Source organism: Daphnia magna, linkage group LG4 (assembly GCF_020631705.1).
Source record: "Daphnia magna isolate NIES linkage group LG4, ASM2063170v1.1, whole genome shotgun sequence".
Classification (NCBI taxonomy): Eukaryota; Metazoa; Arthropoda; class Branchiopoda; order Diplostraca; family Daphniidae; genus Daphnia; species Daphnia magna.
In genome coordinates this window covers 7,712,687-7,779,003 of record NC_059185.1, presented here as the reverse complement: position 1 = coordinate 7,779,003, position 66,317 = coordinate 7,712,687, and the positions used below count along the sequence as shown (strand labels likewise).

Below are 66,317 nucleotides of genomic sequence, written 5' to 3'. Positions count from 1 at the left end.
CTAACACACCAACCGACTTCATCTCCCTATATGTCCCAAAAGGAGACTGCGAAGTAGCCGACATCGATTTTTTTTTCAATTGACTCAACCCGATGTTGATTGGAGGGGATTTCAATGGCCACCACACCATGTGGGAAAATAGGGCACAAATAAACAAAGCTGGAAGATCCCTCTACGAAGCACTACTAAACAGCCAATCTATGTACAGTATCCTGCACAAAAATACGAACACCAATTAAATTTTTTAAAGCCACCTATTGGCGGGGTAAAGGTTTTTTTTGTATGTTTTCCTTAAAGAGGGAGGGTAGACGGAGTGATGGACGCATAGGGCAGGGTTGGGTAAGTCTAACCATTTACCCTTAACCGTCACGCTAAACAGCACACCCGCACGTAATACCAGCCATCAAGATCGCTGGATCATCAATGAGAAAGAATGGGGGAAATAGAACAAAAGCCTCTACGAATAACTAAAAGAAGATAACTTCCTCACCATATCAGATCCGGTGGCCGCAATTACGCTCTTCACCAAAGGACTGCAAAAATCCAACAACCTACACTTAAAAAACCCGGAACCTCCAACCGATAGGCATGGGGAACTAAGCCGTCCATGGTGGGACGAAGAATGCACCAGAATGGTCATCACTCGAAAAGCCTTTAGAAGGTGGCGCAACTCTCCCCTTTCAACCAACCTAAGGGTGGAGTGGAGCAAAGCGTTTGCCTTAAAAAAGAAATACATTATAAAAGAAAAAAGAAAACCTGGACATCTTTCCTCTCCAACCTCGGCCCTCAGGACCAACCAAGACTCTGATCTTTCGTTAAATGCATGGCAGGAAAAGGCATTAATAGCTCCCCAGATGGCGTAACAATAAAACTAAATGGTAACGCCATTAACTCCCTGACCGAAAAAACAGAATTATTCTTACAACAATTCAGCTGCGCAAACCCATCAAACATCCTGCTCAATGCGCATTTCGAGGCCACTATAAACGAAAGGATCTCCTCACCAACCCCTAACATACATAACGACCCCATATCGGCAGAAGAAATCACAAAATGCCTGCCAAAATCAAAAAGCAAGGCAGTGGGCATGGACCTGGTTGACAACCGGATGGTAAAAAATCTCTCAGCGGAAAACCAAGACTGCCTCAGACACCTGTTTGACACGCTCCTTAAAAATGCTTTCGTCCCAACAGAATGGAAGCAAGCTACCGTAATCCCTCTCCTAAAACCCGGTAAACCAGCGGAGGATCCCACCTCCTACCGACCTATCTCAATCACCTCGTGCCTTTGCAAAGCTATGAAACGAATCCTCGCCAAACGCATCCATTGGTTCCTGGAATCAAAAGGACTTTTGAACAGAGAGCAAGTCAGTTTTAGAAGAGAATGTAGTACCTTGGACCACATAATACAACTAGAGACGGACATCAAACAGAGTTAAAGCATAAAGCAATCAACGGTAGCCGCGTTCCTAGACATATCTAAGGCCTATGACTCGGTGTGGACCCAAGGCCTTCTGTACAAAACAACCAAACTTGGTATCCCAGGTCCCATCCTAGCATGGCTTAGAAACTTCCTTTTAAATCGTATAATGCGTGTCAGAATTGGAAACCTACTTTCTCCACCGAAATCGATGGAAAACGGTGTACCACAAGGAGCGGTCCTTAGCCCTCTCCTCTTCAACGTAATGTTCCCCTCGCTCCCCTCCCCCACCAAAACACTCCTCTATGCCGACGACATCATCATCTACGCTACCACTCCATGCCCAGCAGACGCGGAAGAAATCTTACAGCCTGCCCTAAACAAGATATACAGCTGGAGCAGAAAGTGGAAATTTAAATTTGCTCCGGATAAATCGGTCATAGTCGTGTTCACCAGATCTTACAAATCCGGCACGGACCCCTTACTATTCATGAACGGACACCGCATCCCTTCCCAACCGATATTCAAATTCCTTGGTGTTTGGTTCGATCAGAAACTCCAATGGAAGGCACACATAGATCACGTCCACAAACAGTGCCTCAACCTCAACGAATGTTCTCCGTCATAGCGAATGCTAAGTACGGACCACCAATCGAGACGCTGACCCTCCTTTTCAAAAGCCTTGCAGCAGTATGGTGCTGATTATTGCTTAATTTAATTAATTTCTTATCATTCAACGAATTTGATGTAGGTTTAATAAAAGGCCTAAACGTCTTACAGTGTGATTTCAGTAAAAGTTTTAAATTTCCATTCAGTGTTTCTGCTGCGTTTTCCATCCACGATTGAAATTACATTGAGGAAAAAGGAAAAAATTCCCAATGAAACACATTAAAAAAATTTAATCGGTCTAAAACGCGCTAAAAAAGTGTATTCTAGTTAAAAATATACACACAATTTTTTAAAAATATCACCAACACAAATAAAACTTGCGTAAAAACAAAATTCACATTTAAACAACATTTATGAAATAAACATTAAAGAAAAAAATAAAAAACATCAACAAGCTAAAGTTTATTGTAATGGAATTATGTTTAAGACAACAATCAACATTTCAATTTTTGTTAATCTACAGAAAACCACTACTTTTTATAATTTCACGGAAGTTTAGGTGCAAGTTCGTAAGTATATTCTTAGTATATTTTCTTAATTTCAACACAGAACAGATATTTATCGTCTTCATTTTTGTAGCTTTTCCTTTTTCATTGTGCCGTGAGCTTCAGTGCGTTTTTTTCTACTATCCCAATAAATATTTTTTCCCAAAACAATGGAAACGTATTTTCACACATTAGGGACTTAAAGTGAATTGGACAACAAATCAAAGGCAGTTTCTTGGAAGCAATAATAACAAGTATTGACTCAAAAGCATCACGCATAAATTTTCCTTCACATTTTACTAAAGTTAAAAATGCTCGTTCTACATCACAAATCAAGTTAAACATGTTACAGGAATTGAAAATGAGCTTTCCTCGTTTCAATACCTGTTAACAGGATATCCCGAAGATGTTCTTTCCGTTTCCTCACCAATGTTTGATTTTGATTGAAGCGAGATTTCATCCACGCACTGCTGTAAGAAGTTAGAACAACATTCTTTTCTTAATTATCACAGTTGGCCACACGCAATATCTTCTTGGTAGGGTAATACAGCGTTAACAAACGGAAAAGTTGAAGAAAAGGTGTAACAGTTGGCTTGTTGCCACAGCGGCCACTTATACGTATGATTTCAAAGAATCTCTTTTTTTAAACTTTTCTCTTCTTTAAACGACATAAGAAAAAAAAAATAAATACTGTACCTCTATGCAGTTCTGGTTAAATTTTCCAATTAGGACATACCCATAACCTTCGTCCAGCAAATAATTAGTCACTTTAATGGTACTGAGTATGGTAACTCTCAATCCGTTCAAAGTACAATACCTACCAGAACTCTTTGGAAGCCTGAGAGAACTTTATGCAAAAACGCCGTTTTTGCGGTTCTCTCAGTGCTACAATTTTCACCCAAATGATACTATTTTTTGTGTGTACGTTCTCATAAACAGTGAGAACGTCCCAAATTTTTTCCAGAATTTTTTTTTATGGGAAGAATGGGTTAAAATTTGATGAAAAAAGTCTTTAGAGAGTCGAGAGGACCTTATGCAAATGAGGTCACTTTGGCCTTTTTTTTAAACAAACAGCTAGGGCTACGAAGACGCAAAAGGGCTTAAAAAAGAGCTATGTTACTTCTACCTGTAGCCCAATTTTCAGATTTATTCTTTTTATTCGACGATTTTAGAGTAGTTAAAAAACGAAATTATGGAAATCCCTTTTTTGCAGTATCAACCATTGTTGCCGAATTCTTAGAAACCCTTTGTTTTTTTTCCTTCAGTTTTACCAGAGTAAAAGAATACTATATATATAATAGAATACTATATACATATACCATACTAATATATTATACATAGTATTCTATTACTCTGGTAAAACTGTAGGCAACAATCTAATCTGTGTTTCCACATAGAATTGGGAGTTGAATAGGGACACTCACTATTTAACAATTTTAACTTTTCTAAGTAATGAGTTTTCGCATCACCTACGAGTTCATTTGCATAGTTGAAACACGACATACAGTAGGTGCCAAAAGTATCCGAACACTTCGCGTTTTCGGACCATTTTTGAATGGGTTCAAATGACTGAGCGTGCTTAGCGCGATTGAGAAAAAGAGGGTTAAAAAATCCACCTAAGTCGATGAAAATAATTTTGTGGCCTAATAATAGATAAGGGTATCTAAACAAATTTTTTTTTTAATTTTTATGACTTGTAGCCGCTGGCTGGCATATCAGTGCACAAGTATCCGAACGCGAGTTTTTCCGCCGTGCTTTCTTATGGCACTACGTGTCTTCTTAATTATTTTTTAAAATACACCAAATATAAGACTATGAAAGGCTAACTAAGCTTTTTATGTGTACAAATACGTAATCTACTCCTTCCGGCCACTTGTTATGCTTAAACTTTGATCCATTTTTGGTAATAAATTTTGCCGTGGCAGGCTATGTATCATTTTCTGATATTTTCCTGTCAGAAAAATAGTTATGCATGCGGCAACTAGGGGCGCGCAAATTAAATTCAAAATATAAATTAAATACTTCAAAACATCCTTAAATTATTTTTTTTATGCCAAACGATGCATTTTTCTTTACTCTATTAGAATATAGTGCATGTTTTTGAATTATTTGAACTAAAAAAATGCTTCCCTATACCCCAAAGTTGTTACACTGAAATGTTTTACAGAGAAAATTATGATTTTTGGTTGCGCCACCAGGGGCGCTGGGATCAATTTCAAGTGCTCCTATTTTTTTTCTTTAAACACAGCTAGATTTTTCGTATTGAAAAAATAAAATAAAAAGGGAAATAAGAGGATGTTTTGAAGTATTTGATTTATATTTTTGGAAACGCCGGTATTAACATGGCGTTTATGGGGAGAAAAATGGTGTACCTAATCATGTGAACGATACTTTAGTGCCCTGGGTGTAACTCCTACAATTTTTTCATGTCAAGACAACTTTTAGAGCACTTTCTCTTCTGATAGAGGAAAAAAGAAAACAAATTTAGTCCTGACCAGTAAAAAGATATTTAAGTTTTCCTGAGACCCGTAACGCCATAAGAATGCACTTAAAAAACGGGTGTGTACCTAATCGTTTGATGGGTACTGTTTCATCCCGAAATAAATAAATTTTGCGGAAATGGATAGCTCTTGGTGAGGGCTATCCAGTTCTGTATAAGCTATGAAAAAATATTCATAAACAAAAAAGTTTGAAAAAGAATGAAATTTGAAACAGATGGATGGATCTTATAACAAGGCCGTCGCATGCAACATCATGGATGACTTGGTGGAACGAATCTCTCATGTAAGTTTTTTCAGAAAAAAAAATAATTTTGAACAATTTTCTCAACTTTGGCAAATGTAAAAAACATGCCAAGAGAGGCAAAACGCAAAGAGACTGCCTCTCTTGGCATGTTTTTTAAGTTGAGAAAATTGTTCAAAATCATTTTTGAACGGCCTCGTTTTGCAAAAAATTTGTTACGACGAACATCGCATGGAAATGGTCCCTTTTTCAATGCTTGAAATATATAGAAATCCGATATCATATGGAAGCGAAACGTTTAAAAAATTAGGTTAGCCAGAAATTAAAATAAGAGCAGCATAAGCTGCGCAAACTGTCTAAGATGGTCAATTAATGTGTATTAACGTATATTAAGGTGTGTAATACGAAGAAGAATTGATTCAGGTTTTATTTTTTTTGTAGTAACTATTATTATTTTTTTTTATCCAGAAGAAAACAGCGCGGAAAACAGTCACAAGCGACTACTTCCCCCGTTGTTGACAACGTTTTGGAGGGAATGTTATGACTGATCCGGGTACCCTTACGAAAAAAAATAGCTAGTCGGTGGTGTCCGCTGACTAGCGAAAAACGTTGAAACGTTTAGCATAAATAAAACCAGCTAGTCAGTAAGGGTAAACTAGCAAATTGAGTTTTAATCAATAGTGTAATAAGTTAGGACTAGTTGACGGGTAGCTTGAATAAAAAAAACCTTTCATATTTTTACTCGTCGAAAGGTTGTGTATCGACACCGCCTGCATAACATTCAGAAAACCATCATGTTATGCCTATTGAATTTACAATCTCGCACATTTAAGCTGCTCAAATGGTTGTTGTGGACACGTTTTTGAACAGCATTCATATTGTACACATGCTGGACGCATTAAATTTTATTGATTTTACATTTTAGCTAATAAAACGTTTTTTTATTACAAGTATTTGAAGAACATTAGTACGAGTACCATGTTTTACACATAAAATTTACTTGTTAGGCTGCACTTTAAATACAAATGCTTTTTTGCGACCCGCTGACGACGAATCGACAAAAAACACAACACGTTCCAGTAATGCAAATGAAATTTTTTATTTTTTTACTTCCAGAAAGTGAAACATGAAACGAAACATACAGAAAAAAAATAGTAGTTTAAGCTCCGTATTACACTAATCAGTTTCAAAATTATTTACCAGTGCGGTAATTAGAAAAGTACTTGTTAAATCATTATTCATCGCCAAAACGCACTTTTTCTTAATTTCTAAAGGATCATAAGCGTACTGATGTCCTGATTTCCTCACAAGAAGTGATGTTTGTCCGTGAGTTGGACTGAAGTTGATACCGTTTAAATTATCGTTTAATCGTTATATCTCGGCTTTTACTTAAGATATCTGAAATATTTCTGTTGTCAGCGATAGACAACTGTGTTTTCTAGCTCCAGAATTTTTCTTTATTTCTTTGTTTAAAATTGGGGGAGATAAAAAAATTATAGTGTAAACCCCCATTCTTGGAAAACCCGAAAATAGTGGGGTTGAATGGACCCTCGTTTGTTTTGAATGAAATAATCTGTCGTTCTTTTAATATACAATTTATAAAAATCATGTTTTGTATTTTAGTACTAAATTCTAAATAAAAATATCACTTTATGTGTAAAAAGTTACATAAATCTGCTTTCTTGTTAAATTATCGTAATGGGGCTGATTGGTTGATGGAGGATGGTTCTATTAATTATTGATTACTTTAAAAAATAGATTGATTTCTAAGAACCTCTCATTAAAAAAAAATCCAGGAGCAATCTGCATTCTGAACATGGCCTTCATGAAAAACGGCATTCCAATTGTTTAAAAAAAATTTCACCCCTTTGTTTATCAATTAATTCATTTTATTTTCAACCCAACGTCTATTCAGCTCCTCCCACAATCCCTCCCCTTTAGTTCAGCGAATACTGCCAAACAACCCCGTACGTGTCTGGGCCAACTTACCCCAAATTTCTTTGCAAATAAACTTAAAGTTTCTAGAGGAATAGGACACAAAGTAGAATTAAGATTAGTGTAGAAAAATGCAGAATAAAATGTTCTAAGAATAAATGTTATAAAGTGTTACTATTTTTAATTTTTTCTTCTTACTAACACTAAAAAACTATCTTAAAAATAAAAATACAAAATTTAACAATTTCAGATACCTGTTTTTAAATTTTGTTCTCACTAAGCAACAAAGGCGTTTTAACTAAGGAAAATTTATCCCCCCAAGTTTTTTGGAATTTGCAATCAGCAAGTGCAAAAAAATTTTTTTTTAAACAACTGGTTTTTGATTAACATCGAAAAAAAGAGTGATTAACAGATAGTGTGAGTAAAAGCATACTTCTGTTGCATTCTTGGATTTTATTGAATGAACAACTCAACATTAGGTAAACATCAATTAACTTTTACTGAAGAGTTACGATACAACAACCTTTTTGTATTTCCTACTTTCTGTTAAGGTCGCACAAAAAAAACCAAAAATAACTGGAATGACAAGATTTGGGGCTGTGTCTGTCAAAGGACGAGAGGGTGATCCTAAAAAGAGTCGTCAGATTCGTAGACAAATTTATTTTAATAACGCTGAAAATATGTCTAGCAGTACAGCAGCTACAATGGGAGACCTTGAGAGCGAACAAAGTGCCAACCCCTCTTCATTACAAACGGAGGACGATGTTAGCGTTAAACATCGGTTGCAACAGGTAGCTATTGCTGATTGAGTCATGTATTTTGTCCTCTTTACTTATATTTCTTTGGCCATAGGAAAATGATGATCTAAAAAGGAAAGTTGCTCGTCTTGAAAAGGAAAAAGAAGGCGAAAAATATATACTGAATGGACAAATAACAGAACTCGAAGAACAATTATATGCAACCGAGCAAGTTTCCAAACAAACAGAGACTGAGGTATCAGGGCTAACTGAAAGCCTCGAGAGATTGTACTACTATCTACTATCTACTACTACTACTACTACTACTATCTTAAACAACGCGAGTTTTTTTAATTGTAAAAAAATTACATCACCAAATATCATTTTTCTACTTTTCAGATATGACAGACTTGATTGATGATACGTTCGGCTCGCCCATCTGGGTCGACCGTATAAGTTTAAATTGCTATTCGTTGGGAGCCGGGAAACCCCAAGGAATTCCCTTACCTGCCGTAGTTTTAATGTCCTTCGGGGCGCAAATTGCTGCTATTTGGTAGATGATTGTGATGTGGCTCTCGGAGGAAACCACAATCATCGGGATCCATTTGCTGTCGAGGTGCGGTACTTGAAGGTACGGTACCTAGCTCGTTTTTTTTGTGTTGAAGGTCGCTCAGTGATTGGCCTCATGGCCTATCTCGGCGAATTGATTGATTTATATAATTTGCCGTGGACACCACGGGAGGTAATGCGTAGTATGAAGGATATTGCGGCCACCTGTGCACGCACGGGGTGGATTTGGCCACATACTGTATTATGGGCTGATTGTGAGTCGCCGGAGCGTGCTCTTCATTATGAGTGGCTTCAAGCTGCCCAAGGCAGGAGAGAGGCCCGCATGGCTTTGCCTAATCAACAGGAGCAATTCGGTAGGGTGTTCAAGCACCCGAGCCAGTTGCTGGGTTTGACCCGGAGGTTTTCCTATTTGAGGATGCAATGCCAGTAATTCAAGACCAAGGTTTGGTTGCGGTTATTGGTGGGTTTGCTCCGGATGGGGACATTATGCCAGCCCAATTGGAAATCAACGGGTTTCATGGTCTCCAGGACCAAACCCCAGAATTGGGTAATGAAGGGTTGCCGGAGTTAGATGCCCTGGTCCCCAACTTGGAAGGTATTGAAGGATTTGGTGCGCGGGTGGAGGTGGTGATGCTGACCCCAATCCCCTAACCATTGGATATAGAACCTGAGGTTCGTGAACGGATGGTCCCGGAAGAAATTCCGGGGTTCCATTACTTGGATGATATGGATGCCTTCTTGGCAGAGTTAATTGACCAGTAAAGTGGTCTTGCTTTGGTTTGTCTTTTCTTTCATTTATAACAAATTCCAGAAAAACACAAAAAAAGTAAAAAAAAATCTAAAATTACAAACAAACAGTTTATCCTCTTTCCTCCTTTTTAAGGGTGGGTGGGAGGGTTCATTAACATCAGCCCATAAGGTCTATTTAGACCAAAGCATTATCTATACTTTTTAATGGGCCATTTTTTTGCCTGTTGTGGTGTATATGTGTTCATTTTAATTATGGCCATTAGGTTACAACTACCCCAGTTTGCAATATGTTATATATTTGGACCAAAGTAATTTCTATACTTTTGGTTTTTTTGGACCTTGTAGTGGTGTAGTAAGCAGTTTTCTGATACGGCCAAGAGGTTACGAGAACCCCCGCCTGTTAACGTGCATTATGTTTTTTCTAGACCAAGGTAATGTCTTTATATCTATAAGCCAAGATAAGGTCTATACAAGCAAATTTTTCTGTTAAGGACTTGAGGTTATAGGTACCCCAGTCATACCAATTTTTTAGGGTCCAGTTGGACCGGAAGCCAATTTTTTGTCATGGCCATAAGGTTTTAGGTACCTCGGCCTGTAAATGTTTTGAGGTCAGTCTAGACCAAAGTAATTTCAATATTTCTATGTGCCATGATCAGGCAGGTATGGTGCATATGAGCAAATTCATGGTCATGAAGTCACAGGTACCCCAATCCATAACTGTTCGGGTCCATATGGACCAAAGTGATTTCCATAATCTTCTGGGCTATTTTGCTGCCCGTTGTGGTGCATATGAGCACTTTTTTAAAGAAATATGGCTATGAGGGTACGGATACCCCAGCTTGAGAAATGTTTTGAGGGTCAGTAAAGACCAAAGCAATATCTATAATTTTATGGGCCATTATTAAGCCAGTTGTGGTGCATATAAGCAAATTTTTGTCACGGCAATGAGGTAACTGGTACCTCAGCCGGCGAATGTTTAGTTAAAGGTTGGTTGTCCGGTTATCCGCCACCGTATGTTCGTAAGGTGAGAGAGATCGTGTCACTGCCTTTATGACCTCAGGTGTAACCCCCCTACGTCGCGCTCGGGGCTGTGGTAGACAAGGATTGTTTATCATCGATAGCGGAACGGTAGTTATGTTTTTAGGTTTGGCTTGTACGGCACAGGATCCCGTGAGGGTTGGCTTTCAAGCACAGGGACTCATATTAAAATTAAATTATAATGGATTTTATTTGGGTTCAGGTCCGGGCTGGCTGAAGAATGGTGAAGGATATAACATAGTTGTGCGAATTGTGTGTATCCATATGCGATGGGTAATTCAAGGCCCCCAGTAACCCGATGGGATGCCGGTTGGATGGGCTAATATAGGAAAAATAAAAGTCCGCCACAACCCGGGGTTTATCCGATCAGGTCTTTAGGATTTGGTAGAGCCACAAGGGTCCCGCACAGGATTACGCTTCTACCACAACGGTGGTCTGTCTAGCTAGGCCGAGATCTGCCCCTGTTTAAGGTGATGCTGGTCAGTCAGGTTCCCGTATGGCCTCCGTTCCTGCCTTTTCGAACCAGACCAGAGTCACGGCGGGCGACTCTTGTTAGAATAAAAGTGTATTAGAAGGTCCCTACCCTTATTGATAAGCGTGCTCCGTAATGTTCAGCTCATTCGCTTGATTAAAAAATAGAGGGTGGGCCTCCGTTTCTGCCTTCTTTAAACCAGCCAGGGTCATGGTGGGCAATTTATTGTTTGGAGTAAAATGCCGAAATACCGATAATAACACAATGCATTTTTTTACAATGCTATTAATCTTGAATATTCAATACACTTGATGGAAAGCTCGCCTTTAGAGCGGACACTTGAGGCATCTCTAAGCAATGCCATTTCGTCGGCCCTGTCCCTCAGGTCATTAGAGATAGAATACAGGTAGCTCCTCATCTGTTTTTTAGTTTGTAAAATGCATTCCTCGTTTCTCTTTTACAGATTTCAGCAATTAATCAGTTTTAAATCCTCCTGAAACGAAACTAGAATAAAAAAAAATATCAATATAATTCCAATTCCATTTTAAAGAAAGATTCCTGTAGAACTGCACACCATTTAGCTTTGTTTGCAACATCCCAAGGGGAGACACCTTTGTTGAAATGTTCGGGAGTCACCAATTCTTCACCTGGCAGCAACTTTTCGTTAATTTCTTTGACTAAATTTGTAGCTTTGCTTTCAAGCTTGCGTCTCTTACTAATTAATTTCTGCCTCCATTTTGATGACACTGTAAATAACAAACAATGGCAATTAGCTGAGTACTGAATGAAAGTAAAATAAAAATATTAACCTGCCACCGTTTGAACAATAAAAAAAAGGAATGTGATCGAAGCTCAGTTTCCTTTACTGGTGAAGATGACGGAGATTCAGTTTCCTCTAGAGCATGTGTGATGTTCCCTGAACTTTCTACGAAAATGGATTACTTAGTTACTAGTACGCTTATGTTGCTGTTCACTTGTTACCCTCGTCCATGAGTGATGTTTCATGAAGCTCAGCTTCCTGTGTAGGGATGGTAGCTGCAAGGGACGAATTAGATTTCCGAGTCCAATGTTTTCTTGAAACATTATGGGTACCACCCAAATTTCTATATGTCAAAAGTCCTACGGGATTTTTTCTTCTTTTTTCTTTCTTTCTGTCATATCTACCTTTATCCAATCTTTTTGACTTCTCTGCTTTTTCTTCCAAGGTAAGTTTGGTGTTGATTTTCTTTTCTTCTGGTACATCACTAAAGGCACTAATTAGTGAGCCGTTATCTGATGTCAAACGTGAAATTTTTTTCCTTCACACGTTCACTGGGCGAAATTGTTAAAACAAAAAAAAAATACAAAAAAAATAAGTTAAAAATAGAGTTCGGCAGAGGGCGTTAGGTGTTACGGCAGTACCTGCTGTGTAGCGGCCGAAAAAGTGGGCAACGATAAACCCAACATGGTCTCCGTGGTAGACTCCGACCCTTTGGTGGGATCGCGTGCCAAGTTTTGCCCTATCTTACGAGTGTCGCCGCCGAACGGTCAGTGCCGCCGAATGGTCGGTGTCACCGCTGAACGGTTGGTGTCGCCGCCGAATGGTCGGTGTCGCCGCCGATGGTTGGGGGAACAATTTTTCCTTTTTAAACAGACCATATCCTTTGGCCAACATGGAAGCGCACAAGAAGACGATGCTTATCCACAAGCTGCGCCGTCACTTTTGGCCCATAGGGTGCGACACTTATCGTCCAGACGACGCCTATTGTCTAGATCGTCCGAACGACACTTATTGTTATTAGATGTAGCCTCAGCTGACACAATGGACGCTTACAGCTGTCAAAAAAACAAAGTTGGGATGAGTTGCACCTTAGATGCGGAACCATACAGTCGTGTCGAATAGTGCGCGCTAATTAGCCCGAAGCAGTGAAAACTTACCTGTGTCTCAACCCCCCTCTTCCCCCCCCCCAACCCAAAACCACGCTATGGCTCAACATACCCCAGGAGACTTAACACTTGTATCCAGTGCCATCGACCAATCTATGGAAGTAGAGGAGTGTAATAACAAAAGGAAACAAATCTCGGATAACCCCAGTGCACGACGAGTCCACCCCAGATTCTCCGACCTTTTTGATCAACCCATCAGCGGAGCACCTGTCATCATTCATTTAACAAGCGAGCCCAAAGCATTAACCCTATTAAGCCTAACAGAGAAAAAACATTTCATAAATGCCCTGATAAACATCGTTGGGACCCATAGAGAAGGCACCAAATGGACACATCGGGGCGATCTGAATATCTACCCGAAAACCAACGGACAGAAAAAACAACTTTTAGAACTCAAATCAGTCAAAGAATTCCAAATCTATTGCACATTAGCTATGTCCGAATCCATCATCAGGGGGATCATTCGTAACGTACCAATCAACAACTCAGATGAAGAACTCGCGGAACTTCTGGCAGATCAGGGAGTCACCAAAACCCAAAGATTTTCATCCATGTCAGATGATGGGACCAAAGTACCATCCCAAACGGTTACACTCTTTTTCAACACACCATCTCTTCCGCGGAAAGTAGTAGTAGCCCACGAAATATTCCAGGTTAAACAATTTATCCCACGACCAGCCCTCTGCAGAAGATGCTGGAACTTTGGTCATCCTGAGGAATCCTGCAAAACAAAACAATCATGTAAATACTGCTCACTCAACCACCCACTTGATCCCACCTGCCTTAACCCATCTAAATGCCCCACTTGCGGAATACCTGGACATGCAGCTGGAACAACAGAATGCCCCATCTTCCAGAATAAACAAAAAATAATAAAGTTCGCCTACGAAAACAAACTACTCATATGGGAAGCCAGCAAGCTTCTCAGCAAACCGCAAAGCATGAAATCGATCCACATCCCGAACATGACCCTAACCGCTAAAAACGACATCGATCTGGACAACATCAAACAAGAAATCAACCACCTAAGATCCCAAATCCTCCTTCTTAAAAACCACCAACCACCTGAACAGACAGAAGCAGGACTCACAACCCTTGAAACTACAGTCGAAACTATAAAGAAACAAATTGCTCCACTAGTTAACCTCCCAGAAAATGTCAACAACCTACAAAAGAACATGGATTCCGGCTTTGAAGCCACACACAACCAATTAGAAACGCTGATGAATCTGGTGAAGGAGAGCCTGACACTAAACAACAATGATCGCCCACCACCAAAACCACCCCACACGATAGACCACCGAGCAACAACAACAACAAACAAGAAATGACTGGACCGTTAAAAATTATTCAATGGAACACAAGAAGCCTATATAAATCTAATTTGCAAGAATTCAAATACAACATTAAAATCACCAACCCGCACATTATCCTATTAAGTGAAACCTTTTGGAACGATAACTTCATACCGAAATTCTCAGCATACCAAGCTCATTACCTCAACCGCCAAAATCAAGGTGGTGGTGTCGCCATCCTAATTAAAAAGAACTTGCAGGCCACTCCCCTTACGTTACCAGCCCCCAGAGACATGGAAGCCATCGGGATAACTGTGAAACTAAAAAACCACAACTTAATTGATGTCATCTCTATATACTGTTCTGATGGAAACCAGTGCTCATACCAAGAATTTGAAGACATTATCAATTCATCCAACAATAGCCTAATATTAGGAGGAGACCTGAATGCGCATTCGCCCAGCTGGGATGATCACCACCCCCAAAACAAGTGTGGACGCATCATAACTGACATCCTGCTAAATGAAGAAAAGGTCACCCTATGTACCCCCAAAAACCTAGGTACACGGCCCAACCCCAACGCAAACCGAAGCTCCACAATAGACCTCACATTTGCCTCACCTGACATTGCTCACCTATTATCCATCACAACTGGGGCCTACTGGGGTAGTGACCACACCCTCATTATCATCGAAGCACACATCAACTCACCACCCATAATCACAGCAAAAAACTATTGGAGATTCTCAGACAAGAAATGGGAAGAGTGGAATAACGAATTAGAAAAGAAGTTAACAGAGAAAAACATAATGTCAACCCAAGAAACAGACGAGGCGTACAAAATCTTCTACTCGACCATCATCGAAACTACTACCAAACACTTTTCCCCCAACACCAACATAAAAGAGTCTAACAAAATATGGTGGACACCACTCTGGAAAAAAGCCACCGCAGCAGCGCGTAAAGCTTATCACACTTGGCGGAAAACACTGCTCCTATCTGACAAACCCGCTCTCAATAAAATTGAAGCCATCAAAAAGAAAACCATCATGGCAGCCAAAAACCACTCATGGGACCAATACATAACAGCATTGAGCGAGCCAAGAAATAACCAAGCATTCTGGAGACTAACAAAAAACGTCATGAACTCCCCCCAAAATACGTATTCCAGCAAACCACTCAAAGACGCAAATGGTGATCCCATTACTGACCCCACCGAAAAAGTAAATGCCCTACTAAATCAATTCTGTCCAAGGGAAAGAAGAGAGAGGAGTGACGAGCGTACAAAACTGTACAAGCCAATTATCCAGGATGTAATAAACGACCAGCAAACCTGCCCACTCAACTCAACTATCACGGAAGCGGAACTCAGAAGAAACTTAAAAAACCTAAAAAGCAAGGCCATGGGAAAAGATAGAATCCACAACAAAATGATCAGCAACCTGAATGACACTAATCTAAAAACCTTACTACACCCATTCAACAAATCAATTGTCAAAGCATACATACCCACCAACTTCCACCATTTGAAATTTTCTCTTGTTTCCCGTAAGTTATTTTAGCACACCTTTTAGATTTACAATTTCCTATCTTCTTCCAAAACTCAAAAAATCTGCTATTTAGCGTGAGGATGGAAAAGGATCTATCGACTCGTTTATTGCAATAGGAGGCACTTTAGTTTGAAACAGAACAAAAGATATTTGCAGTCACAGTAATATAGGCAATCACTTGTTTGAAAACGCTAAATTATTTAGAGAATTTCATTCAATCAACAGTTTTATTTGGGGAGCAGATGTTTCCTCAGGCGGAAATAGCCAGTTTACCATTAGAAAATGAGAATCGATGTCGTAGATTGCTTAGCAACTTTGTTTGGTATTATCGTATGACCTGTAAATTCTTCGTCTTATCTAATGTCAGAAGGATTATCTAAATTTGAAATGTATTGATTTTCATATTATGATGAACACAGACACTCGAAAGTTAATTTAGAATAAGTTGAGAAGAATTCAACTCGTGCGATAAGAGAGTCCACGAGCTGTAATCGATATTATAATACGACAAATTTCCGAAAGCATCCTCATTTAAGAACCAATTCTTTTAACATTTAGGGCTCATCCGGGATTTGAACCCGGGGCCTCCTACACCCAAAGCAGGAATCATACCACTAGACCAATGAGCCATATGTTATTTTACGCATATTTTTTAGATTATTTTCTATTGTAGATTTTGACGTAATATGGCTATGTTTAACTGAAAGTAATCATTCCTTACATTCAATTTCACTTACTGTTAATAACATCTATTTTCAATCTATATCCTTCGAGCCGGAGTTGAACCAGCGACCTATGGATAACTAACAATTTATTTCTAATATATTTTTATCTCTACAGTCCACCGCTCTACCAACTGAGCTATCGAAGGATGGCATACTGACACGAGCAACGAAAACTTCATATTACTACACATAAACTCCGTTCAGCATTGCGTAGTATGGTAATGAACTTAAAATGTTGGGTCGCAATCCATCTTACCCGTATTTGGCAGTTTTTTTAATGCTAAGCATGAATATCTCATAAAATGCTTTTCTATGTTATCAGCTATGTTCACAAGAACCTTTTTGTAAAGCCTTACGCCCTCTTGCTTACCGATTACGCCTTGAGGAACTGCATCTGGATGGCATTTGGTTACGTCTCAAACTTAGAGGTAAAACAGCGAGGCCGTGAGCGTGGGTTGGAGTTAAAAACTGTTAGTCCTGGGGTCGAATTTTGAACACCGTACTTTTGCTTAGCCAAAAGTCGACTTAAGCCAACTTTTGCCAAGCCGACATATGCCAAGTTCGGCTCGATAAGTGAAACTTATCGTTCTTGACTTAAGACGTGATTTTGAAAAAAAAATGTTGATACTTATGCCGGCTTAGCATTTTTTCGCTTAACTTGTCAAAAGTAAGGCGGGGCAAATTTTGGCCAATGACGTTAAAGCTTGCAAACGTTTTCTGAAAACAAAGCAGACGAATTTACACGAAACAAGCATGACATAAGTATTTAAAAATTATTTTGATGTGTTTGCAGTGTTGTTTTTACACAAGTGATATTTGGATGAAATGGGGCCGAAAACTGACGGAATGAAGGAGAATGTGAAACGCGATATTTGGTACGATCGCGAGATGGATTATCTGTTGGCTTTATACATTGAAGAAAAGTTAAGTAATATATACGATATTAATATCTTAGTCGTCAGCAGCATTTTTTACTAGATGTGCTCAATAAATCATATAATTCGTTCCACAGTGTTGTTGCATGATGAATAAAATGAATACATAAACAATTGAGAATGTTTCTCCTTTACTGTATTTGCCATGACGGCTTAACATACCTCTTACAGGAACAGTTGAAAAAACACAAGAGTGAATGGTTTCTTCTTACAGGGCCACACTTTTAGGGTAGGGAAAAAATAGAGAGAGAGTGATGCTAAACGGTGGCCTGGGTTTCTGCAACCCATAGGGTTTGGCAACTCGAAAAGGCGCACACAAAATTTCTCTGTTCCAACACTCCCACTCAGAGAAATTAGGGAAACAAAAATGGCTTACTGTTAGGATTACACAGAGGAGATCATCCTTTTTTTTAAAAGGAAAAAAAAAAAAAACATTATTTAATGGGGTGTACACCGACCAGCTCGCGAAATTTCTTGAAATCGACGTGAGGTAACGGCTTTGTAAATATGTCGGCCAGTTGCTTTTTTTTATCTATGCTCATCATCTTGATTTCTTGCTCTTCAATGTAGTTGCGAATAATGTGGTAGGCTACCCTTATGTGCTTGGTTCTTGGGTGATAGGCTGGATGATTGGCCAGTTGAATTGCCGCATGATTATCACAGAAGATAATGACAGGCCTGTTGCTTTCTAATCCCAGTTCTTGAAGGAACCACATTAGTGAGACCGCCTCTCTGGATCCATCGCTTGCTGACTGGTATTCAGCTTGAGTCGTTGATGCTGCTGTTGCTCTTTGGCGTCTGCTGGACCATGAGACGGGACCTTTGTTAAAGCGGAACAGATATCCAGATGTTGAACGGCAGGAATCAAGATCACCGGCGAAATCGGAGTCAACGTAGCCAACTAGTTGGAATTGACTGCTCCCACTGCTCCCACTACTTCCGCCAAAGCATAATCCGTAGTGAACCGTAGATTTTAGGTAGGCAAGGATGTTCTTAACGCCTGCCCAGTGTTCTGGACCAGGATTTTGGCAGTAACGGGCAACCTGATTGACGGCAAATGCAATATCGGGTCGTGTAACATGAGTCAAGTAGTTTAAGCAGCCGATCGACTCCTGATATGGTACATCCGCCATCGCCATTTTTCCAGCTCTAGTGGAGGGAGACATCTCCTTTGATAGTCGGACATGGGGATCAGCCGGAATGGCTCTCGGTTTACAGTCGGCCATGTTGAATCGATTAAGGATTTTTTCAATGAAGGCGGACGAGCTAATGTAAATTTTCCGGGTCTTTCTGTCTCTTTCAATCTCCATTCCAACGAAACGATCAGTCGGGAGCGTCCTTATTTCAAAATGTTCGGAGAGAAAGGCAAGAACATCGGCTATCGCCTCTTTGTTGTTGCTGCACAGAAGTCCGTCGTCGACCCAAATCACCAAAATTAGAATCTCCTCCTCTCTACGACGGAAATAAACACAGGAGTCGTGTTTGCTTCGCACAAATCCGAACCTGAGAATGAAGTCGTTGAACTTGACATTCCAGACACGGGGTGCCTGTTTGAGACCGTAGATGCATTTGACAAGTTTACACACTAGATGTTCTTTGCCTGGTTCGACAAACCCTTCGGGCTGGGTAATATAGATGTCCTCTTTTACTAGTCCATAAAGAAATGCTGTTTTTATGTCGAGTTGTGACATCTCTAAATCGAGAACAGCACACATAGATAGGATTACACGAAGAGAGTCGTATCTAACGACTGGTGAGTAGGTTTCTTCATAGTCGATACCCCTTATCTGAGCAAATCCTTTGGCAACAAAGCGGGACTTGTACCGTGGTGGAGTAGTTAAATGACCTGGCTTTACTTTAAACACCCAGCGAGTTCCGATTGCTTGTCTCCCAGCAGGTAGTGGCTCCAACAACCAAGTGCCGTTTTTCCGGTGCGAATCAAATTCATCTTGTACTGAAGCTTGCCAGAGATGAGCCTCATCACAGTTCATGGCTTCTTTGAAAGACGTCGGTTCAAAGTGTTCCGAGATACTTTCGGCCTCGGCCGCCTTCATGCTTTGGATGACTTTAGGAACGCGGGTGCGGAGTGGGTATCTGCGATTGGTGACGTTGGGAGGATCTTGATCGACAGGATAGTTTTCATTGATGTTTGGTTCAGAGTCATGATCATCATGGTCAACTGTGCAATCATTGTACGTTTTTTCCTTGTTGTCGAGCCCTTGGCCTCCAGTGCCAGTTGTAGTAGCGTTGTTTTCGTCAGTTTGCATTTCATTCGTAGCTTCATATACTGTTGGTTGTTGGATTGCGTACGGAAAGCCAGGGAGTGACGAGGAGTGCTGTTGATCTGATGGCTCTGGGGATTCTGTTTCGACGAAAACGACATCGAGACTGATTATGACTCTTAGATTATTGAGTGTTAGCACTCGGTATCCGGTTGAGGTGTCATCGTAACCAAGAAAAAGGGCCTTTTCTCCTTTAGGGTCCCATTTGCGCCGTTTTTCGTCTGGAATTTTTACAAAGCATGAGCAGCCAAATTGGCGAAGGTGTGAGATGTTTGGCTTACTACCGTAATATTTCTCGAATGGCGTGACTGATCGAGTGCGTGAAAGAGTCCGATTCAGGGTGTAGACTGAATAGGCAATTGCCTCAGCCCATAGACGAAGAAGGACTTGCTGTGATACTGGAAGTTTCATTCCATACATTGAGCTTCGTGCCAGCTCCACAACTGAACGATTGTCTCGTTCCACACTGCCATTTTGTTGTGGGGAGTATGGGACTGTGTATAAGCGTCGAATGCCCAACTCGTCAACCCAGGTCCAATCACCTCCCTTAAATTCTCCTCCTCCATCTGTCAGAAGGGTTTTAATTATTTTCCCTGTTTCGTTTTGAAAGGAGGGAATGAATAATTTAAATTTACCAGCTGCTTCAGACTTGGTCTTGATGAAATAGACTTTTCGATAGCTGCTGCACTTGTCCTTAAAGAGGACGTAGTATCGTGCACCGCTTAGAGATGGTTCTTGCATGGGACCACCAACGTCGGCCGCGATCAGTTGTCCCACTTCGGCAACTGGTTTTCGGTTAGATGTGGGGAATTCGTTGCGTGTTAGTTTTCCCAGCACGCAGCCTTCACAGACTTCAGGGGTATCACGATTCGTGATGACCATTCCTTCCACTGCGTGGCTTGACGCCATGTCTAGTAGTGTTCTATAGTTGACATGTCTGCAGCGACGATGCCAGATGATGAGAGAAGCCGATGACAGTTTTGAGTTAGCCGCGTAGGCGATGTCTTGTTTTACCTCAGTTATGGCTTTTATGTTCAGTTTGTACAATGTTTTGCCTGAGCCTTGCTGGCCGTTCATTTCAACAGTGCCATTGAGTTTAAATACGACATCTTTGTCTTCAAATTCGACTTTCATTCCGGGGATGGTAGTGACTACACCGATTGAGATTAGGTTGATTCCAGCAGTTGGCACATAGAGTACGTTTTTGATTATGCCAGTGCGAATCTTATTGTTGACGAACGAGTCGATAACGACGTCGCCGTAGCCGTGGACAAGTGCTGTAGCATTGCCGATGCCTTTGATGACCCAGCTACCTGGTGTTACAGCAACAAAGTTTCGTATGAATTGCTTCTGATCAGTGAGATGTGACGTCGAGCCCGAGTCGGCGTTCCAGACAGTAGCGTCAACTCGGTTTAGGTAGCCAGAGCAGGCTGGGTAACCAAAATCGACTTTCGGTGAGCTGGTGAAAGCAGCGTTCGCGGCGTCTTGTCTTGTTCGTTCAGCTGTTGCTCGCTTTCTGCACTCGATGGTTGGATGACTGGCTGCTCCATTAAAACCGTTACTAGTGCAGTAGCCACAGGGAGCTCCGCCGTATCTTGGCTTTTTCGCAGCTGGACCTTCGGATGCTCTGGCTCCTGTTGAGGATCCACCGGAGTTTCTTCCATTACCAAAGCCTCCTCTTCCTCGATGGCCTTTGTTTTGTAGAGTTCCTCCTCCAATGTGTGGAGTGCCATGAGAGGCAGTGTAGTAGCTAGCATCTTGTGGTTGAAACATTGCATTCTTAGACTCTTCGTTTAGAATTTTTGATGTGAGCAGAGGAATAGTCTGTTCTTCTTCTGGGAGAGATTCCCATGTAGTTATGAATCCACGAAGATGTGGAGGTAAGGTGTAGATGATTTTAGTGGTGATTTGCAGGAGAGTTGGGGCTTCTCCCATGTTTTTAAGCTGTTCAGCCAGGTTCTCAATTGCTGATATATGAGACATTGCATCGTGTCCTTGTTGATAGTCGTAGTTCATGAATTTTCGTTGGATGACGTAACGATTATTGGCCGCACACTTGTTATGTTGAGACGAAAGTCTAATCCATATCTGATGAGCTGTTTTGCATCCAACCAGAGTGTTTTGAAGTTTTGGCTCAATTGTAGTAAGTAGAATTCGTCTGGCTAGCACATCTTTCTTTTTCCAGTCTCTGATTGCTTCCTCGTTGAGGACTGGACCAACTGCAGGCATTGGTGCTGCTTGTCCTTCGATTGGTGCTGCAGCTTGTAAGATTTCTCGCATCTGTATCAGAGACATGTGCTTTAGAGATTTTTTAAGTTTTTCAATTAAGGATTAAATAGTTCCTTTTTTGTAAGAAAAAACATGTGCTCGAGCACTCTTTAAGTCATGCTCTTGAGCATTCATTGTCAGACATGTGTTGACTATAACAACAGGCAAGTCTACAATTGTCGTGAGTTTTACTTGAATGAGAGAAAAATATGTACCTCTGATGGCATTAAGAATGTTCCATCAACTATAGAAGTAACATCGTTCTCTTCAAGTGCTACATCGAGCCCAAGCTTCCAAAGAGGCAGGTTGGTACCGTCAAACGGAATGACATGATCCAGGCTACTCTTTGAGTACATTTTATTCAATTATAGTAATTAGCGATCAACTGGGCCCATAACCTGTTGTTGCATGATGAATAAAATGAATACATAAACAATTGAGAATGTTTCTCCTTTACTGTATTTGCCATGACGGCTTAACATACCTCTTACAGGAACAGTTGAAAAAAACACAAGAGTGAATGGTTTCTTCTTACAGGGCCACACTTTTAGGGTAGGGAAAAAATAGAGAGAGAGTGTTGCTAATCGGTGGCCTGGGTTTCTGCAACCCATAGGGTTTGGCAACTCGAAAAGGCGCACACAAAATTTCTCTGTTCCAAGTTCCAACACACAGGAGGTGATGGAAGGAGACTTCAATACCCTAATTACTAAGAAATTGAAGAATGAAACATGGAAGAAGATAACTATGTCGATGAACGTGGAATTTCTAGATTCCATTTTGTGCACTTTTGTAACTTTTTTAACACTTATTTATTTGCTGAGCTGTCAATTTTAAAACAAATAGTCTAGCAGACGCGTTTTAAATTTTTTCTTATAGCACAACCACAAATATTTTGCTAAATTTAGTGATGAAATGGGTCGAAAGTACAAACTTACAGAGATAAGGTACCTCTGGAGGTACCTTGGACTTATCTCCATTTTCTTGCTTAACTTAACTATCTTTTGGCTGAAGTATTTTACTTAACTTTTTCATTTTTGTTCAAAATTGCGACTTATCGATAAGTCAGACTTATCTCTAAGTTAAGTATTGGCTAAGCAAAAGTACGGTGTTCAAAATTCGACCCCTGGTAGTTGATTATTCTTGGATTTTATTATTGAAGCAAACAGAATTAACTGGAAAAAAAACTGTTTTAAAAATTCACGGAAAACTAAATTCTTTTCGGGCTCCATTGAAGAAATGAAAATCAATGTGCCAGTATGCATTACTGTTTGTATTCAAAATTTGATGATTCAAATCAACAACTTTCAAGCAGTTGCTACTAACTAACTATTTATCGCATTGTGTCCGCCCATGTTTACTGGTTGGTTCATCCTACGCCATCCACTGTCGTTAAGGCGTAAAAACCGAAGCAGTTTGATATACACGCCTAACACCTTACTTCTTAATGACTAATTTTCGCCTATTGGATGGATCAGAGCTTACGCCTTACACCTTAAGCACCTTCCGTAAGGTCGTAAGGCGTAAGAAGAGTCCCCTTGCGGATATTTATGTAACAGCGGTTCCATGGTGTAACGGTTATCACATCAGACTTTGACTCTGATAATCTGAGTTCGATTCTCAGTGGAACCTTAACTTTTGACCTTATTGCCCTTAAAAGGCTAATCATAGTTGGCAATAAGTAACGACCAAGATTTTTTAAAGCCTTTGATGTTTTATATGAAACGCAATTGGCTCATTGGTCTAGTAGTATGATACTTGCTTCGGGTGTGAGTGATCCCGGGTTCAATTCCCGGATGGGCCCACAATCATTTCTTTAAACTGGTGGATTGACAAGTGATATTTTGGCTGTTTCTCTAAAGTTACTATAGCCAACCGAGATCACAGAAAATACTTAAGAACGACCTGTTCTTGTTTCAGCAGGATTAGGATGTGCTTAGTCGTTGCGTTTAGAAATCATCGTCGTGAGGTGCAAAGTTTACATGGAATGGTAAAGTATGCGTAATTCTCGCTCTCCGATGTACTTCTTTACCCCATACCTTGGTACGTCCTTGAGGCATCGCACACAACTAGGAGTAAAGGCAGGGAATGGGTCGGAAATAGTTCGTTGCTGTGAAATGTATTTCTGTTTTGCCATTAGAGCTGTATCTTCGGTGTGTTAAAATAGACTTTGAAATACAACTGATCGTAGCAGGACTCGAACCTGCAATCTTCGGATCCGAAGTCCGACGCCTTATCCATTAGGCCACACGACCATGTTAAAGACGAGACATTGAATGTTGATATAAAAATGATCATCCCTGTGTTGGGTAAAAGATAATCTTTCAAGAAAAATGTAAAATCAAAATGTAAGGAATGGCAGCGATGGGATTCGAACCCAAGCCTCCGAAAAGGCTGGTGCCTTAAACCAGCGCCTTAGACCGCTCGGCCACGCTACCCTATATGTTATGGGGAGCAGATGTTTCCTCAGGCGGAAATAGCCAGTTTACCATTAGAAAATGAGAATCGATGTCGTAGATTGCTTAGCAACTTTGTTTGGTATTATCGTATGACCTGTAAATTCTTCGTCTTATCTAATGTCAGAAGGATTATCTAAATTTGAAATGTATTGATTTTCATATTATGATGAACACAGACACTCGAAAGTTAATTTAGAATAAGTTGAGAAGAATTCAACTCGTGCGATAAGAGAGTCCACGAGCTGTAATCGATATTATAATACGACAAATTTCCGAAAGCATCCTCATTTAAGAACCAATTCTTTTAACATTTAGGGCTCATCCGGGATTTGAACCCGGGGCCTACTACACTTAAAGCAGGAATCATACCACTAGACCAATGAGCCATATATAATTTTACGCATATTTTTTAGATTATTTTCTATTGTAGATTTTGACGTAATATGACTATGTTTAACTGAAAGTAGTCATTCCTTACATTCAATTTCACTTATTGTTAATAACATCTATTATCAATCTATTTCCTTCGAGCCGGAGTTGAACCAGCGACCTATGGATAACTAACAATTTATTTCTAATATATTTTTATCTCTACAGTCCACAACTCTACCAACTGAGCTATCGAAGGATGGCATACTGACACGAGCAACGAAAACTTCATATTACTACACATAAACTCCGTTCAGCATTGCGTAGTATGGTAATGAACTTGATATGTTGGGTCGCAATCCATCTTACCCGTATTTGGCTGTTTTTTTAATGCTAAGCATGAATATCTCATAAAATGCTTTTCTATGTTATCAGCTATGTTCACAAAAACCTTTTTGTAAAGCCTTACGCCCTCTTGCTTACCGATTACGCCTTGAGGAACTGCATCCGGATGGCATTTGGTTACGTCTCAAACTTAGAGGTAAAACAGCGAGGCCGTGAGCGTGGGTTGGAGTTAAAAACTGTTAGTCCTGGTAGTTGATTATTCTTGGATTTTATTATTGAAGCAAACCAGAATTAACTGGAAAAAAAACTGTTTTAAAAATTCACGGAAAACTAAATTCTTTTCGGGCTCCATTGAAGAAATGAAAATCAATGTGCCAGTATGCATTACTGTTTGTATTCAAAATTTGATGATTCAAATCAACAACTTTCAAGCAGTTGCTACTAACTAACTATTTATCGCATTGTGTCCGCCCATGTTTACTGGTTGGTTCATCCTACGCCATCCACTGTCGTTAAGGCGTAAACACCGAAGCAGTTTGATATACACGCCTTACACCTTACTTCTTAATGACTAATTTTCGCCTATTGGATGGATCAGAGCTTACGCCTTACACCTTAAGCACCTTCCGTAAGGTCGTAAGGCGTAAGAAGAGTCCCCCTTGCGGATATTTATGTAACAGCGGTTCCATGGTGTAATGGTTATCACATCAGACTTTGACTCTGATAATCTGAGTTCGATTCTCAGTGGAAGCCTTAACTTTTGACCTTATTGCCCTTAAAAGGCTATTCATAGTTGGCAATAAGTAACGACCAAGATTTTTTAAAGCCTTTGATGTTTTATATGAAACGCGATTGGCTCATTGGTCTAGTAGTATGATACTTGCTTCGGGTGTGAGTGATCCCGGGTTCAATTCCCGGATGGGCCCACAATCATTTCTTTAAACTGGTGGATTTACAAGTGATATTTTGGCTGTTTCTCTAAAGTTACTATAGCCAACCGAGATCACAGAAAATACTTAAGAACTACCTGTTCTTGTTTCAGCAGGATTAGGATGTGCTTAGTCGTTGCGTTTAGAAATCATCGTCGTGAGGTGCAAAGTTTACATGGAATGGTAAAGTATGCGTAATTCTCGCTCTCCGATGTACTTCTTTACCCCATACCTTGGTACGTCCTTGAGGCATCGCACACAACTAGGAGTAAAGGCAGGGAATGGGTCGGAAATAGTTCGTTGCTGTGAAATGTATTTCTGTTTTGCCATTAGAGCTGTATCTTCGGTGTGTTAAAATAGACTTTGAAACACAACTGATCGTAGCAGGACTCGAACCTGTAATCTTCGGATCCGAAGTCCGACGTCTTATCCATTAGGCCACACGACCATGTTAAATTCGAGACATTGAATGTTGATATAAAAATGATCATCCCTGTGTTGGGTAAAAGATAATCTTTCAAGAAAAATGTAAAATCAAAATGTAAGGAATGGCAGCGATGGGATTCGAACCCATGCCTCCGAAAAGACTGGTGCCTTAAACCAGCGCCTTAGACCGCTCGGCCACGCTACCCTATATGTTATGGGGAGCAGATGTTTCCTCAGGCGGAAATAGCCAGTTTACCATTCGAAAATGAGAATCGATGTCGTAGATTGCTTAGCAACTTTGTTTGGTATTATCGTATGACCTGTAAATTCTTCGTCTTATCTAATGTCAGAAGGATTATCTAAATTTGAAATGTATTGATTTTCATATTATGATGAACACAGACACTCGAAAGTTAATTTAGAATAAGTTGAGAAGAATTCAACTCGTGCGATAAGAGAGTCCACGAGCTGTAATCGATATTATAATACGACAAATTTCCGAAAGCATCCTCATTTAAGAACCAATTCTTTTAACATTTAGGGCTCATCCGGGATTTGAACCCGGGGCCTCCTACACCCAAAGCAGGAATCATACCACTAGACCAATGAGCCATATGTAATATTACGCATATTTTTTAGATTATTTTCTATTGTAGATTTTGACGTAATATGGCTATGTTTAACTGAAAGTAATCATTCCTTACATTCAATTTCACTTATTGTTAATAACATCTATTTTAAATCTATTTCCTTCGAGCCGGAGTTGAACCAGCGACCTATGGATAACTAACAATTTATTTCTAATATATTTTTATCTCTACAGTCCACCGCTCTACCAACTGAGCTATCGAAGGATGGCATACTGACACGAGCAACGAAAACTTCATATTACTACACATAAACTCCGTTCAGCATTGCGTAGTATGGTAATGAACTTGATATGTTGGGTCGCAATCCATCTTACCCGTATTTGGCTGTTTTTTTAATGCTAAGCATGAATATCTCATAAAATGCTTTTCTATGTTATCAGCTATGTTCACAAGAACCTTTTTGTAAAGCCTTACGCCCTCTTGCTTACCGATTACGCCTTGAGGAACTGCATCCGGATGGCATTTGGTTACGTCTCAAACTTAGAGGTAAAACAGCGAGGCCGTGAGCGTGGGTTGGAGTTAAAAACTGTTAGTCCTGGTAGTTGATTATTCTTGGATTTTATTATTGTAGCAAACCAGAATTAACTGGAAAAAAACTGTTTTAAAAAATTCACGGAAAACTAAATTCTTTTCGGGCTCCATTGAAGAAATGAAAATCAATGTGCCAGTATGCATTACTGTTTGTATTCAAAATTTGATGATTCAAATCAACAACTTTCAAGCAGTTGCTACTAACTAACTATTTATCGCATTGTGTCCGCCCATGTTTACTGGTTGGTTCATCCTACGCCATCCACTGTCGTTAAGGCGTAAAAACCGAAGCAGTTTGATATACACGCCTTACACCTTACTTTCTTAATGACTAATTTTCGCCTATTGGATGGATCAGAGCTTACGCCTTACACCTTAAGCACCTTCCGTAAGGTCGTAAGGCGTAAGAAGAGTCCCCTTGCGGATATGTGTGCAACAGCGGTTCCATGGTGTAATGGTTATCACATCAGACTTTGACTCTGATAATCTGAGTTCGATTCTCAGTGGAACCTTAACTTTTGACCTTATTGCCCTTAAAAGAGCTATTCATAGTTGGCAATAAGTACGACGACTAAGATTTTTTAAAGCCTTTGATGTTTTATATGAAACGTAATTGGCTCATTGGTCTAGTAGTATGATACTTGCTTCGGGTGTGAGTGATCCCGGGTTCAATTCCCGGATGGGCCCACAATCATTTCTTTAAACTGGTGGATTTACAAGTGATATTTTGGCTGTTTCTCTAAAGTTACTATAGCCAACCGAGATCACAGAAAATACTTAAGACCTACCTGTTCTTGTTTCAGCAGGATTAGGATGTGCTTAGTCGTTGCGTTTAGAAATCATCGTCGTGAGGTGCAAAGTTTACATGGAATGGTAAAGTATGCGTAATTCTCGCTCTCCGATGTACTTCTTTACCCCATACCTTGGTACGTCCTTGAGAGGCATCGCACACAACTAGGAGTAAAGGCAGGGAATGGGTCGGAAATAGTTCGTTGCTGTGAAATGTATTTCTGTTTTGCCATTAGAGCTGTATCTTCGGTGTGGTAAAATAGACTTTGAAACACAACTGATCGTAGCAGGACTCGAACCTGCAATCTTCGGATCGAAGTCCGACGCCTTATCCATTAGGCCACACGACCATGTTAAACTCGAGACATTGAATGTTGATATAAAAATGATCATCCCTGTGTTGGGTAAAAGATAATCTTTCAAGAAAAATGTAAAATCAAAATTTAAGGAATGGCAGCGATGGGATTCGAACCCATGCCTCCGAAGAGACTGGTGCCTTAAACCAGCGCCTTAGACCGCTCGGCCACGCTACCTACCTATATGTTATGGGAGCAGGATGTTTCCTCAGGCGGAAATAGCCAGTTTACCATTAGAAAATGAGAATCGATGTCGTAGATTGCTTAGCAACTTTGTTTGGTATTATCGTATGACCTGAAATTCTTCGTCTTATCTAATGTCAGAAGGATTATCTAAATTTGAAATGTATTGATTTTCATATTATGACGAACACAGACATTCGAAAGTTAATTAAGAATAAGTTGAGAAGAATTCAACTCGTGCGATAAGAGAGTTCACGAGCTGTAATCGATATTGTAATACGACAAATTTCCGAAAGCAAGCTCATTTAAGAACCAATTCTTTAAACATTTAGGAGCTCATCCGGGATTTGAACCCGGGGCCTCCTACCGCAAAGCAGGAATCATACCACTAGACCAATGAGCCATATGTAATGACACGCATATTTTTTAGATTATTTTCTATTGTAGATTTTGACGTAATATTGGCTATGTTTAAGTGAAAGTAATCATTCCTTACATTCAATTTCACTTATTGTTAATAACATCTATTTTCAATCTATTTCCTTCGAGCCGGAGTTGAACTAGCGACCTATGGATAACTAACAATTTATTTCTAATATATTTTTATCTCTACAGTCCACCGCTCTACCAACTGAGCTATCGAAGGATGGCATACTAACACGAGCAACGTAAACTTGATATTACTACACATAAACTCCGTTCAGCATTGCGTAGTATGGTAATGAACTTGATATGTTGGGTCGCAATCCATCTTACCCGTATTTGGCTGTTTATTTTATGCTTAGTATGAATATCTCATAAAATGCTTTTCTATGTTATCAGCTATGTTCACAAGAACCTTTTTGTAAAGCCTTACGCCCTCTTGCTTACCGATTACGCCTTGAGGAACTGCATCTGGATGGCATTTGGTTACGTCTAAAACTTAGAGGTAAAACAGCGAGGCCGTGAGTGTGGGTTGGAGTTAAAAACTGTTATTCCTGGTAGTTGATTATTCTTGTATTTTATTATTGAAGGCAAACCAGAATTAACTTGAAAAAAAAACTGTTTTAACAATTCACGGAAAACTAAATTCTTTTCGGGCTCCATTGAAGAAATGAAAATCAATGTGCCAGTATGCATTACTGTTTGTATTCAAAATTTGATGATTCAAATCAACAACTTTCAAGCAGTTGCTACTAACTAACTATTTATCGCATTGTGTCCGCCCATGTTTACTGGTTGGTTCATCCGACGCCATCCACTGTCGTTAAGGCGTAAAAACCGAAGCAGTTTGATATACACGCCTTACACCTTACTTTCTTAATGACTAATTTTCGCCTATTGGATGGATCAGAGCTTACGCCTTACACCTTAAGCACCTTCCGTAAGGTCGTAAGGCGTAAGAAGAGTCCCCCTTGCGGATATGTGTGCAACAGCGGTTCCATGGTGTAATGGTTATCACATCAGACTTTGACTCTGATAATCTGAGTTCGATTCTCAGTGGAACCTTAACTTTTGACCTTATTGCCCTTAAAAGACTATTCATAGTTGGCAATAAGTAACGACTAAGATTTTTTAAAGCCTTTGATGTTTTATATGAAACGTAATTGGCTCATTGGTCTAGTAGTATGATACTTGCTTCGGGTGTGAGTGATCCCGGGTTCAATTCCCGGATGGGCCCACAATCATTTCTTTAAACTGGTGGATTTACAAGTGATATTTTGGCTGTTTCTCTAAAGTTACTATAGCCAACCGAGATCACAGAAAATACTTAAGACCTACCTGTTCTTGTTTCAGCAGGATTAGGATGTGCTTAGTCGTTGCGTTTAGAAATCATCGTCGTGAGGTGCAAAGTTTACATGGAATGGTAAAGTATGCGTAATTCTCGCTCTCCGATGTACAGTATCCTGCACAAAAATCCGAACACCGATTTAATTTTTTAAAGCCACCTATTGGCGGGGGTAAAGGGTTTTTTGTTTGTTTTTTCTTTAAGAGGGAGGGTAGACGGGTTGATGGACACATAGGGCAGGGTTGGGTAAGTCTAGACATTTTTTTAATGCCTTAAGGTATTACGCTTTAAGGCAAGTAACAGAGTCAGGACATTTTTGCAACCCCCAGGGTGGTGTGTTTTTTTCAACGACAGTTGTAAATGTTGGACTTAGGCTGTGTAATACTCCTTTTACCCAAATAAATTATAAAGCTGCCTGTGCACAATTACTTCGATACCGATGGCATATGTGTAGGAGCCTCTGATTGCGACGCCGTAGATCAGTGTTCGACTCCCAAGAAGGGATTTGCAAAATATAGGTATCATTATAATATTCTTTATTCGAATTTGCTGGGAATATTAATTTCTCTAGAACGAAGGAGATTATTATTTTTAAAATTATTTAATAAACAAAAAAAGCATATATTGCTCGATGAAAATTTATTTTATATGTGAACGAGAATTTCTCGTAAGTTAACAACATTAACTCATCACCTCATCTGGAATCGAACACCGATCTCCAGCACCACATTCAGAAACGCTACACCTACGCCATTGACAGCGACGTAAACATTTACAGGCAGCTGGAACATAATCTTAATTGTTTCGGTAAGCAACATTACCATGCCCAAGCCCTAAATTTCCAACTGTCGTTTTAAAAAACACACCACCCTGGGGGTTGCAAAAATGTCCCGACCTGTAACTTGCCTTAAAGCGTAATGCAACCTTAAGGCATACCCTACCCTACCCTGTCGTGTCCATCACCCCGTCTACCCTCCCCTTAAAGAAAAACAAACAAAAAACCCATTAACCCGCCAATAGGTGGCTTTAAAAAATTAAATCGGTGTTCGGATTTTTGTGCAGGATACTGTACTTCTTTACCCCATACCTTGAGTACGTCCTTGAGGCATCGCACACAACTAGGAGTAAAGGCAGGGAATGGGTCGGAAATAGTTCGTTGCTGTGAAATGTATTTCTGTTTTGCCATTAGAGCTGCTATCTTCGGTGTGGTAAAATAGACTTTGAAACACAGCTGATCGTAGCAGGACTCGAACCTGCAATCTTCGGATCCGAAGTCCGACGCCCTTATCCATTAGGCCACACGACCATGTTAAACTCGAGACATTGAATGTTGATATAAAAATGATCATCCCTGTGTTGGGTAAAAGATAATCTTTCAAGAAAAATGTAAAATCAAAATTTAAGGAATGGCAGCGATGGGATTCGAACCCATGCCTCCGAAAGAGACTGGTGCCTTAAACCAGCGCCTTAGACCGCTCGTCCACGCTACCTCTATATGTTATGGGGAGCAGATGTTTCCTCAGGCGGAAATAGCCAGTTTACCATTAGAAAATGAGAATCGATGTCGTAGATTGTCTTAGCAACTTTGTTTGGTATTATCGTATGACCTGAAATTCTTCGTCTTATCTAATGTCAGAAGGATTATCTAAATTTGAAATGTATTGATTTTCATATTATGACGAACACAGACACTCGAAAGTTAATTAAGAATAAGTTGAGAAGAATTCAACTCGTGCGATAAGAGAGTTCACGAGCTGTAATCGATATTGTAATACGACAAATTTCCGAAAGCAAGCTCATATAAGAACCAATTCTTTAAACATTTAGGGCTCATCCGGGATTTGAACCCGGGGCCTCCTACACCCAAAGCAGGAATCATACCACTAGACCAATGAGCCATATGTAATGACACGCATATTTTTTAGATTATTTTCTATTGTAGATTTTGACGTAATATTGGCTATGTTTAAGTGAAAGTAATCATTCCTTACATTCAATTTCACTTATTGTTAATAACATCTATTTTCAATCTATTTCCTTCGGGCCGGAGTTGAACCAGCGACGTATGGATAACTAACAATTTATTTCTAATATATTTTTATCTCTACAGTCCACCGCTCTACCAACTGAGCTATCGAAGGATGGCATACTAACACGAGCAACGTAAACTTGATATTACTACACATAAACTCCGTTCAGCATTGCGTAGTATGGTAATGAACTTGATATGTTGGGTCGCAATCCATCTTACCCGTATTTGGCTGTTTATTTTATGCTAAGTATGAATATCTCATAAAATGCTTTTCTATGTTATCAGCTATGTTCACAAGAACCTTTTTGTAAAGCCTTACGCCCTCTTGCTTACCGATTACGCCTTGAGGAACTGCATCTGGATGGCATTTGGTTACGTCTAAAACTTAGAGGTAAAACAGCGAGGCCGTGAGTGTGGGTTGGAGTTAAAAACTGTTATTCCTGGTAGTTGATTATTCTTGTATTTTATTATTGAAGCAAACCAGAATTAACTTGAAAAAAAAACTGTTTTAACAATTCACGGAAAACTAAATTCTTTTCGGGCTCCATTGAAGAAATGAAAATCAATGTGCCAGTATGCATTACTGTTTGTATTCAAAATTTGATGATTCAAATCAACAACTTTCAAGCAGTTGCTACTAACTAACTATTTATCGCATTGTGTCCGCCCATGTTTACTGGTTGGTTCATCCGACGCCATCCACTGTCGTTAAGGCGTAAAAACCGAAGCAGTTTGATATACACGCCTTACACCTTACTTTCTTAATGACTAATTTTCGCCTATTGGATGGATCAGAGCTTACGCCTTACACCTTAAGCACCTTCCGTAAGGTCGTAAGGCGTAAGAAGAGTCCCCCTTGCGGATATGTGTGCAACAGCGGTTCCATGGTGTAATGGTTATCACATCAGACTTTGACTCTGATAATCTGAGTTCGATTCTCAGTGGAACCTTAACTTTTGACCTTATTGCCCTTAAAAGACTATTCATAGTTGGCAATAAGTAACGACTAAGATTTTTAAAGCCTTTGATGTTTTATATGAAACGTAATTGGCTCATTGGTCTAGTAGTATGATACTTGCTTCGGGTGTGAGTGATCCCGGGTTCAATTCCCGGATGGGCCCTCAATCATTTCTTTAAACTGGTGGATTTACAAGTGATATTTTGGCTGTTTCTCTAAAGTTACTATAGCCAACCGAGATCACAGAAAATACTTAAGACCTACCTGTTCTTGTTTCAGCAGGATTAGGATGTGCTTAGTCGTTGCGTTTAGAAATCATCGTCGTGAGGTGCAAAGTTTACATGGAATGGTAAAGTATGCGTAATTCTCGCTCTCCGATGTACAGTATCCTGCACAAAAATCCGAACACCGATTTAATTTTTTAAAGCCACCTATTGGCGGGGTAAAGGGTTTTTTGTTTGTTTTTCTTTAAGAGGGAGGGTAGACGGGTTGATGGACACATAGGGCAGGGTTGGGTAAGTCTAGACATTTTTTAATGCCTTAAGGTATTACGCTTTAAGGCAAGTAACAGGTCGGGACATTTTTGCAACCCCCAGGGTGGTGTGTTTTTTTTCAACGACAGTTGTAAATGTTGGACTTAGGCTGTGTAATACTCCTTACCCAAATAAATTATAAAGCTGCCTGTGCACAATTACTTCGATACCGATGGCATATGTGTAGAGCCTCTGATTGCGACGCCGTAGATCAGTGTTCGACTCCCAAGAAGGATTTGCAAAATATAGGTATCATTATAATATTCTTTATTCGAATTTGCTGGGAATATTAATTTCTCTAGAACGAAGGAGATTATTATTTTTAAAATTATTTAATAAACAAAAAAAGCATATATTGCTCGATGAAAATTTATTTTATATGTGAACGAGAATTTCTCGTAAGTTAACAACATTAACTCATCACCTCATCTGGAATCGAACACCGATCTCCAGCACCACATTCAGAAACGCTACACCTACGCCATTGACAGCGACGTAAACATTTACAGGCAGCTGGAACATAATCTTAATTGTTTCGGTAAGCAACATTACCATGCCCAAGCCCTAAATTTCCAACTGTCGTTTTAAAAAACACACCACCCTGGGGGTTGCAAAAATGTCCCGACCTGTAACTTGCCTTAAAGCGTAATACCTTAAGGCATACCCTACCCTACCCTGTCGTGTCCATCACCCCGTCTACCCTCCCCCTTAAAGAAAAACAAACAAAAAACCCATTAACCCGCCAATAGGTGGCTTTAAAAAATTAAATCGGTGTTCGGATTTTTGTGCAGGATACTGTACTTCTTTACCCCATACCTTGGTACGTCCTTGAGGCATCGCACACAACTAGGAGTAAAGGCAGGGAATGGGTCGGAAATAGTTCGTTGCTGTGAAATGTATTTCTGTTTTGCCATTAGAGCTGTATCTTCGGTGTGGTAAAATAGACTTTGAAACACAGCTGATCGTAGCAGGACTCGAACCTGCAATCTTCGGATCCGAAGTCCGACGCCTTATCCATTAGGCCACACGACCATGTTAAACTCGAGACATTGAATGTTGATATAAAAATGATCATCCCTGTGTTGGGTAAAAGATAATCTTTCAAGAAAAATGTAAAATCAAAATTTAAGGAATGGCAGCGATGGGATTCGAACCCATGCCTCCGAAAGAGACTGGTGCCTTAAACCAGCGCCTTAGACCGCTCGTCCACGCTACCCTATATGTTATGGGGAGCAGATGTTTCCTCAGGCGGAAATAGCCAGTTTACCATTAGAAAATGAGAATCGATGTCGTAGATTGCTTAGCAACTTTGTTTGGTATTATCGTATGACCTGAAATTCTTCGTCTTATCTAATGTCAGAAGGATTATCTAAATTTGAAATGTATTGATTTTCATATTATGACGAACACAGACACTCGAAAGTTAATTAAGAATAAGTTGAGAAGAATTCAACTCGTGCGATAAGAGAGTTCACGAGCTGTAATCGATATTGTAATACGACAAATTTCCGAAAGCAAGCTCATATAAGAACCAATTCTTTAAACATTTAGGGCTCATCCGGGATTTGAACCCGGGGCCTCCTACACCCAAAGCAGGAATCATACCACTAGACCAATGAGCCATATGTAATGACACGCATATTTTTTAGATTATTTTCTATTGTAGATTTTGACGTAATATTGGCTATGTTTAAGTGAAAGTAATCATTCCTTACATTCAATTTCACTTATTGTTAATAACATCTATTTTCAATCTATTTCCTTCGAGCCGGAGTTGAACCAGCGACGTATGGATAACTAACAATTTATTTCTAATATATTTTTATCTCTACAGTCCACCGCTCTACCAACTGAGCTATCGAAGGATGGCATACTAACACGAGCAACGTAAACTTGATATTACTACACATAAACTCCGTTCAGCATTGCGTAGTATGGTAATGAACTTGATATGTTGGGTCGCAATCCATCTTACCCGTATTTGGCTGTTTATTTTATGCTAAGTATGAATATCTCATAAAATGCTTTTCTATGTTATCAGCTATGTTCACAAGAACCTTTTTGTAAAGCCTTACGCCCTCTTGCTTACCGATTACGCCTTGAGGAACTGCATCTGGATGGCATTTGGTTACGTCTAAAACTTAGAGGTAAAACAGCGAGGCCGTGAGTGTGGGTTGGAGTTAAAAACTGTTATTCCTGGTAGTTGATTATTCTTGTATTTTTATTATTGAAGCAAACCAGAATTAACTTGAAAAAAAAACTGTTTTAACAATTCACGGAAAACTAAATTCTTTTCGGGCTCCATTGAAGAAATGAAAATCAATGTGCCAGTATGCATTACTGTTTGTATTCAAAATTTGATGATTCAAATCAACAACTTTCAAGCAGTTGCTACTAACTAACTATTTATCGCATTGTGTCCGCCCATGTTTACTGGTTGGTTCATCCGACGCCATCCACTGTCGTTAAGGCGTAAAAACCGAAGCAGTTTGATATACACGCCTTACACCTTACTTTCTTAATGACTAATTTTCGCCTATTGGATGGATCAGAGCTTACGCCTTACACCTTAAGCACCTTCCGTAAGGTCGTAAGGCGTAAGAAGAGTCCCCCTTGCGGATATGTGTGCAACAGCGGTTCCATGGTGTAATGGTTATCACATCAGACTTTGACTCTGATAATCTGAGTTCGATTCTCAGTGGAACCTTAACTTTTGACCTTATTGCCCTTAAAAGACTATTCATAGTTGGCAATAAGTAACGACTAAGATTTTTAAAGCCTTTGATGTTTTATATGAAACGTAATTGGCTCATTGGTCTAGTAGTATGATACTTGCTTCGGGTGTGAGTGATCCCGGGTTCAATTCCCGGATGGGCCCACAATCATTTCTTTAAACTGGTGGATTTACAAGTGATATTTTGGCTGTTTCTCTAAAGTTACTATAGCCAACCGAGATCACAGAAAATACTTAAGACCTACCTGTTCTTGTTTCAGCAGGATTAGGATGTGCTTAGTCGTTGCGTTTAGAAATCATCGTCGTGAGGTGCAAAGTTTACATGGAATGGTAAAGTATGCGTAATTCTCGCTCTCCGATGTACAGTATCCTGCACAAAAATCCGAACACCGATTTAATTTTTTTAAAGCCACCTATTGGCGGGGTAAAGGGTTTTTTGTTTGTTTTTCTTTAAGAGGGAGGGTAGACGGGTTGATGGACACATAGGGCAGGGTTGGGTAAGTCTAGACATTTTTTTAATGCCTTAAGGTATTACGCTTTAAGGCAAGTAACAGGTCGGGACATTTTTGCAACCCCCAGGGTGGTGTGTTTTTTTTCAACGACAGTTGTAAATGTTGGACTTAGGCTGTGTAATACTCCTTACCCAAATAAATTATAAAGCTGCCTGTGCACAATTACTTCGATACCGATGGCATATGTGTAGAGTCTTCTTCTTCTTCTTCTTCTTCTTCTTCTTCTTCTTCTTCTTCTTCTTCTTCTTCTTCTTCTTCTTCTTCTTCTTCTTCTTCTTCTTCTTCTTCTTCTTCTTCTTCTTCTTCTTCTTCTTCTTCTTCTTCTTCTTCTTCTTCTTTCTTCTTCTTCTTCTTCTTCTTCTTCTTCTTCTTCTTCTTCTTCTTCTTCTTCTTCTTCTTCTTCTTCTTCTTCTTCTTCTTCTTCTTTATTATTCTTCTTCTTCTTCTTCTTCTTCTTCTTCTTCTTCTTCTTCTTCTTCTTCTTCTTCTTCTTCTTCTTCTTCTTCTTCTTCTTCTTCTTCTTCTTCTTCTTCTTCTTCTTCTTCTTCTTCTTCTTCTTCTTCTTCTTCTTCTTCTTCTTCTTCTTCTTCTTCTTCTTCTTCTTCTTCTTCTTCTTCTTCTTCTTCTTCTTCTTCTTCTTCTTCTTCTTCTTCTTCTTCTTCTTCTTCTTCTTCTTCTTCTTCTTCTTCTTCTTCTTCTTCTTCTTCTTCTTCTTCTTCTTCTTCTTCTTCTTCTTCTTCTTCTTCTTCTTCTTCTTCTTCTTCTTCTTCTTCTTCTTCTTCTTCTTCTTCTTCTTCTTCTTCTTCTTCTTCTTCTTCTTCTTCTTCTTCTTCTTCTTCTTCTTCTTCTTCTTCTTCTTCTTCTTCTTCTTCTTCTTCTTCTTCTTCTTCTTCTTCTTCTTCTTCTTCTTCTTCTTCTTCTTCTTCTTCTTCTTCTTCTTCTTCTTCTTCTTCTTCTTCTTCTTCTTCTTCTTCTTCTTCTTCTTCTTCTTCTTCTTCTTCTTCTTCTTCTTCTTCTTCTTCTTCTTCTTCTTCTTCTTCTTCTTCTTCTTCTTCTTCTTCTTCTTCTTCTTCTTCTTCTTCTTCTTCTTCTTCTTCTTCTTCTTCTTCTTCTTCTTCTTCTTCTTCTTCTTCTTCTTCTTCTTCTTCTTCTTCTTCTTCTTCTTCTTCTTCTTCTTCTTCTTCTTCTTCTTCTTCTTCTTCTTCTTCTTCTTCTTCTTCTTCTTCTTCTTCTTCTTCTTCTTCTTCTTCTTCTTCTTCTTCTTCTTCTTCTTCTTCTTCTTCTTCTTCTTCTTCTTCTTCTTCTTCTTCTTCTTCTTCTTCTTCTTCTTCTTCTTCTTCTTCTTCTTCTTCTTCTTCTTCTTCTTCTTCTTCTTCTTCTTCTTCTTCTTCATTCTTCTTCTTCTTCTTCTTCTTCTTCTTCTTCTTCTTCTTCTTCTTCTTCTTCTTCTTCTTCTTCTTCTTCTTCTTCTTCTTCTTCTTCTTCTTCTTCTTCTTCTTCTTCTTCTTCTTCTTCTTCTTCTTCTTCTTCTTCTTCTTCTTCTTCTTCTTCTTCTTCTTCTTCTTCTTCTTCTTCTTCTTCTTCTTCTTCTTCTTCCTTCTTCTTCTTCTTCTTCTTCTTCTTCTTCTTCTTCTCTTCTTCTTCTTCTTCTTCTTCTTCTTCTTCTTCTTCTTCTTCTTCTTCTTCTTCTTCTTCTTCTTCTTCTTCTTCTTCTTCTTCTTCTTCTTCTTCTTCTTCTTCTTCTTCTTCTTCTTCTTCTTCTTCTTCTTCTTCTTCTTCTTCTTCTTCTTCTTCTTCTTCTTCTTCTTCTTCTTCTTCTTCTTCTTCTTCTTCTTCTTCTTCTTCTTCTTCTTCTTCTTCTTCTTCTTCTTCTTCTTCTTCTTCTTCTTCTTCTTCTTCTTCTTCTTTCTTCCCCCACGAGCAAGATTTTTACTTGGTGAAATCGAGTATTTAATAATAAAGCTAGTTTCTTGGTTTATATGAAAAAACCTACTTTTAAGCTAGCTAAACAACAGCATTTAAAATACTTAATTTTAACCTACATAGAACAGTTAATTAATAATGATAAAAAATCACTAATCGAAAATAAAGATTCATTTTTATTTCTGTTTATTGCACATGAGTTTGTTATTGCGCATACAAAAACTCTTCCATATATGACTTAATTAAATAAGTCACAAAGAAAATTAACCGTAAGTAGAGAGGCCGGAGGCAGTATACATAATATCAACGACGAACAATAAAAGCTAACGGTTATAAAAAAGGGGCAGGTTATTAAAACGCCGAAACTGGAATAATAAATAAATCAAATTGACAATCAGACCAAAAGCTGTGGAAGATGATAAATGACAGTGGAGAACACATATAAGCTAGATAACGTCGTTTTCTTCGGCAGCTTGTGATGACGAGTCTTCATTTTCAAAATCAGAACTACGTACGGAAATATTGTCTTCGTTATCGTCAACACCATCTTTAGAATTACCGTTGTCATCTTCGCTGTCATTATCTCCGATAAACAAAGGCTGTTTGGTAAGTGATGATTTTTTCCCTTTGTTCTTAGCTGCCGTATGACATGAACGAAGTTTAGCACCCACGCCACTGTTTATTGCTTTGTCAGTTGGTACCAATTTGTACCATTCTTTCCAATTTCTTCGCACAAAATCTAAGAAAAAAATGGTCATATTGTGGAATAAAAAGGGCTTTGAATTAAAAAAGTACTTTTGAGAGCTTGAATGATGTTTGAGGGAATCTTGGGCTTCAGTTTACTCCCCTTCATATTTGGGCACGCCTTTCCCGATAAACTATAGCCTGCCAATTGGCTTTGTGTGAAGAATGCATCCAAGATCGTGTTGATCATTAAGTTTAGGTTATGATCCGTATTAGCAGTAGATCCATAGGCAACGGCATTTTTAAGTGCATCTCGATCAATAAATACATCACCATCAAGCTTTACCTAAATGAATGTATATGGACTATTAGTTAATTTTCCTACTTTTAAAAGAAAATAAACTATGTTCCTTACTAATCGCTTCGAGGGAGTAGCGTGTGGAGAAGAACAAGGAGTTGAAACGGCAGATGCAGGGACAGTGGTCAGTTTCATTGACTGTAGACGCGAAAGCTCCGCCTGCCTTTTCTCAGAATCGGCCTTGATGACATCAATAAGGCCCGTGATATCTAAATAGTATTATTGGTAATGGTGTTAGCAGATGTTATTATTTTATTGCAATTCTTCATACTCACGTTGAATAAGAACTGTTGGAAGAAGTTGATCGGAGTGCATTTTCTCTAGCGTATCATTTAGGCCAGATACGTCGTTGGTTTTTTCTTTGCAGACATCTTCGAGTGTATTCAATTGTATTTCGAGTTCCGTTATCTGTCCATTAAGAATTTTTCGCTCTTCTTCCTTTTCGTTTTCCAGACGAGCAACTTTTTCTTAAGTTCATCGTTTTCCTATAATACACAAACAAACAAATATTCAAATAATCACATTACTTAAACAAAATCAGTTCGAGTCAGAATACAAAAGTCAGTCGAATATAACTAACTTGTTCCAACCGACGTTTAATTCGAGCTGAGTCATCCTTTTCCAATGATGTGCTGGTTGTTTGATCTTCATCGTTTTCTTTGCCACCTATGCAAGCTGAACTTTCTGCTTGATAAAAATCTAGGTGACGACGACTTCGAGTCTTCTTGGTATGATCGTCATCCTCTCGTGCAGTTTGGTTAAGAGACAAAGGCTTGCTTTTGGTTGCAATAGCAGCCGAGCTTGATGTTGTGGTATTCGGTTTGCTCGTTGTTGATCGTTTACCTTTGCTTGCATTATTACTATGCTGTGTGACATCTTTCGACAGGGATTTCTTTTTTAATTACAGTAGATTTTTCTTAAGAAAATCTTTGTCCTCTGTAAATACATAGAAATTAGAATTAATGACACAGTAATAATAGTCCAAAAAAATACCAGGGAAACAAGGACGAACAAGACTTTGAACTTACCAGATAACATGAGTGGTCGACCAGATCTAAATTCATCATCCTGCCCTTCAGTTGAATTACTTCCATAGATTTTGTCATTCCAATTGTTCTTAGTTCTCTTGTGCCACCTAAAACGATAAGTAAAAGAGTTTGAACATCTCTTAATGGATAAAAAGGTAGAAGTTTTATACCGAATAGTGAGTTGTTCGTTGTCTGAGATCCAAGAATGCACCACAAGAACACTTTCACTCAAACTGTCTGGAAGGGGAGGTTTAAAAATGGAACTTAGTGTTCCAACACCAAAAACAGAGTCATTAAAATTATCTGAGAATTCGAACAAAACCAATGGAAGTGAAGCATGCTTTGACGATTTCTCCATTTCTAAGAAATAAAACATTACACAGTGTTCTTGACTAATAATTGCCAATATAATGACGCCTTGAATTACCTTTCTCGATCAAAAGCAACAATTTTTGACAATAATGAGTAAAATGCTGATAAACATCAAATTATTAAAAAAAATACCGAAGATGAACCATATATATACCTCGCATAGGCCAAAACTTAGCAGACTTTAATATGTGATGAGAGTTTTTGGCGCTATTTTCTGCTGCCACAAGGTTGCATTTAATATAACAAATGGGAAAAATTCATAATTTTAATTTAGATAAAAGTGAATTCAGAATAAACTATATTAAAAACATTAAATAAATTTCGGTGAAATTTTGATGTGGAAATTTACGTATTGTATGTAATAATAAGACTTATTGCTGGGGAAAACAATATGACAAGCTTGTATAGCAGACAAAATAGAAAATCGTGATTAGTGATGACAGAATAAAAATTGTGATCTTTTTTAAAAAATGATTTTGTACTGAATTTGGATTTTAATCATTACATTAAGACTAAATTCTCTTTCTAACCATGAGTTTCCGTCAAAACAAAAAAAGAGCTGGATATTCCAGATGGACTCTCAACAGAATGGGGAGAAAGAAAGCCTCTGAATTAGTTAATAAATTGTTGAATCCTGATTGCGAGACAATTAACAAAGAAGTATGCAGACTTTCCAATTAATATTAAGGATTTCACAATTATTTATTTATTTTTTGTATAGACTACAGTTTTTACTAGAGAAGAAGCTAGAGACATTACAGTTGAATCTCCATTACACGGTGATACTCAGACAATATTGCCTCTTCAAGCAGAAGATTGTGAACATCAAGCAATAATTCATGCTGCAGCAGGTAGCGAAACTTCACACCAAGCTTCAGATAGTGTATTTCAAGATATGTCTAGCATCCCACCACTGGAAAAGTCAAATGAATTAATAGATGATGAAAGTTGGGGAGATACCGATAGCATGATAGATGATGGCAGCTGTGATGAAATGGAAGAAGAAGATTTAGGATATCAAGTATATTATAGTAATTTTTTTATTAATTGGTGGTTATACTAATAAAAACATACATTTTAGGGAAAAACAAAAACTGATTCATCGGTATACCTGCCATTACTTTGCATACTCTTCTACCTAAGAGATCATTTGACTAAGGCTGCCTTACAGCATCATCTCAAAATATTGATGGTGGCTACAAAGACTAGCATAAGAAAACTAACAAGTGTGCACAACCTGCTATCAAAATACCGTCACCTGAAGACAACTATTAAAAAGACCTTCGTCTGTAGGTTAAAGGATTGTAATGTCGAAAAACAACCTTGTGGACACAAATACACAAATAATCGCTCAAGTGACTGCTACATTCTTCAACTTCCGATTGCAGAACAGATTTCTTATTACATCAAAACTTATCATAATAAACAGCAAAAATCAACAAGCCCTTCAGATGATCCTGACACTCGCAGCGATGTTAACTCTGGCGGAAATTACAGAAGACTACAAGAGGCCGGTGTTATCGATGAAAACACCATTACCACGCAGATCAATACTGATGGAGCTCAAAAGTTTAAATCTAGCAAGTTCGGAATTTGGCCTCTGATGGGGATAATCAATGAAGCAAGTTTCAAAACACGACGATCCTGCATTATACTATTAGCCCTATGGTACGGTAACAAAAACCCCTAGAGATACTCTGCTTGAACAAGCCATTGAAGAACTGAATAAGCTTCAAAAACATGGCATAGAAGTGAACGGAATTATCTACAAAGTACGCGTCTTGATTATTTCTACTGATACTGTCGCTCGTCCACTTGTTCGCAATTCAACCCAATTCAACGGCGAGTTTGGATGCGACTTTTGCCTTCATCCTGGTGAGCGAGTGCCAAAAGGAAAAGGGAGTGTCCGGGTATATCCGCAGCCAAATTCCTACCCAACCTTCAAGCCAAGATCCATGGAACAGCACAAAAAGGATCTAGAACTGGTTGGTATGTTGAAAAATAAACCAGTCCATGGAATTGTCGGCCCTAATCCCTTCCAAAAATTGGCTGATTTTGACCATGTCGAAGCATACGTCCCGGAGTATATGCACTCTTGTTGCCTTGGTGTTTTCAAGATGTTCATCAAGCTTTGGACTGATAAGAAACATAAGAAGGAAAAATGGTATATAGGTTACTATCTAGCAGTTATCAATGCCCGCCTTTCTCAAGCCAAACCTCCATATGATATATCCCGCACCATTGATTCACTCAACGATTTGACTGACTGGAAGGCTTCTATGTATCGTACTTTTGTCCTATACTATTTCCATCTGTTAGAGGGTCTCTTACCATCACCTTTTTTTGGACATTTCTCAGGCCTCGTTTACGGCATGTCCCTGTTGTTACAAGAACGTGTGAATGTGGCTGATGTTTCCAAAGTAGAGGCTCTGTTTCACAAATTTGTCATTGATTCAGAAATTCTTTACGGGATCGAACACATTGGAATCAATATGCATTTTTGATTCATTTGCCAGAATGTGTAATGAAATGGGGGTGTTTGTGGGCAACATCGGCTTATATACCTGAATGGTTTAATGGGGTATTAATGTCAATGTGCAAAGGGACTCAGGCAATTACCGAACAAATGAGTACTAATTATCTAATGAATTTGGCAGTTAGAGAGGAGGCAATTAGTTTACTGACAAATGAAGAGGTCCCACCAAATGTCGAAAACCTTTTTAAAGAATTACTTCATTTATCCAACGACTCTGTGCGTCAACTGGGTAAGGGAAAGATCACTAATTCGGGTGCAGTCAAATTAATTGGTGGATCAAGCAGTCGTAAATTGTCAGTCAGCGAGGAAGTGGCAGTAAGAAATAAGATGCGATACCTCCCAGAGTCTTATAATCTTCTAGACCAATTAGATTTCCAAGAAAGTTTTGATTTTTTTCCTCGGTTCCAACTTCATTCTATTGGCTCTGTTTTCACTACTACCGATTATGAGAAATCGCCAAAAAGAATCAATTACTGTGCATTACTTGAAAGCGGAGACTTTGTTGCTATTGACAGCATAGTTTATTTTCCATCGATATTCATGACATTCATTATAGGTAGAAAATATGGTTCAGAATCGAAGCAAACGTTTTTGCCTCCCTCTTTGAACGGAATCGATTTTAGTCCAACTCACGGACAAACAACACGACTTGTGGGAAAATCAAAACATCAGTTGGCTTTTGATCCTTTGCAAATTAAGAAAAAGTGTGTTTTGGCGATGAATAATGTGTTAACAGATACTTATCTAATTACCGCATTGGTAAATCCCTTTGAAAGGGATTAATTTGGATCTTAAACCTGTTTGCTGATACTGAATGTTTAATCTTATGTATACATGCGAGCATTAAATAAAATAAAAAGTAAAAATCTGAATTACAATATCTTCATTTTGGGAATGGGTTTTATGTTATATTAATTCTTCAAACCACGGTTAATAATAATTCTATGAATGGTTATTAATTAAATATTGGTTATGGAAAAAATACTTACAAGAAAAGAGCAAGAAAATTTATGTAATTAACATGGTAGTTATACATATGTTGTTCATATACAAGTCACGAACAACTATTTTCTGTAGCTAAAATGTGCAAGGTAGTTCAATGCGCACAACATAGTGGTTTTCTGAAAGCTAATGCATCAGTGTCGATAAACAACCATTCGATGAGTAAAAATCGGTAAGAGTTTTTTCTTCGAGCTACCCGCAACCTAGTTTTTACCTTGTTTCTTTATGGGATAACCTCAAATTGTTAGGATTCTCCTTGTAGCTAGCTGTTTTTCATTATGCTTAAGAATTACACGCTTGTCGCTAGTAAGTGGAGGGGACGGCTAGCTATATTTTTCGCACGGGTCCTCCAAATCTATTGAGATGTTGAGGCAGTAGAGGGTGTTTCTTGTCCGTTTTCCAAACAGCTGAAGTTTTCCATCCTTGTAGAAGTGTACTTCGTCGTTCGTAAAAATAGCCTTTACGACTTGTGAGGTTGCAGTGCCAATTGAAAATAGATTGGTTCCTAGTTTGGGGATATAGAGTACTTTTACAATGTAATCAATGTGGTGGTTGACTTTGCTTTTATGTCTCCTTTTCCTCTCACAGGTAAACGTGTGTTACCGATTCCAGTGACAAACCATGACTCAGGTTCAACGGGAATGAAATTCTTGAGTAATGATTTCAGATGAGTCATATGTCGTGTCGTTCGGAGTCATCGAATCATAGCTTGTCTTCGTCGTGAATTTGAGCTGTTGATGGAAAAAAAAACTGGTAACTGAAGTCAGCAAGGTCTTGGTTGTTGTTTTTCTCTGGACGGGGTTGTTGTATGTCGATAGTGATGTTTGAGATTTCTATGTTCTTGGCTACTTCCCTTTCGGCTTTGATTCGCCCACGACACGTTGCGATGAAGTGGCTCGTCTCTCCACAAAAATGGCATTTTCTGTTGGTCTGGTACGGATGTCCACCTCTTCTGGCTCCAAAACCTCCTCTGCTTCGTTCGCGTTGTCCTCTGAAAGGCGTATGAGGTTGACTTGAGAAGGCTTGATCATCAGTTGAACTAGATTTGGTATCTAGATAAAGCTTGCTAAAATTCTCTTCTTTCAAAAGACGTTGAGTCAAAAGTTGAATGGTCTCTTGGTCTGCCGGTACATTGTCCCAAACTGACAGAAAATATCTGAAGGTAGACGGAAGAGTGATAAGGATTTTGGTTATAAGTTGGGACTCGGATATAGGTTCTTTGAGATCATCGAGTTATGAAGCCAGTTGTTCAATGGTTGATATGTGTGTCATAACATCATGTCTTGGTTGGCATTTGTACTAAAAAAACTTCCGCATCAAGAGATGCTTGTTTTCTGCTGCACTCTGTGCATGTTGAATTGTCAACCGTTGCCACATCCCACATAACAATTTAATGCAGGAACTCATCCTAAATCTGTCTTACTAGGACGTGCAGTACTGGACCGCAAAAGGATGTTATAAGGACGCGCTAAAGCATCGGTCCTTTTAAATAATTAATCATTTCCCTCTGAAGATGTCTTATTTTGATCCATTTCTTTAAAAGCCACGTTTCTGCAATTAACAATGTTTAGCATTGGGGATCAATTTTGTAAGAATTACGTACACCATATCAAATAATAATCCAGAATTTCTTTTTCAATAAGTAGTGGTTGGTTAACGAGAAGAAGCTCAGTCTATGATGCGGGAGTCTAATGATCAAAAATCATAATAGTTATGTTTCTCTTCTGGTATTTTTGGTCAAAGAACGCAAGGTGTAGATTTATTAAATGGTAAATTTTATTCGAAAATTCATTTCTTAATGATCGAAGCCAAAACTATTTCACTGTAATATGTGTCTAAAAACGTCTAAATGTAATTGAATGCTGCGTATATGGTAGAACATTCGACTTTCATGCGGGAGACCTGTGTTCGAATCCGGCAGAAAAAACCTGGTCGTCAGCTCCCAGAAGTTAAGCTGCATCAGATGCAGACGTCTTTTTGTGTTCTCCCGTTTTTCCATTATTTTGTGAGTTTTTGTTATTTTTTATTACTTTTTGTTGTTATATTCGTGTTTTTGAGTATTTATTTTGTATAGTTTAGCTGCTTTTTTAGGGTTTTGTTGCCAATTGTTTTATTTATCGTGTTTGTTTACGTGTGGGGACCTTCCCCCCCCTTTTTTCGGCAGTTTGTTTACATTGTCTAGAGGACAATGGCAGCCAAGAGGCTCAATAGTGTAGATATTGATTTTGGGGTTCAATTCCCGAGATTGAGTATGCGTACGGTTCATGGTTTTGTGCTTAGTTTGAAGGTTGATGTGTAGGATCTCTTAGGCCCAGTTGCTGTGCTAGATACGAGAAACCCGGTCGCTAGAATTACGTTTACGTCAGAGGCATATACTTCAAGTTTTTTGTCCCAACACAGTGGTATCGTCGGGACCGAATTGGAGGGGAAAGAAGTTAGCGTAGTCATAAGGGATAGCAATATCCAAGAGAAATTTGTTTGAATTGCAGGGATTCCACAGAACCTAGACTTGGGAGTAGTTCAGACACGTCTTAAGGAATTTGGAAATGTAATTAAAGCTCGGTGGGAGCGCTATCGGGTGGCAGAGGAGGAAGTTTTATACCCTGCCCTAGGAACTTGGATGATTGTACGAATGACGGTGACGAAAAACATTCCCTCATACATTACCATTGGCAGTTATCGTGCCATGGTAAAGTATGAGGGACAAAAGCCCACTGGCAGACTTTGCGACGAAGAGACACACTTTAGCTACGACTGCCTAACTTTAAAACGAAACCAGGAACCCACCATTGTCCAAAAACCTGTTGCCAAAAAGACTAAAAAGACAGAGACTATTAAACAGACACCCATAGTAATTCCCGTGGTGGCAAATTCCATGCTTTCCCAGGTACCTCTGGGGAGTAAATCGCAAGATTCACTCTCAGGAAGTACTAATAATTTGGAAACTGAAACCATGGAATGTGACACCGCTACCACTTCCGCATCTGTACCTCCGAAAGAGAACCCTTTGAAATCAATTACGAAATCCAAAATAGCAGCACCTGACACAGAGACAGAAGACCAGGAAACAGTGACAATTATGGAATAATGGACAGTGACATGGAATCAATGGAATAATACACAGCTTAAGTCCAACATTTCCAACTGTCGTTTAAAAAGAAAACCACCCTGGGGGTTGTAAAAACGTCCCGACCTGTAACTTGCCTTAAAGCGTAATATTTTAAGGCACTTTTTTAAAATGTCTAGACTTACTCAACCCTGCCCTATGTGTACATCACCCCGTCTACCCTCCCTCTTAAAGAAAAACAAACAAAAAACCCTTTACCCCGCCAATAGGTGGCTTTAAAAAATTAAATCGGTGTTCGGATTTTTGTGCAGGATACTGTACATCGGAAAACATATAACCATTGGATCCTGGAGGTAACGACAATGGGAAAGCTGGAGATCCTGAGGCCTAATCTGGATTGACCACGAATCTGGAAGGAGACTGCAGTCCTTCCAACTAACATCAGAGAGACCATGTTTCTGTTCAACCAGCGACTTCTCCCTACCAGGACCAGATGCCATCGGTTGGACCCCACCAAGGACGCAACATGTCTAATCTGAAATCAAGACCCGGAAACCGATTAGCATCTGATGTACCAGTGTCCTGAACGACTCACCGTTTGGAGCTGGTTGGAAGGAACTATGCGTCAGATGGGCTGCAGTTCGTCAAACGAAGATTTGATACGTGGCCCTTTTGGTCCAGTAGGAAATCTCCAGCTTTCATTCACTCTTCTGGCTGCTTATCTCTACATCAACTGGAAGGCAAGGAATAACCTACGCCCACCATGTCAAGAAGAAGTAGAGAGCCTCTGGAAAGTCCTTCGTAAATCTAGATCCCAATTCCCTGTTTAATTTTAATCATAAATTTTAGTACATTTTGTTTATTTTTGTTTGTTTTGAATTTCCCATTCCCAGTTTTAATGGCCTTTGTTTATGTTTTATTGTTGTTGTTTATATTTCACACCACCATTGTCTTCTGCTTTGTTTTTCTTTTGTTTATTTTTCTTGAATTATCCATTTGACACTAAAATAAATGTTCAATTGATGAAGATGTGCACAATTTTTAAATCTTACTAAGAAAAACTTACATGTCAGACCATGATCTTGTTTTTGCTTATTAAAGTATCCCCTGAAGGTGGTGAGACTAAACCTCACCCATTCGGGATCAGTTTTCCAGATTCTCGCATCGAAACCGATCAGGGAAAATCCGAATTTTTTCCAAAATTGCGCAAGTTTCGGATTTTCGCTGATCGGTTTTGATGCGATTTTACCTTTTTTTTAGAGTTAAAATATATCTACAAATTAAAGTTTCGCACGAACAAAAACAATAAAAACATTAATAAAAAATTTTTCGCTTGTTTTGTTTTGGTTTTTTCGAAATTTTCGCTATATTTCAATGTAGACGAAACTTTTGATAGTTTCAAAAGTTTCGTCTTCGAAAGTTTCGTTTTCAAAAGTTTCGTCTTCGAAAATATGAATTTTTAGCATTCACTGCCTCTTCAACACCATTAAAATTTCCTCTTTTTATAAAATTTTTTTTTCTAATATTGTTCCATAACAATTAAAAATTTAAACTAAATTTAAAAGCTGACATTTCTGTAGCGTTAAAATAGAGCAGACGATGAAAGCTAAATTTATTTTCAAGATGTTGTGTGTTTTTATACTATGGCGTCAGTGGAAAGTTTTTGGAGAATTGGACATAATTTTACTGGACATGACGTTGAAGGGAGCTTAAGTGTTGGTCATCGCAAATTCAGAGCGTTTTTCGGAACATCGCCGGCTGTGTGTGTTGTGGCGTGGGACCTGTTGGCTGATGTTCGTCCAAATAACTCGAAACCAAATCATCTGCTGTGGGCCTTGATGCTCTTAAAACGATATTGCTTTGAATCGTTCAGTGCAGCCCTCGTAAAAGTTACAGAGAAAACCTTTCGTAAATGGTCTCTCCTTTTTGTTGACTTACTAGCAGACATGCCAGTGGTAAAAAAATAATTAATTTTCTAAAAGTCGGATTCGTATATTAATCATTTGATTTTTTAAATCAAGCTTAACTGGTACAATCGTTATTGTCGTGCACGAAGAGGAACAATAACTTAAATTTCACTTGATGGGACAGACTTTCGAATTATGGAACCAAGCGAATTTTCTCCAAAATGGCATTCGCACAAATTCCATGGACCTGGTTTGCGATACGAATTAGGGTTGTTTATCCGCACTGGGGAAATTGTCTGGGCTCACGGGGGATTACCTTGCGGAGCATGGCCTGATCTTCGTCTCGCCCGAGATGCAATTATACATGTACTTGACCCAGGCGAAAGAATTATTGCTGATAGAGGTTACCGAGACCAAATTTTTTTCGACATTCCCAATGGAAGCGAAGATGATGAACAAAAAAGAAAAATTTTAGCGTGGCACGAAACTGTCAATCGCCGGATAAAACAGTTTTGTTGCATGAGTCAAAGGTTTCGCCATTCATTAAATTTACACCCTCGTTTTTTTCACGCTGTAACCAATTTAATTGAGCTCATGATAGAGAATGGGGAACCTTTGTATTGTGTCGACGTTTAATTGTTTGAATACAATTCTCGCTGTGTTAGTGTGTATCATTTCGTGAATTTCTCATCTTTTTTTAAGAACTTAACTTTTATCATATTTCGAGGTTTTACCGCAGCTCCAAGTGACAAGTGATGTGTTTTATAATTTTTCGTTGTTCCTTTCATAGCTATTAACGTAAGATATATTTAAATAATAACATTGTTTCATTTCTTCCATTAATATTTGTAATAAATTGGTTTAGGTTTTGAAAATGCCGCATAGGTGTTGTGTACCCAATTGTAATTCGGGATACACATACAAGCCAGGATGTGAAGAAAAAGTGAAAATGTTTTCCACCAACGATGTAAAAATGCAACAAAAGTGGACAAAACTTATTCCAAGAAAGAACTCTAAAGTCACTAGATACTCTTATGTATGTGTGAAACATTTTGCTGATAAAGACATTGACAAGGGTAAAAAAATTGTCGTAGGAGGAAAGGAATATTTGATACCGTATACTAAGTGGGTTTTGAAGAAAGGTGCATTCTCGTTTCAAAGTTTTTGATCTTTCAGTCAATAAAACAATCTCTATTGCTACATTTCTTGTCTTATTATTTAACAAATAAACTACGGAATAAAGAAAACCCCAAATGAAAATGAAAATAAACTATGAGAAATGCTAATAAGCAACCATTTGGCGGGTTTATGGGGAAAATTGCCCAACCCAGCTTCCCTGATATACGCGCCAAAAATGTTCAAAACCCCGTTGGTAAAAGAGCAATTTTTCAAAATTCATAACTTTTTACATATAAATTTTAATTCATTTTTCAAAAATGAACAATACATATAAAGCTATTTTCTATAGGAATAAGAATTTTGCTAGCTATGAAAACCTTACAACTAAAAAAAAATCGAAAAACATGTTTTTTTCCTATACCTCCCTAACAATCTCGACTACGTTGTTTAGCAGCGCCAACTACATTCCTGAAAACGACAACACTTTTCAGGTATAGGGGAATCCAAGAGAAGTGTTCCTACCCTTAAGCTCTTATACCATGATTTGTCTGAAAGGTATACATACACAAAAGAATATATTATTTTTCGGAATTCTGGGCCCATAACGTGTTAGAATGAATAAACCGCAGAGTGTTTTCCTTTTAACATTAGTCTTTATTACTTACACTTTATGTAACCTGTCAGCTTGAGATTCAGACACACACAGAGAAAGACGTCACAGAGATTCACTCCCAAGAAGACTTGTAACTTAGATAGGAAGTGAGAGAAGATGGTACTAAACAGAAACCTAATGGGTTTCGGCAACCAATTATTGTTTGCCTTTCCAACAAAACCAAGCATATATTATATAAACATAATTAAGTAATTTAAAGCTTATCAATAAATACCAATGTAACTTCCCAAAATGGTTTGAATGATGCTTCTAGGTTAAGATCAATTTCCCGTGGATCCGCTGCGTTCTGACAGATGTAATTTGCATTCACAATTTATCTGGAAAACGTAAGGATGATGGAATTTACTTTTCTCTGCGCTTCTTGTAAAACAGGCACCTATGCCTGATAGCTGAAAAAAAAAATTTGTTGGGGTTTTTACTTGGGATTGAACTCGTTGAGTACTCCAAGAGTAAAGGAGAGGAATTTCAAGTACGACTTTGTAAGTGGATCCTGAAGAACGTTAAAGATAGAGCAATTCGAGGCTGTAGGTTCCTCAGAGACAAGAGACATAAAATAGTGATCAAGGGCAGCCAACTGCTCAAACAATCGGTCGCACAGTACCTCTCTTTAACAATTTGTGTTCTTGAGTAACAAAATACATAAATAAAAAAAATATGACTTCGTTTTATTGCGGAATTTTTTCAAATTTCATTGGCAATAAACTTACTGTGGCAAGGCAGTCAGTCTGTCAGAGTGGTACTGGATGAAATTTCGAGCACAGGCTGCGGATTTTTTCCTCTGGCCCATTTAGTAGCTTTAAACATGCTCGAGCTGAGCATAGATGAATCTTGTGGCAGAGAAGAGATTGAAAAACACTTACTTTTTCCCTAATATTAACCTTATCCATCATCTAATACTAACAGGAATAAGGGATCACACAAGTCTTGTTAGTTTACATTTACAAATTCTGCGCTGCAGAGCTACATGTTCAACTTTACTAGTGACTGCAATAGTAAAAACATAGATATATATCAATATAGTTTACAGTACCCACCAAACGATAAGGTACAGTATCCTGCACAAAAATCCGAACACCGATTTAATTTTTTTAAGCCACCTATTGGCAAGGTAGTGGGTTTTTTGTTTGTTTTTCTTTAAGGGGGAGGGTAGACGGGGTGATGGACACGTCAGGGCAGGGTTGGGTAAGTCTAGACATTTAAAAAAAGTGCCTTAAGGTATGACGCTTTAAGGCAAGTTACAGGTCGGGACATTTTTGCAACCCCCAGGGTGGTGTTTTTTTTTAAACGACAGTTGGAAATTTAGGGCTTGGGCTTAGTAATGTTTCTTACCGAAACAATTTAGCTTATGTTTCAGCTGCCTGTGAACATTTACGTCGTTGTCAATGGCGTAGGTGTAGCGTTTCTGAGTGTGATGCTGGAGATCGGTGTTCGATTCCAGATGAGGTGTTAAATAATTGTGGATACCTTACGAGAAATTCCCGATTATATATGAAACAAATTTTTATCGAGCAATATGTGCTTTTTTTTTTATTCTATAATTTAAAAATCAATAAACTCCTTCGTTTTGAAGTAATTAATATTCCAAGCAAATTCGTATGAAGAATATTATAACGATACCAATATTTTCGCAATTCCGTATCGGGAATCGAACACTGATCTACGGCGTCGCAATCAGAGCCTCTACACATATGCCATCGGTATTGAAAATATTGTGCACAGGCAGCTATCTAATTTATTTGGGTATAGAATATAACACAGCCTAAGTCCAACATTTCCATCTGTCGTTTAAAAAAACACACCACCCTGGGGGTTGCAAAAATGTCCCGACCTGTTACTTGCCTTAAAGCGTTATACCTTAAGGCATAAAAAATGTATAGACTTACCCAACCCTGCCCTATGTGTCCATCACCCCGTCTACCCTCCCTCTTAAAGAAAAACAAACAAAAAAAAAACCCTTTACCCCACCAATAGGTGGCTCTAAAAAATTAAATCAGTGTTCGGATTTTTGTGCAGGATACTGTACACCTCCGTTTTTAAAATGCATTCTTATGGCGCTACGGGTGTTAGGAAAACTTGAATATCTTTTTACTGATAAAGCCAAAATTTTTTTTCCTTTTTTCCAACTCTCAGAAGAGAAAGTTGTAACGAGCCAACTGCATTATTTACGCTTTACAGAAGATGGCAAATCTGCACGGACATTGAGTGTACGCAAGGTGTACACCAAGGCAACGCCCACATGACCAAGTGACCACACGCCACCGCCATCTAAGCCACACCCAATGTGCCACTTGCAATTCTGTATAAAAGCAGTGTTATTCGCAACAACATTCAGAGTAGTGCCATGCTTCTTGGTTTGATTGTATTGCTATTGTAGAAGTCTAATAAATACACGCCTGGCAAATCTTACAATTGGAGGTCCCAACGAGACTTGAAATTGAAATAAAAGATTTTGTCACCGGTATAAGAGACTTCAAAACAGTAGACAATAGAATTGAATCAGGAGGATAAAGTACTAATAATTTTTTTTTTCTCTCTTTCTACTTGCGTCGGTCAACAAAATCCATCACGGTAAGCGAATGCAGAAATCTTTTTTACCACAGACTACTCTCAGGACCGACTCCATTTACCCAAACTTAACTAACGAAACTTCACCATCACTAAACCCAAATTTGAAAACCCATGATATAACAAATCCTGACTCTGAAATCAAAACCCCAAGAGCCGCATTTATTCTCAGCTGGAAAGAATTAGTTGAATTAGAATACAAGTATACTAAGGAAAAAACAAAAAGGTATCAAACAACTTCAACAACAACCACGATAAAAGAATTGGAAGATAGAAAAAAAGAGGCAAATACAGCGGCGCATAACGCCTTATACCAATTTGCGTACTCAATATTAAAAGAAACTTTAAATACGCCAGACGAAATCACTCACGAGACGATAAGTAAAACAACAAAAACTATAAGAGATCAGATTCAGTCACTCGGAGGAGAATTTAGTAACGTAGACACTCTTTTACAACAGTTAAAAACTGTTAACGGTAAAGAGAAAGAATTCTTGATCAAAGTAAACACCGTTCTCCAAGAAGAAGCGCTTGCGCAACAAGTCGCAGAGAAAAAACGAACAGAAGAAATCCGTTTAGAAAACTTTAACTTACAAAAACAAATTGCAAAAAAAGAAAGGAACCCAAATCAATCGACCGAAAAAATAATAGAAAGTAACGAATTCTTAAAGAATTCACTAGAAAAAACTTATCAGCGAATCAGTGAATTAGAACAAATAATTCGAAAAAACACAGAAAACGAAGAATATCTTAAAAAACTATTGAAAAAGAAGGAAGAAACCACAGCACACGTGGAAACCGAAGGTCAAGAAAATATAAACAAACTCCAAAACGAAAACAAGTTACTCCTAGAAAGTTATAATACCGTTAAGAAACACGAAAAAGCACAGAAAGAAAGAAGCGACGAATTACAAAAGGAGGGAAAAGAATTGAAAAACTCTCTCGAAACCACAAAGGGAGAAAGAAGCTGTCTACACAAAGGGCAACTAGAATTAGCCGCAAGGAATAGAAACCTAGAAAGACAAATAAGAGATAAAGAAACACTCATTTCAACTCAGGAGAGCAAGATACAACGCCTTGAGGAACGTCTAGTGGAGTATAAGCAAAAAGAAGCTTTTTACATCGAAGCAGAGAGCGCGGACAATTCTAGAACAGAAGAACATACAGGAGAAGTTTCAAAACTAATAGAACAAATCAACGATCTAACATCACTAAGTGAAATAAACGACAAATCACATTTCGAATTAGATACAGAACACGTTTTAAAGCAACAGCAAACTATTGAAACTCTAAAAAAACAACTAGAGTCCCAGAATAAAACAATAGAACTATTGCAGAAACAGAACGAACTTTTTAACAAAGAGAAACCAAATTTTAAAATCATGGGATTTGACCACGAAACTTCCGAGGAAGCTGAGACTTCGAGACACAACCCAATAGGAAAATCAACAGAAAAAACCCCTACCGCAGAAGAAATAAACATGATCAAAACCTTTACTCAACCAATAGTAAAAGTATTGGGGGAACTGTTCTCTCGAGAAGATAAAAAATCCATACCTCCATACAAAGGAAAAAGCACAGACAAAATGATAACGGAGTGGCTTAAAACAGCTGAGCACGTAGCAAGAAACAACAATTGGGACGACACCCAGAAATTACGTTTCTTTTCAGACAGACTTAAAGGTGAAGCTCTGGATTGGCACGAAGAATACGTATCGGAGCAAGGAGATGAACTCGAATACGATGACTGGCGATCAGCAATCATAGCAAGATTCCAAGACGCCTATGATCTAGCCGCCTTAAAGAAAAAATTGTTGCAGCTAAAACAGAAACCGGAAGAAAACTGCAGAGCATTCGTGTCAAGACTAAACAACCTATACGACGGAATCGAAGGAAAAGAAGAAAAACTTGACCACAACAAGACAGTTGTGGAAGACCAGCTCTTGAGTAAAGTAAAAAAGATGCGGGATACCACCAAAATTAAAATTTTAATCCAAGGAATCTTACCAAAAATAAAAACGGAACTTTACCTACGAATGCCAGAAGATGCCAACGACTTCGATGCACTATGCAAACAACTGTTTATTTCGGAACAGATCTTGCAAAACAAAGAAAACAATGACGACAAAGAACTAACAGCAGTCATTTCCGGCATTGCACACCATGGAAAACAACAGGATTTCGAAATAGAGAAATTAAGACAGAAAATTTTAGAGATGGAATGTGCTAATAAAAATGAAATATCACAGGAAAAAACTGCAGTCATAGCAGCCACTGACCAATACGAGCCCCGCAGATCACAATCACGGGAACACAATTCAAGACCACAGTATCCGAGAGTACGATTTAACAATAATCAGCAAAACAGCCGCGAATCAAGCTACTCACGCAGCCGAGAACCAAGTTTTTCCAGAAGCAGAGAAGCCAGCCCATATAGAGAAAACTATAACGCCCAGAGGGGAAGGGAAAGTTTTCAAGAATCAACAACGCAACGCCAGACACCTTATTCATACGGGCCACATCAAAATGGCCAACGGCAACTAAACCAAAGACAATTTCAACGGCCACAGAATAATTTGTATCAACCGCGAAGGAATATTTACCAACCCTCAAATTTTGGGAACCCTCAAAATCAGCCATGGCGTGAATCGACTGGTGATCAGTATCAACAAAGAGTACAACATTTTCACAACACACAACCAGCGAAAAACAGTGACATTACGTGCTACAAGTGCAATAAAAAAGGACACATTGCAAGAGAATGTTGGACAGATATGGCACGTATCAACCGTCAACCCCGACGTCAAATGTAGGAAACCACTCACTCTATAATTCCAATAGCATTAATCACTATCATGTAAAACCTAACTTTACGGCGGAAATACCTAAACTTATACGTATCCCAATTAGAATTTGTGAAAAAGAAACAAAAGCTTTAGTAGACACTGGTGCAGCAGCAAGTTTAATTTCATCTAGCTTTTATTTTAACATAAGTGATAAAAATTTAAAACAAATAAGAAACAGCGATGATCCGATATTTAGGACAGTATCAGGACAAGAGCTAAAATCATTAGGCCAATATGAATTTAAAATAACAATAAATAAGAGTCATTTCATTAACCACAACTTTTATGTAATGGAAAATCTTAATGAAAATTGTATCTTAGGATTAGATTTTTTGGCTAGCAATAACGTAAAAATTAACACTAAAAATAAGCAGATCAGTTATGATCACTATGGAGTAGAACATAGTTTTTGCGAAAGTATATTGCCATTGTATAGCATAACTTTTTCCGAAGTGGGAATAAATATCCCACTAAGACCTTTATCCAATGTAGAAGAAGAGGAACTTCCATTAACTACAAAAGACTACATTAATTTAGAAGCTTTTAGTCAATTAGATTTATCAAACCAGGAAAATAGAAAATTAGAAAAGAAGGACTTTAAAATACCCAATTTTCCTAATGAAGTAAAAACAAAAATTGAATGGTTGCTTGTAAAAAACGAAAGATTGTTTGCAGATAAAGAATCAGACCTTGGGTTGGCTATTAATGTCAAACATTTCATTAATACGGGAGCTAGCGCACCAATTAATCAGCGTCTGCGTAGAACGCCTGAAACGCTATAAAATACGGTAAAATCGAAGATTGATAATATGCTACAAAATAAAATAATAAGAGAAAGTCATAGTCCATTCTCAGCAGCAATCGTAATGGTTAACAAAAAGATGGTGAAATGAGAATGTGCATTGACTATAGACAATTAAACAAAATAACAATAAAAGATAGATATCCCTTACCTAGAATAGATGATACCGTAGATGCATTGTGCGGTTCAAAGTATTTTTCAACACTGGATTTATTAAGCGGATACTGGCAAATAGAAATAGAAGAAAGCGATAAATATAAAACAGCCTTTATATGTGAATTTGGACAATATGAATTCAATCGTATGCCATTTGGATTAACAAATGCACCAAGCACTTTTCAAAGAGCAATGAATAACATCCTGAAAGATGTACTTTTTAAGTTTGCATTGGTTTATCTAGATGACATTATTGTTTTCAGTAGTTCGATTGACGAACATATAAAACATTTAGAAGAAGTTTTTAAATTGTTGACAAAAGCGGGTTTAAAACTAAAACGGAAAAAATGCGAATTCTTTCAAGAGAAGTTGGACTATTTAGGTTACATAGTATCAGAACAAGGCATAACACCAAATCTTAAAAAATTGGAATCAATTATTAATTACCCTGCACCTAAAAACACAAAAGAATTGAGTTCATTTTTGGGACTAGCAAGCTACTATCGAAAATTTATCAGAGCTTTCGCTGATAAAGCTCATCCATTGACAGCACTGACAAGGAAGTCAGTCGAATGGAAATGGGGGGAGGAACAAAGGGACGCCTTTAATTGTATAAAGAACTGCCTCATATCTAGACCTATTCTGAGCTATCCCAATTTCACGCGCGAATTTATCATCTATACGGATGCATCAGGATACGGAATAGGAGCAGTCTTGGCACAAATACAATCTCCACCTCAATCAGCGGATTCAGCTGCGACCGACGAACAGGATCACAGTGAATCAGACGACCTAGAAGTCGTCATCGCGTATACTTCTAAACATCTGAACGATCGTGAAGCCAAATGGTCAACAACAGAGAAAGAAGCATATGCAATCATTCATGCTGTAGATGTATTCAGAACGTACTTATACGGCCGGAAGTTTACGGTATTCACTGATCATCGACCTTTAGAATGGTTGATGAGCAAATCCGAACCGGCAGGACGACTAGCAAGATGGGCCTTGAAATTACAAGAATTTGACATCGTAATCGGATATCGACCTGGTAAGTCACACCAAAACGCCGACACTCTTAGTCGTATTCCAATATTACCCATTGCTAAAGTGGAATCGAAAACAGAACCCCAGGTTAATAATTTGGAGAAAGAATGGACTGAATTACAGCATGAAGATAACTATTGCTGAAGAATAATAGAGAATCTTAAAAAAATACAGAACGGTAATAAAAAAGGAAATATAAATGGATATAAGTTAAATGAGAAACACGAACTAATTGATAAATATGGAAGGATAGTAGTTCCCATTGTGAAAATAAGAGAAATCATGGAGGAAAATCATGACCACATATTAGCAGGACATTTAGGTATAACAAAAACTCTAGCAAGACTACAAAGGCAATACGCTTGGCCTAATATGCGATCTGATGTCACGGCATACGTTAACAGTTGTTTAAAGTGTGCAAGACGAAAAGCATTTGGCACGAGTAAAGCACCATTGCAACCTTTGCCACCAGTAGATAGGGTATGGGAAAGAATTGCAATGGATGTAGTTGGACCAATTCAAGAAAGTGTTAAGGGATATAAATATATTTTAGTATTGTCAGACTATGCCAGTAGATTTGTCTTTACATTTCCAATGAAAAATCAAACCGCACAAACAATAGCCAATATTCTAGTAAATAAGTTAATAACAAAATATGGAGCCCCAGAAATCGTGTTGACAGATCAAGGAACAAATTTTTTGTCAAATATTGTTCAAGAAATATGTAAATTATTTAAGATAAAACAGATGTACTCCAGAAGACCATTTAAAACGCACAATTAACAAATAACGAAAAAAAAAAAAACATAAGAGAGAGAGAGAAGTAAGTCTCTCCATTAATAGTAAAAAAAAAAAAAAAAAAAAAAAAATTTAAATAAAATAAAGGAAAAGGTATACCAAAAAGAAAAAAAAGAAACAGAAGAACTCTGAAAAAAAAACATAAAACAAAACAAAAAGAAAAACAAACGAACAAACACAAAATTACATGAGTTCTCTCGAAAAAAAAAAAAAAATTATTCCATTAGACTATTGAATTTCTTACATTCTTTCCATACGTATGTCGTGTCATATGTTGTGATACCATAAAACAATGTTCGTGTCCAACAAGTATAAAATAATTTGTTATTTCTTCTTGCCTCTGTGTTCTTTTGAAATATTTGCATTTGAGTTGTTCCCTCTCTGATTAAGCCATAAATTGCAGAACTTCCCATATTTCACTCTTTTACGATAGAAGTAACAGACATTTTTTAACAGTAACAGTAGATTTTATTAGAAGTCCATCTGTTACACTTATTCAGTAGCAATACAACATTGGAAATGGTAAAAAGTGAAGTAAAAAAAAATAATAAGTAAAATTTTGATAGTAATGTATGCCATTTCAATTTAACAACTCCCATTTCTCTAAGAAATTCGTAGACGAACGAAACAGTTGAAATTTTTCTAACTATATATCCCACTATATATCACTTCCCTTTTATGATTTTCTATAGCTTTGCTATCCCTGCAAAGGCTTTTTCCATATACACAACACATATAGCAGCGCCACCGCTAGCGCATTCCATTTTTACACACCCCAACATACGCTAAGTTTTTTACTTTCACTTTCGTTTCCCTACTGCAGCTTCCCCGTCGCAGCAATATTGAAAATATTCTAAGTTCCCTTTTGCCGAAGGCAACTTTTCCTACTCCCCTTATTCCATTTTTATTCCCCTCCGCTTCTTCCCCCATTTGCACTTTTCCCCTGCATTGGACTTAGAAAAAAAAACGAGATATGCGCATGACCTTCCACGGCAGAAAAATTTTCCGCCGTAAAACTTTGAAACGTTTCTTTCTCGTCAGCATTTCCACATGATTCAATATTTTTCAATTCTTTCTTTTTGATAATTAAGCTTACTTTCCCCTCTTTCCAACGATATAAATTTGTTCGAAAAATATTGTGTCCTTCTACCATAAAAACTGTTATATTACGACACCCCCTATTTTTATGTTATTTTGCCGTGGCGTAGCCGATGAAAAGCCGACGGGAAATCGTTGACCTTTCAAAAGCCGTCAGAATTTTTTCTTGTTGTTTTCTCTCTTTTACTTTGACGTTTACTTCCATTATTTCTTTTTCATATTTGATTATCTTAACTTAGTAAACCCACATGATGACTTAGACTAAGTTGGCCAGTATACTGTTCATTTTTTTTTTTTATTTACCATATATTTTTACATGTACAAATGTCCTCGTTACCATTCCTACTGCTGCTATGCTTTTACGGGATACACCCGCAGGCATTTGAGACAATTGTGTGCGATTGTTCTGAACCGAAGAATATGGGAATTATTCAATTTCCTGATGCTGTTGCAAGCCGAAAATGAATTCCACGAGAGCTGTTCCAATGGAGAAATATTCACCGCGTGACTATGAACTTTTTCGGTCAAACAGTGATCGTGCCTGAGAAAATTCCTATAGACACAACGGCTTCCGAGTGCTAAAAAGAAAAAACAAGTGTACCAACAGCCAGACATCATCTAAAAGAAAATAACACCCCATTATTTTAATCATCACCAATGCTACAATATTTTAGACGCTACTTATAACTATATATTTTGGCGCAATTCACGTTGCCTTCCTAAAACCTGTAGTCTGCACACAAAGGTAAAATTGGAGGACCAATTTATCCTGCCGCACAGGGGGAAGGAATGTAACGAGCCAACTGCATTATTTACGCTTTACAGAAGATGGCAAATCTGCACGGACATTGAGTGTACGCAAGGTGTACACCAAGGCAACGCCCACATGACCAAGTGACCACACGCCACCGCCATCTAAGCCACACCCAATGTGCCACTTGCAATTCTGTATAAAAGCAGTGTTATTCGCAACAATATTCAGAGTAGTGCCATGCTTCTTGGTTTGATTGTATTGCTATTGTAGAAGTCTAATAAATACACGCCTGGCAAATCTTACAAAGTGCTCTAAAAGTTATCTTTACATGAAAAAATTGTAGAAGTTACACCCAGGGCGCTAAAGTATCGTTCGCATGATTAGGTACACCACTTTTCTCCCCATAAACGCCATGTTAATACCGGCGATTCCAAAAATATAAATAAAATACTTCAAAACATCGTTAAATTAATTTTTTTATGCTTAACGACGCGTTTTTTTTACTCAATTAGAATAGAGTGCATATTTTTGAATTATTTGAACTAAAAAATACTTCCCTATACCCCAAAGTTGTTAGACTGAAATATTTTACAGAGAAAATTATGATTTGTGCTTGTGCCACCAGGGATAAATTTCTGCAGCACTTGGGGTATAGAGAAGCATTTTTTTAGTTCAAATAATTCAAAAACATGCACTATATTCTAATATAGTAAAGAAAAATACGTCGTTCGGCATAAAAAAATTAATTTAAGGATGTTTTGAAGTATTTTTTTTATAGTTTTGGAAACACCGGTATTAACATGGCGTTTATGGGGAGAGAAGTGGTGTACCTAGTCATGTGAACGATACTTTAGCGCCCTGGGTGTAACTCCTACAATTTTTTCATGTTAACATAACTTTTAGAGCTCTTTCTCTTCTGATAGAGGAAACAAGAAAAAAAAATTAGTCCTTACCAGTAAAAAGGTATTCAAGTTTTCCTGAGACCCGTAGCGCCATGAGAATGCACTAAAAAAAGGGTGTGTACCTAATCGTTTGGTGGGTACTGTACGTGAAACGGTTGGCTTAGGACAGGAAAACGCATATTTATTATTTCTTGGGCCTTTCTAAATATTCCTGTGTTATTCTAATGCCGTCTCCCTAAGAAAGTGCGATTTGTTAAAATCTTGATTACAATAGCATTTTCGCTACCCTGTTGTTGTTTGTTGTTGTTCTTTTAAATCTTTCACATTTTCAAATGAAGACACCAAGTGAAAAAGCAAAATGGAAATTTCTAATCAGACTATGAAAATAGAAACGTTTTTGACCTTGTAATTACCCTCTTCATCTGCGTTGCCAAAACCTCCAGGGTTATTGATTTGTTCAGTTTCCCCTCGAGGACAACCTCTCCTTTCCTGAGAGTTGCACTCCTACTTTTTGTCTCTGAGAAAACGGAGCTGCAGGGAAGTAATTTGAATTCTCTAATTGAATATACCAACAAACATTAATAACAATACAAAACCAAGAAAAATGTTTGCCAAAAAGAGTTTTTCGTTACCATTGCAAGTTTCCGCCGACCAGATAAATTCAAACTCAATTCTTTTTACACGATCGAATTCATAATGAAATTATAAATTCTGTTGATAAGAAATGTAAAATGGAACATGCTGATTTAATTGCCCTTGTCTTTCAGCAATTGACCTGTTTTTACCCCGAAGTTCATTGCTCCGAACCAACATCCTTCTAATTTTATTATTTTAATGGAAAAGCCAGCTATCTCTTACTTGCTTTACTTTATATTTTTGCACACGCTCTGGCCTCATCTGACCTCAAATTTGGTTCCGTTTTGCCGTGTAAAAGACGGACAACCTTTACTTGAAAGCCAGTAGTTTTTACAGTCCGTCTTCGGGCAGTCTTTTGTTAGTCTTCTCTCTGTGTGTTAATTCTTCTCCCAGTCTTTTACCTTTTCCATTTTGCCGCTGTATTTTATAATGTGTTGGTGCCAAATTTAAATAAACTCCAAATCCCAAACATGAACTTTCCAAGTTGTTTCATGATCATGGTGCATGAATAAATGAGACGGCAAACTAAATGAACAGTTGGTGCCACCCCTGGTGGGAAAACCTCGAACTGACGATGCGTCAGAGGGAGGTCTTAGGGCCGTTCTGATATAATTATAAATTCGATCGTACCAATCTGTGGTTATTCGCTCTAAATTGCCGACCCAATCATTGTCCGGGTTGAAGATTGAAAGATGTTGTGAGCTTTAATGCATTCTTCGAGGTGGTTAGCAAGATCTCTTCTCTTGTAAGTCGGTTCGGTCTGACTCCTTAGCTCGGTCATGTGTTTTTCTACCTTCTCTGCAAATCGAGTGTGGCGGTTTTTTCATTTGTTCTGATTTGCTTAGTGGCACGATTCTGAAACAATAGCGGGTTAAAATCTATTTTACCCGACCAAAGTAACTTTAAGTTTACTTAACTTGTATACTGAATTAGTCACTAAATATACGGAATTGTATATACCGAATCGTTTTCTATTTACTGTCAGACGTATAAAAGTGGCTTTAGAATGACAATGTTGCCAAACGTATTATTGAGGCGATGTTGCCGTCATTAAAGTGTAGTATTTACTAAATTGTTCGTTTAACATGAATACAATTATACAAAAGAAGGATGTTAGGTAGCTTTTTGGTAGAGCACTGCATTACTATGCTAGATTTCATAGGTTTAAATCTTACGTTTTCATTAAATTTTGTTTACTGAACTAGTTTATATGAAGTAAATATGTAATTATTCGACATTGTGCTATGGTTTTCCTTTATTGTTTATTGTCGTTTTGTTATATTTATTACTATATATATTTAGTATAGTAAAATGTACTGTACTATTTTACTATACTTTAGTATACTACACACTATACATGGAAGTATATTTACTTTACTATACTTTACTACACAAAAAAATCCAGTACTAATATGAATTTTAATATACAACTGCAGTAAATTAGGTAGCTTAGTGGTAGAGCACTGGATTACTGTGTTGGGATGACTTTCTGGTTGTATGTTTTTTACTTTTTTCTCCAAAATAGTTTTTATTTTAGCTGGTATTTTAAATGGTGATACGTTAGGAAACTTTCTTGCGGAAACATATATGAAAAAACGCGGATTTTAGGGCGGAGCGTAAGAGTAATTTTCCACCTGGTGCGAGCACCACCTGGCTATAAATGGGTCTGTGCGTGGAGTGAACACCAACACACCCGCAAGTGGCGCTCTCATCTGGTGGAAAACATCTAGTGTTCCCCGCAAAAGGGTACCCTTTTTCTGAGAGGGAAAATAACCATAGTGGAGCAACTATGTAATAATTAATGTAAAGTTTTTATTATCACGTCTGTGTATTTTTCTTCATATTTGTATCAAAACTAGTGAAATTGACTAAAAAACAAAACTTGATTATCTTTGGAACGATAGAATTAACCGAGACAACATTTTTGAGGAACGAAACAGAATTTAAAAAAAAGAAAACCCGACGACATAGACCGACACAGACAAAACTGAAGTAATAGTTCTTGCATAAATCTAACAGAAATTTTGAAGTAGAAACTAGATCAAGACAACTTTTCCGATCAACGAAACAAATAAAAGAAAATTCTGGAGATTCAGAAGAGATTGAAGTTCAGTTAAAGCGCAAGGATACTTTTGGCCCCTATCTGGGCAGTTGCTGTTGCAACACACGACGCTTTATTGCGCGACCGGTCCTGTTGCGAATAACCATAGAATATGGCAGATTCTTCATCGGAAGCATTCGATTCATTTTCTTTTTCCTTATTTTACGGAATCTTTTTTTTTTGCCTTTGGTTTGGAGTGACGTCTCGTCACCTCCTCAAACGAATTATCGGAAAAGGTTTTTTTTATAGGCCTACTCTAGTTCTTTATTTGACAGTCCCCTGTGTTGGTTTTGGTGGTTGTAATCGGCGACTTACTTTATTAAGCTTTTCCAAATGCCACTGATGATCTTATGCAATAGCATTTGTCTCCGGTGTAACAGTTAATACACAAGTGCGACCAATTCGGTTATGGTGCTTTTGACTACGGCGAGCTTTTAGGGTAGTTTGACTGACTTTTCGTAGCGGCCTGATGTTCTTTACACTAATTCTATTGTCAGTCGCCAGAAATTAAATATCTAGAATATTAGGCGAATTCTTTTGTGCTTCAGATTCTATACCAAAATACAAAAAATATTGT

The 66,317-nt window shown here is 38.3% G+C and overlaps 2 protein-coding genes, 1 long non-coding RNA gene, 18 other non-coding genes and 1 pseudogene across 21 annotated transcripts; 8 read left to right on the top strand and 14 right to left on the bottom strand.

Moving 5' to 3' along the window:
• Positions 1–16,145: 16,145 nt before the first annotated feature.
• Trnap-ugg lies at positions 16,146–16,217 on the bottom strand. Its single transcript has one exon. It is a non-coding gene; the product is annotated as a tRNA-Pro (tRNA).
• A 136-nt stretch (positions 16,218–16,353) lies between these two features.
• Trnay-gua lies at positions 16,354–16,459 on the bottom strand. Its single transcript has 2 exons — positions 16,423–16,459; positions 16,354–16,389 (listed from the first exon to the last, which is right to left on the bottom strand). It is a non-coding gene; the product is annotated as a tRNA-Tyr (tRNA).
• A 6,896-nt stretch (positions 16,460–23,355) lies between these two features.
• Trnaq-uug lies at positions 23,356–23,427 on the top strand. The gene has a single exon. It is a non-coding gene; the product is annotated as a tRNA-Gln (tRNA).
• A 550-nt stretch (positions 23,428–23,977) lies between these two features.
• Trnar-ucg lies at positions 23,978–24,050 on the bottom strand. Its single transcript has one exon. It is a non-coding gene; the product is annotated as a tRNA-Arg (tRNA).
• Positions 24,051–24,568: 518 nt separating this feature from the next.
• Positions 24,569–24,640, bottom strand: Trnal-uaa. Its single transcript has one exon. It is a non-coding gene; the product is annotated as a tRNA-Leu (tRNA).
• Positions 24,641–25,649: 1,009 nt separating this feature from the next.
• Positions 25,650–25,722, top strand: Trnaq-uug. The gene has a single exon. It is a non-coding gene; the product is annotated as a tRNA-Gln (tRNA).
• A 724-nt stretch (positions 25,723–26,446) lies between these two features.
• Trnal-aag lies at positions 26,447–26,528 on the bottom strand. The gene has a single exon. It is a non-coding gene; the product is annotated as a tRNA-Leu (tRNA).
• A 335-nt stretch (positions 26,529–26,863) lies between these two features.
• On the bottom strand, positions 26,864–26,935 carry Trnap-ugg. Its single transcript has one exon. It is a non-coding gene; the product is annotated as a tRNA-Pro (tRNA).
• Positions 26,936–27,071: 136 nt separating this feature from the next.
• Trnay-gua lies at positions 27,072–27,177 on the bottom strand. The gene is made up of 2 exons: positions 27,141–27,177; positions 27,072–27,107 (listed from the first exon to the last, which is right to left on the bottom strand). It is a non-coding gene; the product is annotated as a tRNA-Tyr (tRNA).
• Positions 27,178–27,944: 767 nt separating this feature from the next.
• On the top strand, positions 27,945–28,016 carry Trnaq-uug. The gene has a single exon. It is a non-coding gene; the product is annotated as a tRNA-Gln (tRNA).
• Positions 28,017–28,744: 728 nt separating this feature from the next.
• Trnal-aag lies at positions 28,745–28,826 on the bottom strand. Its single transcript has one exon. It is a non-coding gene; the product is annotated as a tRNA-Leu (tRNA).
• A 1,422-nt stretch (positions 28,827–30,248) lies between these two features.
• On the top strand, positions 30,249–30,320 carry Trnaq-uug. The gene has a single exon. It is a non-coding gene; the product is annotated as a tRNA-Gln (tRNA).
• A 1,512-nt stretch (positions 30,321–31,832) lies between these two features.
• Trnar-ucg lies at positions 31,833–31,906 on the bottom strand. Its single transcript has one exon. It is a non-coding gene; the product is annotated as a tRNA-Arg (tRNA).
• A 520-nt stretch (positions 31,907–32,426) lies between these two features.
• Trnap-ugg lies at positions 32,427–32,498 on the bottom strand. The gene has a single exon. It is a non-coding gene; the product is annotated as a tRNA-Pro (tRNA).
• A 1,012-nt stretch (positions 32,499–33,510) lies between these two features.
• Positions 33,511–33,582, top strand: Trnaq-uug. The gene has a single exon. It is a non-coding gene; the product is annotated as a tRNA-Gln (tRNA).
• A 1,500-nt stretch (positions 33,583–35,082) lies between these two features.
• Positions 35,083–35,155, bottom strand: Trnar-ucg. Its single transcript has one exon. It is a non-coding gene; the product is annotated as a tRNA-Arg (tRNA).
• Positions 35,156–35,673: 518 nt separating this feature from the next.
• Positions 35,674–35,745, bottom strand: Trnap-ugg. The gene has a single exon. It is a non-coding gene; the product is annotated as a tRNA-Pro (tRNA).
• Positions 35,746–36,758: 1,013 nt separating this feature from the next.
• Trnaq-uug lies at positions 36,759–36,830 on the top strand. Its single transcript has one exon. It is a non-coding gene; the product is annotated as a tRNA-Gln (tRNA).
• Positions 36,831–39,461: 2,631 nt separating this feature from the next.
• On the bottom strand, positions 39,462–40,811 carry LOC123471058. The gene is made up of 4 exons (XM_045171924.1): positions 40,610–40,811; positions 40,392–40,543; positions 40,088–40,322; positions 39,462–40,031 (listed from the first exon to the last, which is right to left on the bottom strand). The coding sequence occupies exons 1-4, from the start codon at positions 40,647–40,649 to the stop codon at positions 39,739–39,741; spliced, it is 720 nt and encodes a 239-aa protein (XP_045027859.1). The 5' UTR covers positions 40,650–40,811; the 3' UTR covers positions 39,462–39,738.
• Positions 40,812–41,362: 551 nt separating this feature from the next.
• Positions 41,363–41,905, bottom strand: LOC123471057. The gene is made up of 3 exons (XR_006644980.1): positions 41,790–41,905; positions 41,533–41,722; positions 41,363–41,469 (listed from the first exon to the last, which is right to left on the bottom strand). It is a non-coding gene; the product is annotated as an uncharacterized LOC123471057 (long non-coding RNA).
• Positions 41,906–42,167: 262 nt separating this feature from the next.
• On the top strand, positions 42,168–44,238 carry LOC123471357. Its single transcript, XM_045172595.1, is given in 4 exon segments — positions 42,168–42,394; positions 42,456–42,755; positions 42,816–43,417; positions 43,419–44,238. Coding segments are annotated over 4 exon segments (1,851 nt in total). The 5' UTR covers positions 42,168–42,265.
• A 5,744-nt stretch (positions 44,239–49,982) lies between these two features.
• Positions 49,983–50,882, top strand: LOC123471356 (annotated as a pseudogene).
• The last annotated feature ends 15,435 nt before the right edge of the window (positions 50,883–66,317 follow it).

Bases quoted from the DNA above. Each gene is read 5' to 3' on its own strand.
- LOC123471058 (XM_045171924.1), bottom strand. From the start codon at position 40,649: ATGCACTCCGATCAACTTCTTCCAACAGTTCTTATTCAAC. The intron at 40,544-40,609 runs GTGAGTATGAAG...AATACTATTTAG, and splicing joins TCCAACAGTTCTTATTCAAC to ATATCACGGGCCTTATTGAT. The intron at 40,032-40,087 runs GTACTTTTTTAA...TTTTTTTCTTAG, and splicing joins CATCATTCAAGCTCTCAAAA to ATTTTGTGCGAAGAAATTGG.